At 40.0% G+C, this 72,089-nt stretch overlaps 2 protein-coding genes, 1 long non-coding RNA gene and 2 pseudogenes across 3 annotated transcripts; 3 read left to right on the top strand and 2 right to left on the bottom strand.

Moving 5' to 3' along the window:
• Positions 1-6,917: 6,917 nt before the first annotated feature.
• LOC115670344 (cytosolic sulfotransferase 15-like) lies at positions 6,918-7,507 on the top strand (annotated as a pseudogene).
• Positions 7,508-18,816: 11,309 nt separating this feature from the next.
• On the top strand, positions 18,817-19,974 carry LOC115670214 (cytosolic sulfotransferase 15-like; annotated as a pseudogene).
• Positions 19,975-49,564: 29,590 nt separating this feature from the next.
• LOC115670151 (cytosolic sulfotransferase 15-like) lies at positions 49,565-50,974 on the top strand. The gene has a single exon (XM_030591349.2). The coding sequence runs from the start codon at positions 49,634-49,636 to the stop codon at positions 50,642-50,644; it is 1,011 nt and encodes a 336-aa protein (XP_030447209.1). The 5' UTR covers positions 49,565-49,633; the 3' UTR covers positions 50,645-50,974.
• Positions 50,975-52,908: 1,934 nt separating this feature from the next.
• On the bottom strand, positions 52,909-53,654 carry LOC115670442 (uncharacterized). The gene is made up of 2 exons (XR_004004502.2): positions 53,481-53,654; positions 52,909-53,330 (listed from the first exon to the last, which is right to left on the bottom strand). It is a non-coding gene; the product is annotated as an uncharacterized LOC115670442 (long non-coding RNA).
• Positions 53,655-65,676: 12,022 nt separating this feature from the next.
• LOC115670231 (two-component response regulator ARR18-like) lies at positions 65,677-67,479 on the bottom strand. The gene is made up of 5 exons (XM_030591449.2): positions 67,093-67,479; positions 66,900-66,976; positions 66,723-66,759; positions 66,513-66,618; positions 65,677-66,417 (listed from the first exon to the last, which is right to left on the bottom strand). Exons 1-5 carry the CDS (start codon positions 67,397-67,399, stop codon positions 65,733-65,735), a joined length of 1,212 nt encoding a protein of 403 aa, XP_030447309.1. The 5' UTR covers positions 67,400-67,479; the 3' UTR covers positions 65,677-65,732.
• Between the last annotated feature and the right edge of the window lie 4,610 nt (positions 67,480-72,089).

Here is a 72,089-nt window from a genome sequence, read left to right as displayed (position 1 = left end):
TTCATGGGAGGGTACATATCCTCATGGTCCGTACGTATGACATATCCCCTAGAAATAACTAACAATGCATAGGATTCAATAAAATCATGAACATTGTAAAAACTCGTTCTCAAGTAAGTTGAGCAGCACTCCGTAATTTGACTATAACTTTCCCTAGAATATTCCAAATTACATGAAACTTGTTGCCTTAGAAACTAGACATAAGGAGCTTTCCAACCATATATTTTGCAACCACATTGAAGCATGAAATCATTGTCAAAGCTCAAAAGAAAATTGCCCCTCAAATATTGCTGTAAATATGAACTTTACCTCTGAGTATTAGATAAGGCTTAGTCCTCTTGGAATGATGTTTATTAGATAAGTTATAGGAAATGCAGACCATTCACCGTTAGTGTAAAGAAAAGTTTACACCAAAGAGCATTGTCCATTATTTACTAAAGGATTGTAACTATTCACTCTCAAATCAATGATGTTTAAGATTGCTTGAGTAAAACCTCTTTTACACCAGCGGTGTATGCTATAATTACTCTTTTAGAATTGTCACCCTCTACCAACTCTTTTCTTTTTCTCCCCATTGCCATTGCTTCTTAAAATAAACTATTGAGATAGGTCTAGCATTACTTTGTTTGGGTATGTAATATTATCGAGTTATCGATGATTGATCTTACGATAATTTGTTTTGATTAGTGTAACGGGCAACTGTATCTCAAAGATCATTAGGTAATGCATTAATACCACAAAAAAACCCCAAACTGGTACATCTGTTACAAATTTACACTAAACTATTTTTTTTATCACAAAAAACCCCAAACTGGTACACATGATAATTTTACCCCGAACTAATTTTTTTACCACAAAAATCCCAAAACTGGTACACCTATGATAATTTTACTCCGAACTAATTTTTTGATCATTAAAAACCCCAAACTAGTACACCTGCGACAAATTTACCCTCTGTTAGTTTCCGTTAAATTTTACTGTCAAATTGCTAAATTTGATGACATGTGGTAGTTGATGGGTATACCAGTTTGGGGTTTTACCCCACCGTTTGTCACAAGTTTATCAATTTGTGATTTTTCGTGATATTAATCTAATTTAATGGATACTAACGAAGGGTAAATTTGTCACAAATGTACCAGTTTAGGGTTTTTAGTGGTTAAAAAATTAGTTTGGAGTAAAATTGTCACGGATGTACCAGTTTGGGGTTTTTTGTGGTCAAAAAATTAGTTCGGGGTAAAATTGTCACAAGTGTACCAGTGTGGGGTTTTTTATGGTAAAAAATAGTTTGGGGTAAATTTGTCACAAGTGTACCAGTTTGTGATTTTTGATAGTCAAAAAATTAGTTCGGGGTAAAATTATCACAGGTATACCAGTTTAGGGTTTTTCGTGGTATTAACCCTTAGGTAATTACTTTCTTCTTCTTTTTTCCACCTCTAGATAAACTACTTACTTAACATAAAGTGCACACATAATATTAACTTGCACCTAGCAAACTTTGCATAGTAAAACATCGGGAAAATTACCAAACAAGTCATAAATCTATTGCACTTTTTCCAATTCAGTCCGAAACTTTTTGATTGTGCCAATTGAATCCTAAATCTTTTAACATTTTGCCAATTAATTTCATCCAGCCAATTTTGTCGAAAATTGCTGACGTAGACGCCAACCATCCTACGTGGCACGATCAGTGCTAATGTGGCACAATTAAAGGGTTTAGAACTGAATTGATAGGTTTTGGACTTTTTTGGTAATTTTCCGTAAAACATCTCATTAGTGAAAGATAAACAATTTTCCAATTTTGACAAATTCATTCACGAGAATGATTTTGAGAAGAGAGGGCCGAAAGTATCATCCCCCGAATTCGACGTTAACTATCGAACTTCATGTTTTTTCCATTTTCTGTGGACGACAATTGAAGCAAGTAACAAGAATGAACAAAAAGGACATTGTCATAGGGACTGGATGTAAAGCCAAGATATTCCATGGTAGAACTGAACTTGAGTATCATACACGAAGTGTCTGCACTTATTTGATAGCACATACTACGCTGGCTAGATGCGATTAGAATTTGCAATTGTCCCACACAATTAGGGCCAACCCATATTAGTGGGCAAAAGGACACCAGAAGTGCCATAACTTGTGTACGGAGATCACTTTGGTGCCATAACTTTTTTTCGGATCACTTTGGTGCCAAGTCGAAGGAAAATAGATCACTTTAGTGACTCCGGCCAAAATTCCGGCCAAAAGCTGACCTGGCATTTATATTAAAAAAAAATGGTTTGACTTGTACATGTGGAAATTACGTGGCTTTTTTCGAATTTTTTAATATTTAGAAAAATAATAATAATTTAAAATAAAAAAAAAAAAGGTTGCAGCAGCGGCGAGGGAGGCCTCGCCGCTGCTGCCGCCAACCCACCACCGCCGGGGAGGGCCGGCGGTGGTGGGCGCAGTGGTCGGCGAGGGTCGCCGACCCCTCTCTCGCCGCTGCTGCAACCTTTTTTTTTTTAATAAATATAATTTAATTTTTTTAAAAAAAAGTACACGTCAGCGGGCTAAACGGCGTCGTTTTTGGTTTTTAATGCTGACTGGACCTCTCCGGCGAGCCGTGTCAGCGCCACATCGGATTTCCAGCGAGCCATGTCAGCATTGGCACTAAAATGATCGTTTTTCAAAAAAGTTGGCACCAAAGTGATCCGAAAAAAAGTTATGACACCAAAGTGATCTCCGTACACAAATTGTGGCACTTTTGATGTCCTTTTGCCCATATTAGTGGCAGTCACTTCAAATTGCCTGTGGAACCAAAGAGAAAAAGTAAGTTTGTCACTTCTTCTGTCATCATCAATGTGAAGAGAGACGTGAGTATCATCTTTTAGGAAAGGTGGTTTCGAGATACTGAACATTTTCAATCTATGACGTCTAGTGGCAAATGTACAAAGGATGACCATAGAACATGGTATACTTGTGGTATAAGAATGGTAAGGATCGAGTGTTTCCCTTTAGGATAAATTACAAAAATGTATACAGGTGAAGGGATTGTCCTTTTAGCAAATTTCCCTCGTTCTTAGGAAGTCGGGGGTTTGGATAAGTGATTTTCAATAGTTGATTTGCAGGGATACGAATAGCGAGAGTGCTCTAACATTCGTATGGCACTAACTTGAGTGCTATAACTTTTTTTTCTCTCACTTAAGTGCCACATCAGAGTAAAATTGTTTAATTGAGTGTCGTTTCCGGCAAATCGTCCTACGTGGATTTTTTACTTAATTTTTCAATCCGATGTGGAATGTTTAAAATAAATGGAAGTCCAGCGTGGAAATCTTTGTCCACTTGGAGAGAAAGGACTTTGTTTCTTTCCGTCTCTCTTTCTCAAATGATGGCATCCTTTCACTTGCACTTCCTCTTGTTCATCTCTGAATCTTGGTATGCCCAATCCCCATCGATCTCTCTCTCTAATCACAAATTAGGGCTTCGATCTTCCTTAACACTTCGTCTCTAAATCAAATCGAGCTCTCACTCACACTCTCTTCCTCTTGTTCGTCTTTGAATCTTAGTACGCCCAAAATCCCAAATGGTTCTCTCTCTAATCGCAAATTAGGGCTTTGATCGTCCTTAACACTATGATCTTCACTTTCGCTCACTATCTGTCCGTTGAGTTTTTTGTTGCTCGTCGTCCTCTCTCACTGGACATAGACTAAAAAGGCAACAACATGGAGGGAAAACATAGGCTTGTCGCACGACGAATCTTGGTCGATAGAGAGTTGCGAATTTGATGAGATGATTTGCCCCAATGTGAAGAATTGGAAATGGGTTCGGTTAGGGTTAGGGTTCTTGAAGATGAAAATTGGGTTTTGCTCCAATTTGTTGAAGTAAGGCTAGTGTTCTTTAATTAGATGAGTTTTGCGATATCATTTAGCATCTCAATTGCTGACTTCGGCTTGCCAATGCGCTACGCCAGATGGTTTAATTTATTTTAATGACATGTTGGATTTTCTAGAGAGATAAATCGCCGATGGCACTTAAGTGATCGATTTTTTAAATTTGTGGCATTTAAGTAAGTGAAAAAAAGTTATGGTACTCAATTGAGCATTGTACAAAATTTTTGACACTCATGCTGTTCTTATCCCTTGATTTGCGTAAGGAATTCTATGCATAAAATATGAAACACATGCTTGGTGCACGTATAGCGAAAGAACGCTAACTTGTATAGGTATACTCTACAGTCCTCGCATCAAGTAAAACCAATCACATCGCTAAAAATATGAGGATTCATTTTATCTTGAACGGAGTTATATGTTGGTCTCATTATTTCTCTTCCCTTTTTCTAACCCATTATTTTTCGAAGTGCGACAAACTTGGTCTTTGTGAAATCTGTGCTTCTCAGTACAAATGCATAGAATGATCTTGTAAGTAGAGCAATCTCTGATAGCTTCCCACTAGAAAATCTCCCATCTTGTTGCCGATAATCTGCCCTAAACCGAGGAGGTGGATTAATTCCAATACGCGCAAAAATGGGACCGCAATTACAATTGTGGAGAGGTAGATGGGAATTAGGTGAGACTATAACAATTAGCATTGGTTTCACGGGGCCACCAGGTTTTACCGCTAGAAAGCTCGTTCTTACCTGTGGCTACACCTCTCATAATTATATTTGCTTTCTTATGGGGACTAGTAGCCCGATCTCGGCATACATGGATCTAACTAGGGGCATAAAAAATACCCGAATCTATCCGAATTGAACCGACCCGATCTGAAAATTTCGGGTATTTTCGGTTTGGGTCTCCTTTCGGTTCGGGTAATAGGTGAAGAATAGATATCGTTATAATTTCGATTTGGTTCAGTTCGGAACCACATTCCGAAGAACGTGAAGCATCCCAGAATGTCTCCTTCTCTTGTCGTCTGCACTTCCATCGCCAAGAACACACTCCAAAATCGTTCTCCTCATGTGCATCTCGAACACAATCTCAGTTTCCCTTTGTCTCATCGCCGCTCCTCCGGCCCTCGCCTGATGTTATCGCTGTGAAGCTGGTCCTTGATATTGTTGGTGAGGCCTTTCTTGTGCTCGACCTGTGCTTGTCCTTCACTGCTTGTCTTACTTGTTGCCTCCTCCTTCCATGTGGAAGGTCTCTTCATTCTTGTCGATGATTCTTGACATTTTCTTTATCTCTCTATATGGTTTGAGCTCGCGAATGTGGGATTTGATTTGGGTTTGGTTTTGGGGACGAGGTGAGTGCTCAAATGGAGGAAGCAAATTAAAAAATGATGGACGTGAGAAGACAATACAAGCCTTGTGTTTTGAATAGGGTAGATTCTCAGACAAATTATTCCTTTATTTAAGAAAGAGCTTGATATGTTCGGTTGGCCCTGGGAAGGACAGTTCCAGAGGCGGGGAGGGGGAAGAGGAGAGATATAAAGACGTGACCAAGTGGATCTAGGCGGCTCGGTTCTTGCCATCGAGCTCAAAGATAGGCCAGCGGTCACCAACGACATTGGGGGCGAGAGAAAAAGAGGATGGTTACAAAGGAAGGTCACCAAAAAAAAGTACCCAAACTGAATCGTGTTTTTGGTTCGGGTCACAAAAAAGCATGCAGCCGTCCATTTTTGGTAGAAAAAACTGTCCAAAAAATCCTAAACCTATTGGCCTTCTGCTAATTCACTCCAAAACCTTTTAATTGTGCCAATTGAATCCTATACATTTTCAAGTTTTTCTAATTGAGTCTAACCGGCTAATCTTGACTAGAGATCGCTGACATGGATGCTGATTGTCCTATATAGCACTGCTGGCGCTAACGTGGATAATATTTAATAATATTTTAATATTTTTTCAAATTTATTTATTTTTTCATTTTTTCTTTCTCTTTCTTTTTTTCTTCCCTTCTTCCACTAGCTGGTCACTGGGCCTCGGCGACAGGGCAGAGGCGAGGGCCGGCAAGGTCGACCTCGTTGGCCTCTGACAAAGCTTGCTCCTGTCGGCCATTAGTGAGGGCGAGCCTCGCCCGCCCCTAGCAAGGCTCGACCTCGCCCTACCACTAGTGAGGCTCGACCCTCGGCGGGGGTCAAGCCTCGCCTAGCGGGGTTGAGGTCCAGCCTTGCCAAGGGCGGGTGACGGCAAGCCTTGCTAAATGCGGCAAGGTCGAGGCTCGCTAGATCTAGCGAATTTGAGCCTCGCCTAGCCATGGCGAGGCTGAACTTGGCTAGCAATGGCGAGGGCGAGCCTTGCCAAATCTAGCAAGGTTAAGCCTCAATAGTGGTTGGGCGAAGCTCGACCTTGCCAGATCTAGTGAGTTCGAGCCTTGCCAGGGGTAGGCAAGGCTTGCCCAACCTTATCGGCTCTCGCCTTTGGTTAGTCGCCGGCCATCGCTGAGGCTCGGCGACTGGATAAAAAGAAGACGGGATGAAAAAAAAGATAAGAAAGTTGAATAAAAAATAAAAATAAAATTGAAAGAATATTAAGAATTTATTAAAAATTGTTCACATCACTACTGACCGTGCTATGTAGGACAGTTGGCGTCCACGTTAGCAATTTCCGATTAAAATTGATCGGATGGACTCAATTGGCAAAACGCAAAAAGGTTTACAACTTTATTGGCACAATAAAAATGTTTAGGACTGAATCGACAAAAGTACAATTGGTTTAGAATTTTTTGGACAATCTTTCCATTTTTGGTATGGTTCGGGTATTAGTGAATCCCAAATCGAACTATTGACACCTCTTGATCTAACCTAAATTAACTGAATTTTCAAGTAGAACTATTTCGACCAACCCCTGACTCTTGAGTTTGCAAGAAAGGTTGCTGTAGTATAGACGGTTGCTTTTCTAGTGTGCTGGCTTTCGTTGTCAGGATGTACGAAGATAGGTTGGCCAAGTCAAATTTTTTTAAGAGCGTTTAATGTACTCTTTCGTCTTGGGCCACCATGGCACCATGCCATCGAATTGCCAAATTATTTATATTTGTCGTAATCCACTAGATACTATGGTTTCGTCGTGGCACTTTTTCAAGTCTCCGGTGCGGTCAGAGAATCAACCGGAGAGGTCAATGGAAGAGCATTTTGACTTCTTTTGCAAGGGAAAAACAGGGTTTGGACCCTTTTGGGATCACACAGGGGGTATTGGAAAGAGAGCTTGGAGAAGCCACAAAAGGTGTTGTTTTTGAGGTACAAGGACTTGAAGGAAGATGTTGTAGCACAAGTGAAGAAGGTGGCAGAGTTTGTGGGGCTTCCATTCTTATGGGGCAAGAGAAGAAAGGTGTGATTCAAGAGATAGCTGAAACGTGTAGCTTGGGGAAGTTGAAGGACCTAGAGGTGAACAAATCTGGCAAATTCATGCCAAACTTTGAGAACAGAAGCTACTTTAGGAAAGGAGAGGTCGGTGACTGGGTTAACAATCTCAGTCCTCCCATGGCGACACGTCTACATAACATCATGGAAGAGAAGATGAGTCCGTTTGGGTTAGAATTCAAAACGTGCTAATCCTCATTCCCATATTAATTTTCCAGTTCACTTGGTTTTTGGTACTGAGAATATTAGTAGTGATTTTCTTATGATTGGAACTCAATCTTTCTTTATCTTGGATCTCCCCACAAATACTATGGAGTGTGGAAAGATTCAATGAGCAATTGCACCGAGATACCTGAATATTTCTTTTGCTAAAAGAGTAAACAAGTATCAAAATGAGATGAGGACTTTATAAGGAAAGCATCCTGTGTCTTTTTCTCCTACACTGAACCCTAAAAGATCAGTTTACTCCAACATCTACGTTACAAGGGGTGAGTTATTCTGGTGCATGATAGCCTAGAAACTCCAGTATTAGGTAATTTGTGACCTGAAAGTACCCAAAAAACAGAAAAAATCAGTGCGATCCAACTTGTCTGTCCCCTCTTTGAAACTTTTCCCTCAGACATTCCATGCATTTATCCAGAACACAAATAACCAAAAAATAAATAAATAAATTCAGAAAGGTTCTTTATTGGTTATGATGGTAGCCTATATCCGGTAGTGTAAACTACTACAGTTTTACATTTGATATAAGCATTCGAGAACATAATTTCTTTTCTCGTTCTTTCAGTGGCATACGTAAAACAATTTGAATATCATCCATAGAGATTTGAAACACTTTTACTATTGCTTTTAACAAAACGATCCAGCAAACAATAACAAGCACCGGCAACGACAAAACCAATCAAGCCTACCCCAATTTACTGAAAACTTTATATGGCAAACCCTGTCCCTGTGTCCACAACCCTTGAGCTACAAAGTTTTAGATATTAATAATTGACCTACCCAACAGCAGGAGCAAAAGATAATCCAGCTTTTGGTAATCCATATCAACTTATTTTTCTAACATGATGATTCACCAAGCACATAATATAAATTTTGAAATTTGTGTGACAAAAAAAGAGACTAAGTCATTAAATTGTGTTACTGTGATTCAGAAGGATTGGTATGAATAACTAAAGAATCAACAAACAAGTGGAAGTGAGCACAAACCCAGGCATTCTCCTAACCTCCGACAGGAAATCAAATGAATCTTAAAATTTGAGCAAATGTGTCCATCATACAGGTCTAGAATTTGTTCAAGCGCTCCCAAAAGAACAAGCAACGACGGAGTTTTCCCAACTGGCTTACTGATTTGCTAATTAAGGCAAACAATCCGAGTATAAAGGAATGAAAATATCATTTCGACGCCTTGCGGCTATTACTTGATGGGCCCTCAAATATGAGTAGCTAACTTAGCTCTAATGTATGGGTGTGGTCGCTTTTGATATGGACCCACCCGTGGAAAGTGCCCACGTTTTATGCACGTCCAAGATTTGCTTGGGGTCTGCGACAAGGCGATCAATGCGCCAACTGTCTAGTCCTATTACTAAGTATGAAAGTTCAATGCCGACCGGCTGTCGAATCGTCCTGGCCAAGCCACTGGTTAGCTTTCTGACATCTGATGTATAAAATTCGGACCCCGGAGAGGCTCCAACGACATCGAGATCCACGAAAAAATCAACGGAGTTGTCGCAATCAAGAACAACTGTCTTTCCAATCGACAATGATACGTTTGTGATTTGATTTTGTGGCCTAAGATCTCCTTTGCAAACAGAAAAAACAAAGGAGAATCGGAGAAGAAAATATCATAATTGTCGAAGAAATAAATTTGGAGCAAGATGCGGATTTGCTAAAATCACTCAATCGGCAAATATTGTGTTAAAAAAATTTCTGGGGAGCACTGTGTCCATCCATCATGATAATAATGACAGTTTCATGGAAGCTGAGGTGAGAGCCCTCAAGACACAATTAAAATGTGTGAAAGAGATGCGACAAAGCTCAAGAAAAAAAATTTCAGATTGAAGATAATTTTGGTTGTGTCCTAGGTGTTTTTATAGGAAAAGTGTCAAAAGAGTCATAAACTTTTGGTATTTATGCTAATTTAGTCCTAAACATTTTTTTGGTGCCAATTCAGTCCTAAACCTTTTGCATTGGTGCCAATTTAGTCATAAACTTTTTTTTTGTGCCAATTCAGTCCTAAACCTTTTGCATTTGTGCTAATTTAGTTTTAAACATTTTTTCTTTGTGTCAATTCAGTCCTTCCCGCCAATTTTGGCCGGATTTTGCTAACGTGGACGTCAACCGGCCGGCAGCCAGTCACTGGCGCTGACGTGGATAACTTTTAATAATATTTTAATATTTTTTGGAATTTTTATTTATTTATTTTTCCCTCCCCTCCCTCCTTTCTCCCGCCGGTTGCTGAACTGGCGATCGGCCAGAGGCCAGAAGCCGGCGAGGTCGACCTCGCCCACCCGCCGGCAAGGCTTGACGTTGCCAGATCCGGCGAGGCCTAGGTTAGGCCTTGCCCAACCACTGGCGAGACTCAAGCTCTCGCCAAAGGCCTCCGACCTCGCGGCCTCCGACGAGGGCTCGAGCCTCACCTGTGGCCAAGCGAGGCCCGACCTCACCGAAGGCAGTGAGGTCGAAGGCCTCTGGCAAGGGCTCGGGACTCGCCCGGCGAGGGCGAACCTCGCCATGGCTAGGCGAGGCCCGACCTCGTCAGATCTGGCAAGGTCGGGCCTCGTCCAGCACGAGGCCGCCCTCACGACCATCCAGCGAGGGCGAGCCTCGCCAGTGGCCGGCGAGGTGGCTGATCCCTAGTCCGGCAACCGGCTAGAGGAAGGAGGGAAGGGAGGAAAAAAAAAAGAAAAAGAAAAATAAATAAATAAAAATTCAAAAAATATTAAAATATTATTAAAAGTTGTCCACGTCAGCGCCAGTGGCCGATCGGCATCCACGTCAGCAAAATCCGGCCAAAATTGGCCGGAATGACTGAATTGACATAAAGACAAAAGGTTTAGGACTGAATTGGCACCAATGCAAAAGGTTTAGGACTAAATTGGCATCAAAAAAAGGTTTATAACTGAATTGACACCAAAGCAAAAAGTTTAGGACTTTTTTGATACTTTTCCCGTGTTTTTACTCTTAGTGTGATTTTAGTGATTTTAGCTCGCATATGTGGAAAGCTAAAGGGAAAGGATGTGCTGAGTTTGCCATAGACTGTGTTAGTAGACATTGTTTGTGTAAAGGCATGTATGAGTTGTAATACATGTTTTGTACATATTTTGTAATAGTAGACATGTTTGGCAGAAATTGTAACAGTCTGAATTTTCGATCCTTTTCCCGGGATTCATGAAATGAATATTTAGGCCAATGCACTTATAGTGAGATCTCACCCGGAAATGCGCATTCTCGGGATGCTAACCTTAGGGGTAGGGCCGTTACGGGATTGAGTTCGCACGACCAAAGAACTCGATCTGGGTTCGATCTTCGACCATATGGATTGACGAGGGAATGTTTTGAGCCAACCGAGACCAGTCTACTTGATTGATCGTGTCCGAAGGGAACTACCGACAGACCCTCGCAATTATATGACAACCGAGGTCGTCCCGGGTGGAGTAAACTTAAACGTGATTTGACTTAGTGTCGGTCACGGGTCGAGAGCGCGTAATTCCAAAGAGCCACCCGTTAGCCAGAGATAAGCTAAAGTCGCGATTGTTCAATTTTAGTCATTTCTTAGAATTCGGGCCCGGGAATCGAGAATTTTGAAAGTGACAATTTTGGACGGCCGATGACGTTTTTGGCTTGGCCAACCTTGGGGCCAACCATTTCTGCAAAAAAATGGATTTCGGTCCGGGACCGGAAAAATTACGGTTTTGCCCCTGTGGGCACCGAGGCTGGATTTTGAGGCCGTTTGAGGTTATTTTTCGCGGCCAAGGTCATTTTGGGGTGGCCACGCACATTCAGAGTGGTTTTGGCCAAAAATTGGAATTTCGACAAAAATTGGAAAAATAATATTATTTTATTCCCGAGACTTTGACGTGGATTTTCGAGGGCTTGCGCGATGAATTTCGCGATTCCGACGTCATATTATGTTGGCCACGCACATATGGAACACGTATGTGCGAAAATTGGAATTTCGGTTCGGGATCGGAAAATTACGAAAATGCCCCTAGGCCTATTTTCCTTTATTCCGAAATTTGGATTAATTTTGGGATTAACCAAGGTGAGTTAGGCTTAACTCAGGTCTGGTCAATCATGGTTAAGAGCAAATGACCATTCTACCCCTAAATTATTGGATTGGATCAAATTTGGGCCCTTGGATTAGGGGCAAAATTGTCCAATGGGCCTAGATTGTGACACTTGGATCCCACTAAGCTATCTTTGACCCATTTGACTAGATAGTCTTCTCTCTCTCTCTCTCGTGCAGACCCATTCGGCCATTTTCCCATTTATTTTTTTCCTCTTCTTCTTCACGTTTCTGGTTCTGCAGATTACGTTTTACGCCATTTCCAAGTCTTGTTCACGCCGAACGACATTACAAATGAGTGTCCCCACCAAGCCGAAGACCACCATCAACCATTTCCACCTGCGTAACCACCACGGCCCGGTTTTGTCCAAAACAGCCTTGTTTCTCTCTTTTTCTCTTTCCGGTCTGCAAACAAGTCGCCGAGCTTCGCCGAGCTCCGATCGCTGTCCGTGGCCGACACCGGCCGTCCGGCCTTAGACATCGCCGTCCGGCCTGAAGATCGCATAGCCGTGCGGACGGAGACTGTCACCGTCCGTACGGATCACCGTTCACGCCGGATCGTCGGACGCCGCGGCTGTCACCGGCACCTCGCCGGCCACCCTCCCAGCCTATCCGTACAGTGTCCGTACGGGGAGTGGTACTGTTCACCGCGTCCGTACGGCACACTGTTCACGCCGTCCGTACATTGCCCGCGACGCTGCTGCCGCTGTCCCGGCCCGTTCCAGCCCCGTTCTGTCTCGCCTTTTTGGGTAAGTGTTTTCCCCAAATGTCATTTAGGACCTCGGGTATTTCTAGGCTCGTTTAGGACTTGATTTAGGCGAAATTGTGGCTGTTTTCGTGGCTGTTTTAGGCTGAGAACGGGGCTGGCTGTTCGGAGGTTATGGACTGATTTGGGAGATTGAAAATGCATGGTTTGGTAGGCTTGGATGGGGCCAAGGTGATGCGAAATGATCGTGGCTGAATTGTGGGATTAATTGATGGGATTGTGCCTTGAATTGAAATTTGTGCGTGGTTGTGTGGATTGTGTTTAATGGCTGGTTGTTTAGATGATTGTGGACTGATTGGCGAGGGAAATTCGAGGTTTAGGAGGCTCGGTTAGGACTGTGATGTTGAGGATCGATCGGGGTTGAATGGTGTGATTAATTGGAAATGTATTGGCTTGATTGGGTTTATCGGATTAATTGTGTAGTTTGCTGTCATTGGCTTGTTCTAGTTTGTGCTTGGGCCGAATGTGATGTGGTGCTATGCCGTGTGTGTGGCCGTGAGGTGTGATGGTATGGCAGTGCGATTGCACAATATGTTCGCGTGCCAAGAATGTGTGATAGTGCTTCGGGATCGCGTGTTATATGTGTATGAAAGTGTGGTGTGCTGGCATGGTGAGAATGTATATTTGCAAAGTGTATGTGAATTGTGAAATGTGCATGCAATGTGGAATTGTGTTTGGCCGTGCGTGTGCTGGTCGTGCGTAAGTGTGGTTTGAGTGGAACGAGGATATGGAAATGTGGTTTGGTTGGAAAGGTCCGTCCTGAGGCGTGTACGTTACGCGGGACGATGCCGTCCCTGACGAGGTGACGATGCCCGGCCTGACGAGGTGTCGATGCCTGACGTGGTCAGAAGACCGTTGGCCTGATGCATTTTACGCGGGCGCGGTAGAAGGAAAGTGTGTGTAGGATTCCGTCCTGAGGCGTGTACGTTTACGCGGGACGATGCCGTCCCTGACGAGGTGACGATGCCCGGCCCGACGGGGTGACGATGCCTGACGAGGTCAGAAGACCGTTGGCCTGATGCGTTTTACGAGGGCGCGGTAGTGGTGGAAAGGTTGAGAATGAGTGGGATTTGGCAAGACAAGCGAAAGGATTGTGGAAAGTGACGCATGGTGTGAGTAGCGTGCGAGTGTGTTTGTATCGCGCGATGTGATGCTTAATTATGGGGTAGAAACTGCTAGGCACGGTATGGGACGTGCCCAAGTGGTTTCTGTCTTATAATTGAGGCACGCGTGCGTCTGTGATTCCTTGCCGTGATGTGTTGGCTGTGTTATTGTCTAACGTGCAGGAACGTGCGTGATGGATTCCAGGTAGGGTCGCATGTGATTGTTAGTTTAGCCGATCGTTGTGTGTTATGTGTGTTTTCGTCTGGCGGTACGTGAGTTCCTACGTGGGGTTTGGGGTTGTACACTTATTGAGATTCGTCTCACGGTTGTATAACCGCCACTTTCAGACCCCCGGCCCTAAACCCGGGAAGTGCGCCTTTTCTTTTTGGAAGTCCGGGGAGCTGCTGTTGGTGCCCAGTGGAGCTGCAGGTGAGTTCCAGAGATTCAAGCCAGAAATTCCGAAGCCGAATGGAAGAGGGCGACCCTTAGGTTTTTCCCTAGGGTGTTTTAGGGGTTGTATAACTTGGGTTATCCGATAGTGAAGTTAAGATAACCAAACCCCTGAACTTTTGTTTAAACGGTGACTGAGGATGTTAGTATGTATTTATGTCTGTAATATGATGTATGTATATTTGGTGTTGTATGAATATGTGGTTGCTGGATTGTTCTGTTGTTCTACCCCGTTGTCGTCATTATTTGTCCGGGGTTTTGTTATTCGCTTCCGCATGTGGCTCTGATGTTTGGGTTGGGTCGGCGACGTTCCTGGGACGTCGCATCATTTCGACCGGAGCAGGGGATGTCGCGAGCTCGTTGGGGTTCGGGGCGTGACAGAAATGAATTCCATGAGGACAATGCAATGATCGGATTTTGCACGTATTATTTCCATGCAGACATTTTTACATATGCAATGGTAAAATTTGGCACATATCACTTTCTTGCATACATTTTTTGCATAGAAAATTTGTTAGCCTTAGGGAAGAGGGGTGGACACTATGGACTTCTATGTTTGTGTCCGTAGTCTCAGATTGCACATATGATTTCCTGGCAGACATGTTTTGCACATATCACTTTTATTAGGTACAGTTTGAAATGGAAATGATATATAACAAAACAGTTTACTAAATAAAAGCATATTTTATTCCAATAAAAGAGGGATTACAGAAGATGGTTATGTTTGCTGCTAAAAGCACTACATTTTTGGTAATCCACTGCAAGATACTAGATTTCAGAATAAGAATATCACTATTTTTGTTCATTACTTAATAAATATTTGTCAGGCTAGTTGCAATATCTTAACACACTGGGTAGTCCACTGCCAAGTGCTAGAGTGGTAACAATCATTATCTTATTGGTAGCTGACGGGCTCACTTATTAAATCCCAAAATATTTGGTAATCTACAATTGGATACAAGGATTTTACTAGGAATTTATCTATGCATTATAATTATTTTGTTCATAAGTAAAACCATTAATTAATGCTACTAGTAAAGTATGTAAACAATTCGTAATTTATTAGTGTAAGAACACTCCCTCTTGTGAAAGCAAATGATTGTTCGTAATTTAAAGGGTAATTCAACCTTGTAAGGCCACTATTTCGTTAGTATGTTACTGACAAATAGATGTTGATGCTCGTAAAATCAATCACTGTTAATTATCTGCTAAAAATTTATAGTGGTAAATAGTTATTTTTTTTTCAACTTGCAACCCTTAAATAACCACCACACTAGGAAAGTAAGTGATTCGTTATCTACTAAAGGGAAAATGTGCTCACTTGCGAAAAACAACGACTGTTTGTAATCAACTAAGATATTTCAACCTAGTAAATCGATTATTTACTTAGTATGTCACTGATAAATAGCCATTGCTACTTGTCAAATCGAAACAATGTGAATAATCTACGGATATAGTGGTAAAGTAGTTATCATTTTATTAGTTACAAGACAACCGTCAACCGACACTGCTAGTAGAGTTTTATGCATGTCACGCCCCGCACCCTATCTAACGAGCCCCGGGCGCGCGACACCCCTCTCACATAGGTCATTTAATCGCGACGTCCCAAGAGGCATCGCCGACCAGTCATATTAACTAACGAATAAGCACATGCGAAAGCAAATTCTAATATCACTCAACCAAACATCACAATAGGCATAGCATAGGAAACACATTCACCAAAAGCATGCTTCATAAAATATATATATATGCATCAAGATGATCGGATTGTTAGCAAAATACAAACCCGTAACTACAGGCCTTTATCCGATCCGAACAAAAGGGGTTAGGGTTAGACTTATCTCCTCTATCTACGAGAGCCTCCTCAAAAAGAACACAGCTCACTCGTGCTCGGGTATGCTATGGCTCCTCTTCTGGGTCGTAGTCCGGATTCAACTCCGGATCACTGACGAGATCGTCGAGGACATTCAACTCCGAAGCGTCCCACGAAATTGCGTCAGGTGCACCCGGCGGTCCATCAAAGCCCCAGAGAGGTCCCCAACGCTCCTCTCCGAACCACACATACCACACTTTGAAGCGATGAGGGACCAAGTTAGAAAGCCCCTCATCAACCCAAACGGTGGTCGTGTACTCCTCGTAGATTGTGTCCGTCCCGGTGCAACGTGCTCAACTACCTCAAGATCTTGGTGCACCGAGACCCCAAAACGTATTATCCATGTATCCATACTAAGGGCTTGAAAAGAGGTGAATAATGACAAATGAGAAAATCTCAATAAGCAAAACCGCTAAACCTCGAGTAGGAAGGTACCTCGCCTCGGAAACATGCCAAACACAATCCAATAGTCACATGCGAATACTCACCTCCCGTCAGCACATACAATTCACCCAAATAATCACACGTGAACAACCGCAATCATTCTTCATGCGAAATTGCACACACTTCGCTTATAAAGATGGACACACGCAAGATGGCATACAACGTCGGTTTTCTCATAACCCCATAATTATGAGACAACACGAGACTTGTATTGTACCAAACAATCACATGAGCACATAGAAATCAAGAACACTTCATACCACATAAATCATGCACAATGCATCCACACGTGTTCCGATTATTACGACCACTTAAGACCATGACCAACACTCGCGTTGGTGGTCATCCGACGTAACCGGGCATCGTCCCGCCCCATCGGGCATAGCATCATCTTGACCTCACTCGAAGATGGTATTCAATTAAGAGCATCGTTCCGACCTCCATCGCGAACGGCAACCGAAACCCATCGGACATCGTCCCTCGCAATCATACGAGTACGTAACCATTAATGTGATCAAGCAAGCATATCAATCACTCAAGCCAATTATTATTTTCCACTTAGGCCAATGCAAGAGTGTTTCATGTTCACGCACTTAGAACATCTAACTTCCACACACATAGAAAATAGCAAGAGTGTTTCATGAAAGAAAATAGCACATCTATGAAACCGGGGTAAATCTGGGCAGCTTGCATAGTGACCGAAATCCTTTCAAAATAAATAGTAAATAAACTCCAAAAATTATTAATTTTGGATATGGCATAGAAAACACCTTGATAAACATTTCTTATGAGAACACAAAATCCAATTCAATTTGAAATCAAGTCTTTTTGTCACTCGAAGTCAGGCGAAAATCAGCTCGTTCAAACAGACTACTCGGTCCTCAAAATACATCTCATTCAGTACCCACATCACCTTAAAAAGCTTCTAAATTTTTATATGTCATAGACAGACAAGTCCTTAACAACTTTTGTGAAGGAATTTTGTTGAAAATAAATCTATAAAAATTTATAAAAATTCGGAAAGACAAGAAGGTCCGAGAAACAGCATTTCTGGGCAGTTTGAACACGGTTTGAAGATGGGATTTTATGCGACCCAAATGACCTCCAAAAATTTCAAATTTAAAATATGTTAAACTTCAAGATGTGAGGAACAACTTTTGTGAAAAACACAACTTCATATTCAGCCCACAAGAGTCTTTACAAAAATAGTAAACTGAAGAGGTACAGTAAACACAATTCCGGGTTCCACACCAAACTTCAAGGATTCAAGCACCAGTTGATACCCGTCAAACTTCAACCCACAAAACTCATTCCACAAGGTCCAAACTATCATGCAACAACCACTTGAGCATTCATGAACACATATGAGGGATCAAGCTCAACCAAGACTAACCTCGGACCGATATGCATAGAATAACATCCTAGCCAAGGTTTAGAGGAACCACTTACTAAACCGTCGGAACTACGAGCAAGGATGGACAAATGGCGACAACGAACGAGCGACGACACGGCACGGTCGGCGGCGGTGAGCGTTGAGTGGCTCGGCATGACGTGAATGGCGACGAGCGGCGGTGCGGCGAGCAAACGAGTGGCGTCGCACGGTGATGGTGATGGCCGACGGTGCTGGTGGTGGCGAGTGGTGGTGGTGATGGTGGCCGGAGATGGTGGTGGCGTGAGGGAGAGAAGAGAGGGAGAGGAAGAGAGAAAATGAGAGTGTGAAATGAGAGTGAGAAGTGAGAGTGTTATCCTTAAGTGATCTTGTAAGGGAGAGAGAGAAAGAGTCCAATAACGCACTTTCACTCAAATGCTCTAGGCTTAGGCTAGCCTAGCCTTTAAAAATATCTCCATCAAGTCTCCCCCCTAAGGTAATCATACCTACTAGAATTAGACACATGCAAGAGGCTTATGGGATAACAATTCTAGAAGTTTAACCAAGTGGGTCCTCATCTCTATTTCCCCCCCAAAAGTGGTGCCCAAGCCACTAGGATAAGACCAAAAGTTTGTCTCATCTCCATCAAGGCTTCTAGAAGTTGCACATAAATGAAAACTATAGGTTAATCAATCATAGGACACCAGTCAAGCACATTGTACATTAATGTGCAACATTCAAATAATTAAATTAAGGTCTAATGTGGTAGGATGGCCTTACCTTCTTGATTGACGCCTAACAAGTCCGAATAAATCTAATATTGCATAATTAATCGGCGTCGGATTGAGGATGTCACAATGCAACTAGTAACCTACTAGCGAAAATACATGCCCACTTATTAAATAGAACGATTGTTGTAATCTACGGAGGTATTTCAACTTGGTAAATGGATTATTACGTGAGGATGTTATAAATACACATTGTTACTCGTCAAATCTCTCGAAACAATGTTAATGATCGACTTAAATTTATAGTGTTAAAGTAATTATTTAAATTTATCATGCGCGGAACAATTTTCTGTTCTGTTGCACACACAATTTTAGAAATGTGCATTATTACTATGTTAATCAAGGGTTTGTTGCGCTCTTTGATGTCACCTCAGCCGGCAAAAGTGTTTTACTTTATATCTTGCAATAAATGAACTGGGATCAATTAGGGATCTGTGATCACTTGTCACGTGTATAAAAAAATGGAAAACTGGACACTCAACTAGCTACAAAAAGATTAGTGCTTCACATTCATCTGCTTGTTTCGATTCTTACTCAAACATCAATGGCACACCAGCAACTTTCTTCGCAGTCTGCCATCGTTGGTAGTGAAGAACATGAGAAGGAGGCCATTGATGAACTAATTGCGTCGCCTCCCATAAGCAAAGGCTTGGTTCGTCCTGTCCATCGCCTTTACCAAAACTTTTGGTGCCCGACCACCCTGCTTCTCAACGTGATCTCGTTCCAGCGGCACTTCGAAGCCAAAGACAAGGATATTGTCCTGGTCTCTCATCCCAAATCAGGGACCACCTGGCTAAAGGCCCTAGTCGTTCGCCATTGTCAACCGCTCCCGCTTCAACATCTCCAACACGCCCCATTGTCAACCGCTTCCGCTTCAACATCTCCAACATGCCGTTGCTCACTTCAAAGCCCCATGAAGTCATTCCTTTCATCAAGCATAAGCTGTGGCTCGACCTTGATGGCCTGGCGAAGCCGAGGCTCTTTGTGACGCACATCCCTTACCCATCATTGCCAGAGAGCGTCAAGCGGTTGGACTGCCGGATCATTTACATCTGCCGGAACCCACTGGACATCGTTGTTTCCTCTTGGCACTTCTTCCTCGAGATGGCGCGGTTGGACGACCAACCGTAGTGGTCCTTGGAAGAGCATTTCGAGAGCTTTTGCCATGGGCAAATCTTGTTCGGGCCCTCTTGGGATCACATCACGGGGTACTGGAAAGAAAGCTTGGAGAGGCCACACAAGGTTCTGTTCCTCAAGTATGAGGACTTGAAGGAAGATATTGGAGGACAGCTGAAGAAGGTTGCCGAGTTTGTGGGGCTTCCTTTCACTGAGGAAGAGAAGGAAGGTGTGATTGAGGAGATAGTCAAAATGTGTAGCTTGAAGACTCTGAAGGACCTGGAGGTAAACAGATCCGGCAAATTACTGGATAGAACCATGGAGAAGAGAAGCTTTTTTAGGAAAGGCGGTGTGGGTGATTGGGTTAACCATCTTACTCCTTCCATGATGGATCGCCTCAATAACATCATGCAAGAGAAAATTAGCCTGTTTGGGTTACAGTTCAAAGCATGTTGACTGTTAATTACTTTCACTTTCTCTACGTGTGTTATTAGAAATAAACGAAATTAATAATGGATGGATCTGCAGTCCTCCTCATTGGTGTAGCATATAGAACTCAATAACTCTTGACTTCTCTGTGGCGAGAGACGACACAAGTATTTGATGATGATCAGGTGTAAGGAAAGATAAAATTAATAATTGGTTGCACCAGTAGACTACATCTGATACTGTAAGCTACTACAGTCCTACACTTGATATTAGCGGTCGAGATCACAATCTGCTCTATAATTCATTCGGTAGCAAAGGAACCAAGCATGCCCACCCCAATGCACCTGAGACCTTATTATGGCAAAACCCCGTTATTATAACCCATGAGCTATACAGTTCGAGATTAATTGATCAAAGCTGCCGCATGAGTGAAAGATAAACCTCTCATCTTCTTTTGTTGTTCGAATATGATGATCTTATGACTCTTCTCATCTTTCCTTTAGTTTAGATAAAAATAAAAAGAGGCAAGTTAATATGGTCACAACCCCAACTCAGGACCCAATCGAGTCGTTCTTGCATGTACTTGTCATTCTTAATGGCTTTAGTCACTCTTTCGACGCTTCCTTGACCAATAAGACCGGTCGACAATAACTCTGACTCTACTTTTTAGCATCACCTGCCTAGCCATTGCTTTGCCCTCAGAGGAATTTTGAAATTCGGGGTGAGAGAGAGAGAACACTAAACTGTCTTACTAGTCACTACGACGCCAAGGGTTCATATGAATATTGGGAAATTAAAAACGAAATGAAGAATCAGGAGTTTGACTCAATAAGCTCGTCATACTCCACCGGCACTGAATCAAATTTGGGCATTTTCCTAACCGAATTCGACCGAGGCTTGAATCTTGAGCAACTTTGTCCATCTAGGTCTAAAACTTGTTCAAACTCTCCCAACACAACAGGCAACATTGGAGTGGTCCCATCTAGCTTATTAAGAAGCCGATTAAGGCAAATGATCCAGTTTAATCGTGTAATATTGATTACCATACTGGAAAATTATACCACGAAACCTAATTCATTTTTTCCCGCCTTAACTTTGTGTAGTCTAAATCATCTAAATGAGAAATGCGTATTAATTTTGTCCCAATTTGGTTCATGCTGGACATAAAACAATTATGATCCGAACCGAATGTCGCAAAATTATGGAAGAGAAACTATTTAATAATTATTGATTTCTTGCGAATTCCCTAATCTAACATGGATGGCCCCCTTTGATCATATGTGAGATGTGGACTTACTTTGATGCGCAAAAGGTAGCTCATGATGTGTATCGCCCCATCAATACACAAAATATGTGGTAAGTGAGAGCTGGTGATAATGGGTGGGCAGTAACTCAATTGAGAGTTGTTAACGTAGTTAGTGGGTCGTGCTAATTTAAATTGATAATTTCTGGAGATAGATAACAAATTTAATGGATTGTTAACCAAGCAAATAAAATTTAATAAATCAATGCAACAAGAGTTGGTTAATCAAAAAATTTATACCCTAGTAAGTAATTCAAATGAGAATCGGTAATTAAAAATTAGTTAGTAATTCTAACCGACAAAACTTAATAAATTACTCAGATCTTAGTAGCTGGCTAGTTCCAATGTATGGTGGTTTCTCGATCTGTGCGAATCAGGAAATGAGAGCGACAACGTTGCTATGGACCCACGGGAACGTGCCTAAGTTTATGCACGTTCCAGATCTGCTTGGAATCTGCGAGAAGGTGATGAATGCGCCAACCGTGTGTGGTCTTGTCTCGCTTGTCCTTCTTATTGGTGAAGTATAGACAACTCCAGAAACATCGACTTCCTTGTCGGTAGAGACAGAACAAATATTTGATGCTGATCAGGTGTAAGAAAGAAATAAAGAGTGGTAGACTACGTTTGATGGTGTAACTACTACGATCCTACCACTTGATATTAGAGTTCGTGATCACAATCTGCTCTTATAGTTTATTCAGTAGCAAAGCCACCAAGCAAGCACCCCCAATGTACCTGAAACCTTAAATAGCAAACCCTGTTACCACAACCCATGAGCTACAAAGTTCGCCACTAATTGATCTAACCAGCCGCGTTATCGAAAGATAATCCATTTGCTGCTGGGCCATTATTTTTTTGTTTACAAATAGGATTAATACCACGAAAAACCCCAAACCGATACGCCTGTGACAAATTTACCTTTAAACTAATTTTTTAATCACCAAAAACCCCCAAACTAGTACACATGTGATAAATTTACCGTCCGTAAGTTTCCATTAAATTTTACCGTCAAATTGCCAAGTTGGATGACACATGGCAATTGACGGGTGTATCAGTTTGAGGTTTTACCCCTCCATTTGTCACGTGTTTACTAATTTGTGATTTTTCGTGGTATTAATCTAATTTAACGGAGTGTAAATTTTTCACAAGTGTACAAGTCTGGGGTTTTTGGTGGTCAAAAAAATTGATTTTGGGTAAATTTATCACAGGTGTATCAGTTTAGGGTTTTGAGTGGTCAAAAAATTAATTTTGGATAAATTTGTCACAGCTGTACCAATTTAGGGTTTTTCGTGGTATTAACCCGTATATATATATATATATATATATATATATATATATATGATGATTCTTTGACAACTAAATAGGAATTTTGAAATTCGGGGATTAGAGAGAGAGAGAACACAAAAGATCCAGCAAACAATCTCTTTTCTCGTTCATTCAGTGGCACACGTAAAACAATTCTGAATATCATCCATAGAGATATGAAACGCTTTTACTATTGCTTTTAACAAAAAGATAACAAGCACCGGCAGCGACAAAACCAATCAAGCCTACTCCAATTTACCGGAAACTTTACTTGGCAAATCCTGTTCCTGTGTCCACAAACCTTGAGCTACAAAGTTCTAGATACTATTAATTGATCTAACCAACAGCAGGAGCAAAAGATAATCCAGCTTTTGGTAATCCATGTCTACTTCTTCTTTTTTTCTAGCAAGATGATTCATCAAGCAATCAGAAAGAGAGACCAAGTCACTAAATTGCGTTACTGTGATATGGAAGGATTGGTATGAATAACTAGAGATTCAACAAACAAGTGAAAGTTCAATTTAATGAGCACAAACTCGGGCATTCTCCTAACCTCCAACAGGAAATCAAATGAACCTCAAAGTTTAAGCAAATGTGTCCATCATACAGGTCTTGAATCAGTTCAAGCGCCACCCAAAAGAACAGGCAACAACGGAGGTTTTCCCGTCTGGCTTACTGATTTGCTAATTAAGGCAAACAATCAGAGAATATAGGACCGAAAATATCATTTCGACGCCTAATGGCTATTACTTGATGGGCCCTCAGATATGAGGCAGCTCCAATGTAAGGGTATGGTCGCGACAAGGTGATCAATGCTTGGGGCCTGCGACAAGGCGATCAATGCGCCAATTGTGTAGTCCCGTTACAAAGAAATGAACGTTCAATGCCAACCGGCTGTCCAATCGTCCTGGCCTAGCCACTTGTTAGCTCTTTGACATTTGATGTATAAAATTATGCAGTCTAGGCGACATCGAGATCCATGAAAAAATCAACCGAGCTGTGGCAGTTACGCACAATGGCCCCTCCAATCGACAATAATACGTCTGTGTATTGATTTTGTGGCTTGAGATCTCCTCTACAAACAGCAAGGGGGATATCATAGCTGCCAAAGATGTAAATTTGGAGCAAGATGAGGATTTATCAGTTGGGTTGATGCAAAAATCACTCACAATAGCCAAAGATTGTGTTAAAAAAATTTCTAGGGAGCAATGTCAAAGAAAAACATGTTCCATGGAAGCGGAAGAGAGGGCTCTCGAGACACAAGTGAAATGTTGTGTGAAACGAGATGCAGCAAAACTAAACCATCAACCGACACTACTAGAAGAGTATTATGCAACGAGTAGTCAACCCGCGGAAATACATGCCCACTTGTTAAAAATAATGATTGTTGTAATCTACAGGGGTATTTCAACTTGGTAAATGGATTATTTCATTAGTATGTGATAAATACATATTGTTACTCTTACTCGTCAAATCTCGAAACAATGTTAGTAATCGACGAGGAATTTATAGTTGTCGCGACCTAACCTCCCGCGGGTGCACCACCTAGGGGTTTGGCTAATGGATTATTAAGTCTAAACATAATTCGGGCCCTCCCAAGCCCTATCAATTTGCGACTTAGGGTTGAAGTTCTTAACATGCAAATGTTTTCGTGCTGGAGTCGCCACTAATCTATTTGCGGTAGGTCGATTATAAACCTAAATAAAACATAAGCAGATATGTTTAATTTCTACGAACCAGAGATTTTGAGTTTGGGGATTTGGTTACGCTAGAGCTAGTTTAACGCCCTTTATGTACCTTTTCTTTTCAAAAAAAATCTATGAGCAGGCAATTTGGATCCATTTTATTACCTAGTCACTAACATGTGAGATGACTATGCAGGTGCGCAAACCATAATTTAACACCCAATAAAGAAAGCAGTAAATAAATTACTAGCTTAAGAGAACAACATACCTTTTAGCAACGTAAGCATCTGCAATATTTGCTAGAAAGTCATACAAACAACCTTAATATGATTTTTAATTAACAAGCAATTAACTCAACGTATTTTTTATGTTTTCTCTTTATTAAAATGAAAACTAACCTAAGTGCAATGACGTGCAAAACATGACATGCGATTAATGAAACCTAGCATGCGAACTATATGTCATCCGACGATATGACCTAATTCTAATGACGGGCAAATGATGTATTTTTGGTATTTTTCAATGAAATTCGGAATAAAAAAATGCCTAAATTAACGTGCAATCTATTCTAGAAAAGATAATTTAACCTATCCTAAAGTGACTCTCTTTTTTTTATATATTTATGAAAATTCGAGATTCTAAAATATCATAAATAATCCATTAGGAATAGAATAACCCCTAATTTAAACTAGGAAATAAACTATCCTAAGTCCCGATTTAAATTAAACAATTATCCTATCTTCTAGATATATTCATGATTTTCTAAACATGCAAAATTTCTAATTTAACTTCTAGCTGATATTTTTGGATTTTCTTCTATTTCAAATATAAAGCAATCAAACAAAAGATAGCAATCATGTTCGAACAGTCCACGCAATCCGCAAGATTTATTTATCTTGTTCAAATTAGGAAAACGGTTTGAACTAGCGATCATATCCACAGGGTCGTGGATATCGATGGAAAGATGACCATTTGAATTTGGAAGGCAAATAAGATATATTATCGTATCCAAGTGGTTATTGATAAGATAACAATCTTCTATACCGCCACGTATCGTACCTTAAGGTTAAGGTCAGATAGTCGTTCAGGTACGTTGCTAAATTAGGAAGAACTCCTAATTTGGGGTATTTTGAATATAACGAATATCATGCACATTATCCCTAGGACATTAACAATCCGCAAGATATTCACAAAATATTTAAAATGTCCAAAGATTTGGAAATTAAATATTAAAAAAAATATTCGGATGATGATCTTACCTAATTTGCGAATATTTCCAATTTGAACTCAGATCAGGCTCAGGCTTGCCGATCGGGACGGTGGCCAACGGCGGGCGCGGCGATGGCGACAGGCTCGGATCAATCTGCAAAACAAGAACACTTGCCTCGTCTGTGGAGGGACATTATGGCCACAACCACGACAAGGGACACTGGAACGAATCAAGGGTGGTGCCGGGCGGTGAGTTCCCGCCTGGCCAAGTACCGGATCAGCGGAATCCGTCGGGACGACACCGAGCAGCGATGGGAATGGTGATGAGAAACGCAGCTCATGGCCATCGGTCTGGCCATGAGAACGACGACAGCGGTGGAGATCAACAACAGGCTCGCCAGAGCAACAAGCCAGATGGGATCTCGACGACGGCTAGACAACGGAGGAGGCAGCAGCTCGCCGAGATTGGCTCGACATGACAACATCGGCACGGCTCGAGGGTAATGGCGGCGCGGTTCGAGGTGATGCAGCGTCTGGCATCGGACGGCGGCAGTTGCAGGCGGGTCATGAGGTGGGACGGCGACGGGAGTGACAACTGGGCGATGGTGAGGCGGTGGGTGACGAGCAGCAGCGGTGGGAGGCTCAAGCGGCATCGTCGGCGCTGGCAGAGAGCTGCAACAGATCAACCCTAGGCGGCGGCAGCAAACACTAGCAGCAAAACTGCAGCGGCTGTCCGGTAGTGGCGTCGACAATAGCTGGCAGGTGTCGGGCTCAAGGGCGGCAGCAGCTTGGGTCGCCAAGAGCAATGGCAGAGAGCCCGTCCGCCCCGAAGTAGCAGCGGCAGCAGGCGGCTCACGGCCACAAGTTTAGCCGTGAGCAGAGGGCATGGCGTCGGTGGGGGTGCGGTGGTGAGGCGATGTGTGCGCGACGGCGGGATGGCACAGGGGCGGTGGTGAGGCGGTGTGAGCGTGAGGCGATGTGGCGGCGGGATGACGGGATGGCGCAGTTGAACCCACGCGCAATCACCTCTCTCTCTCTCCTTGCTCTTACTCTCGGTATTCCCTCACATGTGTCTCTCGTGCTCTCAAAAACTGTTTTTCTGGAAAATTATGAGAGTCCCCCCTGATTATGAGGCATAACAACATATTTATATCGTATACCTAGGTTAATTGGCCAGGCTTTCAAGACTTAATGGGCTTTGGCTTTGGTTTTATCATTTAACTTTATTTTAATTCCAAATGGGCCGAATCAATTTGGGATTTTCTCTAATTAAGCTTAATGGGCTGATTTAAGCTCAAATTAAGACAACCAAGACCTTTTAGACTTGTGATTTTCGGCCCCTATCCCCTGAGTGAGCCGAGTTTCGTTCGGTGCCCGAGCTCAATTTACGCGATGGATTTTCAGCTTGCTCGCCACCGTCGGTCCGATGTGGAAGGCAACTAACCTATATGAACCTAAACTATATGCTATGCAATTTTAATATTTTTGTTTAGGGGTTAAAATTTAATTCCTAATTTTCTATGCAATTTAACACTAAATGGTCGGTTGAAATTTAGGTGTCAACAATAGTGTTAAAATAATTATCTAGTTCGTAAGTTATAACCGTTAACCGACATTCCCAGTAAAGTAGGTAAGCAATTCGTGATCTTGTAGCAAAAAAACGGTCCACTTGGAAAATTTAAAAACAATCGGTAATTTAATTATTAAAATATATCTTGAGTTTGAGTCCGTAGAAAAAACCCGACCAAAAAATAAACTACCAAAAGTCTTGCTTATATTTATTTCGGATAACCGAACATGCCTCAATTAGGAAAGTCCATATTTGGATTTGGTTTGTTGTTGACTTGGAGAAGTCTACAACGAAAAAGGAAAGTCCAGTTGGACTTGTTTCCTTCTCCAATTCAGTGTTGACTGTTTTTACCGCTGCGATATTCACTTTCTCTTGGCGGTGGCTTATACATAAATTCTCAAGGGTTTGTTTTCATGTGCTGTTGTTGACGTGAGGGCAGAGAAGTGCCGCTTTCACGAGTGCTTGACATAGGACATTCAATAAGGAATTACACCAACAATTCAAATGTCGGAGCCAATTAAATCTTATGGTAAGATAACAAAATTTGTGTGTAATTGTTTCGTGAGATTGAGATATCATTTCGTAAGAAATTATGTAGCTAAAAACTGTTTGAGTTATTAGATGTAATTAGGGGCTGGGAAACATCGAGAGTGTTTGAGTCACTCGAATGCGGTCCCTCGTATCACTTGATCTATGGTGAAATTCTTTGTTGCTCCCCTCACCAACGTAGGTCACACTAACCGAACCACGTATATTTGGTGTTCGTTTTATTTTCTTGTTTTGTCCATTTTGCTGTTCGATCGCTTGTTTCTGCAACACTAATTATGGATTTATCCAAGTTAAAATTATTATTTCTTTGTTAACTTACGGAAAAATGACAGGACCAATAAGTTATCTGTTGAAATACACATGTGAGTTGTGTTAGAGAAGTCACACATTAGGGAATTGGTGTGGTGTTGAGTAGTTAATATATCCTAGTTGGCCCATAACTTATTGGCTTAAGCTTTTGAGTGAACTTGGGTCCAACTAGATATATTGACGGACTCGGATTTGAGCTCTCTCTTGGCGATCTCCCCTGGTGAAGGTATCAGGCTTCTACTGCGTGCTCGCAACAATTGATATCAGAGCTAGGCTTGGCTGAGTTGAAGCAAATCAATGGCGATAGAAGAAGGAAAAGTGAAAATCAATTGGTATCAGAGCTAGGCTTGGCTGAGTTTAACCGAATTAATGGCGACAAAAGAAGGAAAAGTGAAATCAACATATTTGATAGGAAGGACTTTGGTTTCAGGAAGATGCAAATTGAGGATCATCTATTTCAAATGAAGCTGCACTTGCCCTATCTGGGGAAAAGCTAGAGATGATGAAGCAAGCTGATTGGGAATTGTTGGATAGACGAGCTTTGGGTGTTATTCGACGACTGCGCTTGTCGGACATGTTGCTGATCATATCAATGAATTCAATGTGATTGTTAGTCAATTTAGTTCAATTAATATTGACTTTGAAGATGAGGTATATGCTTTGATTCTGTTATCCTCATTGTCTTGGAATGCTACTATTACTGATATTAGTAATTTCTCTTATTTAACATCGTGAAAGAGACAACCACTGCGCTTGTCGAACATGTTGCTGATCATATCAATGAATTCAATGTGATCGTTAGTCAATTGAGTTCAGTTGACATTGACTTTGAAGATGAGGTATATGCTTTAATTTTGTTATCCTCATTGCCTAATAATTGAAATACTACTGTTACTGCTGTTAGTAATTTCTCTGGGTCAACAAATTTGACGTTTGATAGTGTTCAAGATTTAATTCTAAGCGAGGACATCCGTAGAAGAAAATATGGTGAATATGTATATGCTGCTTTAGTAGGTAAAAATAGAGGAAGAACCAGTACATGAGTTAGCAGAAGTAGTATAAACATGAATAAACATAGTCAATCTAGGACTGGCAGTGCTGTCTGTTGGAGCTGTGGTAAGAGGGAGCATCTTAGAAGGGATTACTTTAAGCTGAAAAATGATAAAGGTAAAGGAATTAGAGTTGAGTCTGCGAATGATGTTATGGCTATAGCGGATAGTAATTCGGATAATACTGACTATGTCTTGTCTGTCATTGATTATTCTTCGTTTGATGGATGGATTATGGATTCTGGTTGTTCGTTTCATGTTACACCAAATAGGAACTGGTTTACTACTTATCAGAGCACAGATAATCGTAAAGTGCAGTTGGGGAACAATCCTAAGTGCGATGTTAGTGTTGGTGCCGGCGAAGGCTAGCCTCGCCAGCGGCTAGGCGAGGCACGACCTCGCCAGATCTGGTGAGGTCAGGTCTTCCCCATGGCCGGCGAGGCTCACCCTCGCCGGATTTGGCGAGGGTCGAGCCTTACCAGCCATGGGGGAGGCCCGACCTCGCCAAATCCGGCGAGATCGTGCTTCGCCTAGCCGCTGGTGAGGCTCGCCTTTGCCGTCGCTGGCGAGGGCAAGCCTCGCCGGCCCTGGCCTCTAGCCGGTCGTTGGACCGGCGACTGGCTAAAGGAAGAAGAAAGGGAAAGAAAATAAAAAAGAAAAAGAAAGAAAATAAAAATAAAAAAGTCTAAAAAATATTATTAAAAGTTGTCCACGTCATCGCCGGTGAAGCCACGTAGGCCGGTTAGCATCTGCGTCAGCAATATCCAGCAAAAATTAGCCGAAATGATTGAATTGGCACAAAGACAAAAGGTTGAGGACTAAATTGACATCAAAAAAGATTTGGGACTAAATTGGCACAAATACAAAAGTTTTAGGACTTTTCTGACATTTTTCCCATAGGGACAGCGTTGATATGGACCGATTGTGGAAGGTGCCCACAATTTATTAGATTCAAGATCTGCTTGGAGGCCCACGATAAGGAAATCTTCTGTTATAAAGATTTGGAAAGTGGAATGCCTTGTCACGTGGTTAGTTTCTTTAATTTCTGATGCATTAAGCACCAACTCATCTTTGCGTGGAAATGAATGATAAGCCACTTTCTAACCGGAAAAAAACAAAAAGAAAAGAAGCAGAAGTCAACTCAAATCCAACCTAATCAATCACCTACTCAACTAATAGTCTAGCAATCGACTACTCGACTCATCCCTCGCTTTTTCGTGCTGGAACCGCCTAGGGAATGGGAGAAGGTTCTTTAATTTCTGTATATTTCTATATAGTTCTGCATATCACGATAAAGAGGACAAAAACACATTTGTATGTTTAAAGGAGGGAAGAGCGATAGCCTACGCTCAGTGACCAACAGTTGGTGTTTCAATTTTCTATATTCTTTCTCTGTCGACCCTCCATAGTACCATCACGGAATACCATCAGGAGGAAATAGATGAACTAATTGCTTCACTTCCCAAAGAGACGGGGTTCCTGGCTCCTAATATGAGTCTTTACCAAAACTTCTGGTTCCCAATTGTTACGGCTAGTGCTATCACCTAGAGGGGGGGTGAATAGGTGATTTTACAAATTGAATGATTTAAACGTGCGGAAAGAATATAGTCGAGGTCAGCAACTTGTAAAATTAATATCATATGGATTCGTATAACAAACTTGTATATAAGTTGTTGTCAGATGATTGCGTCTGATGACTAAGACGATGTTCTAACGAACTTGTTTAACAAATATGTATGCAGTAAAATATCAGCAATAATAAATAAAAGTTTAGGGATAGAGAATACTGCACACAGATCTTTATAGTAGTTCGGCTTTATTGAGCCTACGTCCACTCTCCACGCTGGCAGCCCGTTGGCTGTATTTCACTATTAAATCACCAGAAGATTACAAGAGTTGTGCTTCTCAAATGATAGATAACACTATCAAGTACACTCTTCACTCAAGTAATTTTCTTTCTAAAAGCACAGCGTGGAAAACAGTAATCACAAGTGTGTAAGATCGGAGCTCTATTCAAACTTTGGAATTCTCAATTCTGGGTCTTGTTACTTGTACGACGTTTGCACTCCTTTTTTACTCCTCTACTTCCAATCTATCAGTTGGACAGTCTTCAGAGTATTGATCTCCAAATCAACCCGTTGGAGATTCTTCCCAAAATAGGATGCATAGCCGTTAGAATAAAAACCATTATCTCCGAGTAATTTGATCGCCCATACAATCAAATCAAGGTTTCCATAAGTGTAGTTCTTCGTATTTGAGAAACGATCTTGTGATTACCAATCTTAAAATATCAATTTGATTATCCTGCATAAACATGCCAAAAATAATACTCATTGAATCTGACGAGTAATTTTGAATCTGATGACAAAGTCCTTTCATCGACTAAGTCTGATGACTCAGTATTTACCTGCATCAAATAACTTAAGTGTAATTCTGGTCAGTATTAAATAGTTTTGTCATTCGTCAAAACTTATTAGGGATTTTGCTCAACAATCTCCCCCTTTTTTATGATGACAAAACTATCTATATGTGATATAAATAATTAGAATATAGTCTATTCAGATATAACTTTCGAAGCATAATCAAATATTGTTAAGCAATTCATATTATGTCACTGAGCAGTTCATATTCTGCAACTGCACTGCCACTCCCAGCAGTTCATATTCTTATCCTGCATTCACATACAATCACATCCATTCTTTATAATACTTCTTCCCCTTTTTGACATCAGCAGAAAGGATAAACATCATGATTAATGTAAGAAGAGATCAGTATTTAAACATTTGGAGTTCACATAAAGTATTGAAACATCACCAAAAATCAAACATTGCAAAGTTCTCATAAAGTCAAACGCCTAAGTAAGATCAACAGGAAGTTTAGAAGTGATAAGTTGGAAATGAATGAGATCAATTTTGCTGATTTTCTGGAGGAGCTGAGGGTCCAGCAGGTTCAGATGATGAAGTTGCAAATTGTCACGCCCCGTACCCTACGAAGCGCTAACATCCCTACCTTGGTCGATTGCAGTGCGACGTCCCAGGAAACGTCGCCGACCCAACGCCCAACAGAAAACAAGCACAAGCGGAAACAATTAAATAAACATCCCTGACAATTATAAAATACGAGCCAAGGATAGCCAAGCAATAAACACGATCACAGCAGAAAATAGGTACATACTTACATTACTATAGAAAACCTTTTTACAATACCCATCAAACAACAAAGGCGAGCAGTACAAACGGTCAACAGCCACTGGGTCAAAAGGGGTAAGTGGCTAGGGTGCTTTTAGGGATCCCAGTCAGGATCTGAGGATTCCGAGGATTCATCCAACTGCTCCTTTGACTCCATATCTGCTGCTCCGTCTCCACAGGGGTGCATGCTCAACGACCGCTGAATGCGATACGGTATCCCAGAAAGAGGTGGTGACCTCGGCATTCTACGGTTGGGGGTCTGAAATGTTTCGGTTTACACAACCGTGAGACGAATCTCAGTGAGTTCAACCCCTAAACCTAGGCTAGGCTAGCATGCAATCTCCTGACCGAAAACAAATATTTATAATCACAACACGACAATAATCAAACCATTCTCAGACCCTGCAGGTTAGACGGATCAACATATAATAATCACGGCACATACGTGGCACGCATGATCACCCGTATGCCAATCACATGCTCATGCACTGATTCTCACACCTTCGTATGCCAGTCTATGCATGTTCATGCATGCAAATGTCGTCGACATGTCATGCGCATTTCTCCGGCCCACTGGCCCACGCTGGCACACTTGCCCAATTCATTATTATTACGACTCGAGTAATTAATTTTTCACGGCCCGGTGCGTCTAGCCTGCTTCAAAGTGCATGAGGCGCAGCAACCGATCTGGCCCAGTGTCTCTAGCCTGCTTCAAAGTGTATGAGACGCAACACTGTTCTCCTTGCGAACCAGAGCCTGCTTCAAAATGCATGAGGATGGTCGCCTTCCGGACGTACCGGGCATCGTCCTGCTTCAAAGTGCATGAGGACGGCATCGACCCGAAGGTCACGACCCGAAGGCCCTTAGGTGATCACACAACCCATTATTATCTGAACCCCGCGTAACACGCATCAGGTTATTTTAGGTGATCACATGCTCATGACAGGCACGCAGTCTCACACAATTTCCTCACAAGCCTCATTCTCGGCATTCATAATGCGTGCCATGAAATGCAACATGAGCATCCACATAACATAGGCACAAGCACACAGTTCAATCAAAGTCATTCCACATTGCCTAATTCACAAGCCACGTGCTTACTTGGCCTATTAATACCGTGCGGCCAAATTTCAAATACACAATTCAAGCCATCAATTGGCCAATCACACTCCGCACGATTCAGCCACACAAGCACGCAATATAGCATTTCGCAATTAAACACAATTGATCACCAATCAATCAATAGCCAATCATTCTAGGTAATCCCGGCCATTCAGCTAATAATTCTTGCTATCCATTATAATCCGGTACATTCCTAAAAAACATGGACAGTCGCTATTTCCTCAATCCGGGCCCAATAATTGCCATAATAATCCCACTAAATTCCTCGGATTTTATTTCCACTAATCAGTCCTCAATCCAGTCCGAATTATACACCGATAATACCTAAACCAGTCCAGAAAAACGCACTATCAGTCCTAATCCGGGTTTAGGAATTTTACTCACCTAATCCAAGGTCACGACGACGGGGAACGGCGGCCAATCACTGGTGAACAGTAAAACCGGCGGCAGAATTCCCAGCGACGGTGTACGGATGGTGTGAACAGTGACCATACGGGGGGCGCAATGAACAGTAAATTCCGTACGGACAGGTACAGCCGGCGTCATACGGCGAGGCTGGACGGCTGGGTGGTGACGGAACAGCGATCCGAGCTCCGGCGAAGCTCCGGCGGCTCTTTTTGCCGGACGGGAAAGAGAAAAAGAGGGAGAAAGAGAGAGAAAGGGAGAGAGAAAGGGTCGGCGGGGGCAAGGCCGAGGCCGAGGGGCGAGGTGGTCCACTACGGGGCACGGTGGTCGGCGGCGGTGCTCCGGTGGCCGGCGACGAGCTCCGACGAGCCAAACAAGAGAGGAAAAAGAGAGAAAATGGAGGAGAAAGAGCCGGTGGGGGCTGCTGGGGGTGTTCTGGCCGTGAGTGAGGGTGAGAGGAGAGAGAGAGAGTCTTATCTGGTCAAACATGGCAGCCTAGGGGCGACACGTGTCGCAAATCCGACGGTTTTGACCAAAATACCCCTAATCCAACGGCCGACGTTCGTTCTAGCTAAATAATTGATGGGCAATATGGTCTTTAGGTCCAATAATGCAGCTGATAATCCATATTTAATTACCCCAAAATTTTTCCAAAAATTCGGACCCGAAAATAGCCCAGGGGCAAAACCGTAATTTTTCACCCCCGGACCGAAATTCCAATTTTTACTCGTACTAACTCCAAACGTGTGTAGCCAGCGTAATATGACATCAGATTCCCAAAAATAGTCTCTTAAGCCTTCGAAAATCAACATCGAAATCCGGGCCCAATTTCGTGATCAAAACTCGCTCGAGTTTCAATTTCAGGGTCTCTGGCTAACGGGCGGCTGTTTAGGACATACGCGTATTGACCTAGGGTTATTCGAATTACGACGGTCCCGATCATTGAGAGAATGAGAAATTATCATTAGTTCCAAAGGTTACGATCGTTCGGTTCAGGTTCATGACTGGTTGGCCACGTGCACTTTCGGTCTTGCAGAATCACCTGCGATCCGATTGTACATCGTTGGCCTTGGCCAAACCAAATCCATCACCTTTCCTAAGATCGGCCCACGTTGGCCCAAAATATTCACTCATCGTATCTCGAGATCGGTGTCCCGTTCACTGTCGAATCCCTGGTCCACGTACCGTTTCCTAGTTAGCCATACCCCATTGGTTAGTATCCCGAGAGTGATCAGCTCTGGGCGAGACTTACTAAAATGAACTGCGAAATATTGTCAATATTATTGATCTTGGGATTACATCGAAATTCGGGCTGTTACACAAATGGTGCAGAAAGGAAAGGTACTTGGACAAGATGGAAACTAGAGATTTGATTTAAGCATTGCTCAATGTGTGAGGAGAGCTGATGAATCTGGCCTGCAGTGTTAATACCTGCAATTTGTATATCAGTTCTAACTTGAGCCTTTCAATTGTTGAATCTGGCTGCCATCAAGTCCTTGATTTCTTGAATTCCCTCTTTGAATTCATTTGGAAGTTCTCGAACTTCATTTTGAATTGTAGCTTGTCTCCATCTTAAATCAGTAATGGCTACATGATCTGACATGGAAGAGGAGATGTTGTATCCAGAAAGAGTATGAGTGATCTGAACATCAACAGAAGCTGCTTCCTTCCCTTTGCTTCTTGGTGGAGCTTCAGATGGACTGTTTTCATAGTCTGCAGAAGTTGCTGTTGAAGGAGCTGCGGCTTTTGCATTCTGATCATGGTCATTGTTCTCAACATCTGGAGCAGTGTTTTCTTCAAACTCCTCCTGCATGTTATCATATTGAGCATTTTCTTCTTCAAACTCCTCCTGCATATTATCATATTCAGCATTTGCTTGTTGAAACTCCTCATCCATTTCTACTTCATGTTCAAACTCCCCCTGTCTTCTAGAGGGTTCTTTCTCAGCATCTTTCTCAGTAGTGGGCATTTTCTCTTGCTGATTTTCCATGACTACCTTGTTGATGATATCACTAAGTGAATTCATCAAGTGGTCCTCTTCTTCTTGCAGTCTCTGAATTTCAAGCTGAGTGGCAGCATGTCTGTCTGCACGGGCTTTGTACTTGGCATCTTGAAGCCATTGCATAAACCTTGACTCCTCAAGGCTTCTTTCATCAGCTTGAGACTGTTCAGCAGGTTGGTCATCAGAAATTTGCATTTCATTAGAATCACTGGCCACAGCTTGAGTTCTTTTGGCTGGTCTGTCGGTTCTGGAAACTGTCGACTGCACTTTCCTCTTTCTTACTAAGGGTTCAATTGATTCTTCCTCATCAGAATCATGAAAAATATTGATAGAGCCCTTGTGTTGTGCACTCATCAATTCTGCAGGAATAACCTTGCCCCTCTTATCCTTCCAGTTTTCACTGTCAAATTTGTATCCCATTTTGGTCATCATAAGTTCTCCAACGGTCATAGTTGGAAGAGGTTTACCTTTGAGTTTTGTTGGAATGGAAATTTTTAAATACTCAAAGATAGCGGTGATCAAAGCTCCATAAGGGAGTTGACATTTACTCTTCTTAACTGTTATATACATTTGAAGCAGAACCATATGTGATAAAGAAATAGGAAAGGAAGTTTGAATTGCCCAAATCAACTTGGCCTCATAGCGAGAGACATCAGTTTTGGAGGAGTCTTTGGATCTAAGACAATTGATGATGATTTTGTGCAACACAATTGAATTTAGAGGAAAAAGAGAGTGAGATATATGAGATGTGGAGCCTCTGATGAAAGAAGAGTCTCCAGACAGAGATTGATATGCCAAATCTGAAGTAATAAAAATAAGAGAGAAATCTGTATGTTTTACTCCCAGAATGGCAGCAAGATCAAAGGCTGACAACTTGTAATCTTTTTGAAAGACAGAGAACTCAATTTCAGATGGAGAAATAAATGACAGATTTGAGTAAAAGTAAGCTGTGAGTTTTGGGTAGACTTTGTGAGGGAGAGAACACATTCTTTGAAAATCAAGATGTTCAATCAGTCGCTGAATTTTGATATTGAAATTTTCAAAGAAGCTGAAGTCTACAACTCTGTTATTCATTATTCCTCTTGTTAGAAGAGAGTTGTAAGCGACTTGATGAGTTTTGTTTCTAAACAAGCTATCACTTTTCTTATCATCAGCAGGAATACCAAAAGTAGGCAAAAACTCAGCAAACAGTTTTTCATCATTATTCTCCTTCCTACTATCAATGTTTATGCTTTTCTCCAAATTCTGCCGTTCCTTTTCACCAACAAATTCTTCTCTTTCAACATTCGAAAGTTCTCCTACTTTCTCTTTCCTTTTCGGGAAACTCCTTTCTTGACAGTCATAGGGGTTTCCTATACATTAGAGGATTCCTTCAAAACTATCCCTTTCTCAGCAACAGGCGTTCTTCCAAGCCTTATACCCTTCTCATATTCCTCTATAACTTCACGCTCAGACAAAAAACCTAAGGTTTTACATACTACAATTACCGTACTTTGATCACTCCGATTTTCTCGAAGAACTCTAAGGGTTTTTACCAGTTGTCTTGCCATAACAAAACGATCACGTTCTTGAACAAGTATACGTGGAGATTTGTTACCTGTAGAAGACTCTTGCTCTAAGCCCAAATTAGAGATATCGATTTTCTTTGCTTCTCCTTCTTTGTCTAATGTGGTGAACATTCCTGCGATTCTGTTCGATCGTCTGGAACCTTTGACTCCTTTCTTTGATTCGGTGGTCGATTTCGGTGCCATTGATGATATTTTTGACTTTCCGAAGTGAAAGATGAGATCTTGTAGTGTGGTTTTGGAGATCGCTAGGGTTTTAGAGAATGAATGTTCGGAGAAAGAGTGTGAGAGTGAGTGAGAAGATAAAAAGGTTTTAAACCGAGTAGTACTATATATATCGGTTTTTTATAAAACCTTTTTGGAAACTGTCAATTGACAGTTATGGAAATTTCGGAAATCATATTCCAAAAATTTTGGAATTGTTATCCTCAAATGATATCAATCAAGACAACTAATATATGAGATATTCAAACAATTACTATATTTAAAATATATGAGATATACATACCTTTTATAAGATGAGTTGCGCGCCAAAATCAGACACTTCAATTATATGCTCAAATAGTCATCAGATGCAATAAGAGTTTGTTCTGCATATCTTAATAAAATGGGTTAATGATATTTAATTTATCTCTAATAAGCTCAAAAATTTTCTTCTCTAAAGGTTTTGTAAAGATATCAGCTAATTGTTGTTTAGTGTCTATAAATTGAACAATTATATCTCCTTTTAAAACATGATCACGGATAAAATTGTGCTTAATATCAATATGCTTAGCTCTGGAATGCAGAATAGGATTCTTGGTTAGATTGATGGCACTGGTGTTGTCACACTTGATCTCCACAGTTGAGTCTTCAACATTGAAGTCTTTTAATTGTTGTTTCATCTAAAGAATTTAAGCACATCAACTACCAAGTGAGACATATTCTGCTTCTGCTGTTGAAAGAGCTACAGTTTGTTGCTTCTTTGAATACCATGAAACAAGCATGTGTCCTAATAATTGACACGTTCCTGAGGTGATTTTCCTGTCTATTTTGCATCCAGCATAGTCAGCATCGGAATATCCAATAAGAGTAAAGTTTGATTCTTTAGAATACCACAACCCAAGTGTAGAATTTGTGCTAACATATTTGATAATTCTTTTGACTGCAGTAAGATGAGATTCTTTTGGTTCTGATTGAAATCTTGCACACAAACAAACACTGAATAGAATATCTGGTCACGAGGCAGTTAAATATAAGAGAGAACCAATCATGTTTTTATATAATTTTTTATCAACTGGTTTTCATTTTTCATCTTTATCAAATTTAATGGAATATGACATTGGAGTATCCGTCTTTTTACAATTTAATAAACCAAACTTTTTAGAAATTTCTTTGGCATACTTTTCTTGACAAAGAAAGGTGCCATTATTGGTTTGCTTAATTTGTAATCCAAGGAAGAAAGTTAATTCTCCCACCATACTCATTTCAAATTCACTTTGCATCATTTTAGAGAAATTCTTACACAATTTTTCATTTGTAGAACCAAAAATGATATCATCTACATAGATTTGAACAATTAGAATATCTTTACCTTTTCTTTTGATGAATAGGGTAGTGTCTACATTACCTTTTATGAAACCATTTTGTTTCAGAAAGCTGCTTAGTCTTTCGTACCAAGCACATGGTGCTTGTTTGAGACCATATAATGCTTTCTTGAGAGTATATACCTGATCAGACTTTTGAGGATCTTCAAAACCTGGAGGTTGTTCTACATATACCTCCTCTTTGATGTAGCCATTCAAGAATGCACTTTTTACGTCCATCTGAAACAGTTTAAAATCACAGAAACAAGCATAAGCCAGTAAAATTCTTATTGCTTCTAACCTAGCCACGGGAGCATAGGTTTCATCGTAATCTATTCCTTCTTCTTGTGAATAACCTTTGGCCACAAGTCTTGCTTTGTTTCTGACGACTTTTCCTTGATCATTCAGTTTATTTCGAAATACCCATTTTGTTCCAATAATTGAATGATTTTTTAGTCTAGGAACAAGTTCCCATACTTGATTAATATGGAATTGTAAAAGTTTCTCTTGCATAGCTTCAATCCAGCTTTCATCTTTCAATGCATCTTTAACATTCTTTGGTTCAACTTCTGAAACAAGAGCCATTGTATTTATGACTTCTCTTGCTTTTGCTCTGGTTTTGATTCGATCATCTAAATTTCCAATGATAAGATCCTTGGGATGACTGGATTTTTGTTTCCAGTTTCTGTTGAGTTTTTCCTCGTTTTCATCATGGAGATTTGTTGATTCTTCATTGTCTTGTAGGTTTGATGATTCCTGAACTTCATCAGATCTTTGATTCTGATGATTTTCACTTGGCATCAATTCATCAGATGCTATGTCCTGTTCATCAAATGCTGGATTTTCACTGTCAGAATCATCTTGTGGAGTCTGAATTGTGTCTTCAAACTTGACATTTAAAGATTCTTCAACTGTTTGAGTATTTTTATTATATACTCTGTAGGCCTTGCTTGTTGTTGAGTATCCAAGAAATATTCCTTCATCTGACTTTTCATCAAACTTACCAACACGATCATTAGGATTTTTAAGAATAAAACATTTACATCCAAAAATTCGAAAGTATGAAACATTGGGAATTTTACCTTTGAACAATTCATAAGGAGTCTTTTCAAGAATTTGTCTTGGAAAAATTCTATTTGAAATATAACAAGCTATTGAAACAGCTTCAGCCCAAAAATATGCTGGAGTTTTGTTTTCAAATAGAAGAGTTCTAGCCATTTCTTGCAAAATTCGATTCTTTCTTTCAACTATTCCATTTTGTTCATGAGTATAAGGTGAAGAAAAAGTATGTTGAATACCATTTTCATCACGGAAGTAAGTGAAATTTTGATTTTCAAATTTTCTTCCATGATCTGATTTAATGCTCGATATAGTATAACCCTTTTCATTCTGTACCTTTTTGGCAAATTTTGAGAAATATTCAAATGTTTCACTTTTATGAGCCAAAAAGAATACCCAAGTATATCTTGAATAATCGTCTACAATAACTAAACAGTATTTCTTACCTCCAAGACTTAGAGTTTGAGTAGGTCTGAAAATGTCCATATGAAGCAACTGCAAGGCTCGGTTAGTGCTTACATAATTTATTGATTTGAATGAACTTCTTACCTGCTTACCTTTGGAGCAAGCTCAACATAATTCTATGCTTTTAAAATTTCGTTCTGGCAATCCTTTGACAAGTTTCTTGGAAAGCTATTTTGGAAATTAATTTGACACTTACGTGTCCGAGCTTCCTGTGCCACTGATCAGATTCTTCTTTTATGGAAACGAGACATTGCAAGTCATCAGACTTTGTGTCTAGTAGGTAGATGTTTCCATGTCTTCGACCCGTAAATGCTTGCTTGTTATCCTTACTTATCCCAGAGCATTTGTTCTCTTGGAAAGTAATTCTGTAACCAATATCACATAATTGACTAATGCTTATTAAATTGAAATTCAAACCTTCCACAAGTGAGACTTCATTGATGATGAGATTGTCGATTCTGACAGTTCCTTTGTCAATTATTTTTCCTTTGTTGCTGCCTCCAAAGGATACACTTCCTCCTTTTATTCTTTCTAACTTAATGAATTTTAGAGGATCTCCGGTCATGTGTCTTGAACAGCCACTATCAAGGTATCACTTGTTCTTTCTTTTCTTTGTTACCTCATCTTCTTCATCAGAACTTGATTCTGAATCTGATTTTGCCATCAGGCAAATATTGGCAAACTCTTGTTCGCTTTCTTCATCCTCTGAATCACTCCATGTTTCAGCTTTGAAAGCCTTCTTATATTTTTCATATTTTCTTTTGTTCTTCTTGAGAAGGGGACATTTGGGCTTTATGTGTCCATTCTTTTTGCAGTGGAAACTTATCGCATCTTTGTTTTCTTCGTTTTCGGCATTGGATCTCTTCTGAAAATTTAGCTTCTTGACTTTTGATGGTTCAGAATTCTTGAATTGCTTCTTTGACTTATTCAACTTCACCCTTTTTGCCATCTTTCTCAGTTTCTTGACCATTAAAGCCAACTCTTCATCTTCATCTTCATCCGAATCTATATCTGTGTCATCAGAATCAATGTTAGTTTTTAAAGCAATGGACTTTTTACCTTTGGGTTCTTCAATTTCTAAGAACTTTTCAGTTTCATAGGATTGAAGAGTTCCGATAAGTTCATCCACCGTGAGTGGTCTGATACCCTGAGTTTCTCGAATAGAGACTTTAATGTTGTTCCATTCTTTTGAAAGAGCTCTCAGTAGCTTGTTCACCTTCATAGGTTCTGGAATGGGATTATTTTGGAATTCAAGCCCATTTACTATCTCAGTGAATCTGCTCTGCATCTTAGAGATTGTTTCATTTGATTTCTGAGTGAAGGATTCGTATTGTCCAAGGAGAATATTGAGATTTGTCTCCTTGACTCTTTATGTTCCTTCATGGACAAGCTTGAGACGATCCCAAATTTCTTTGGTAGTTTTGAGATTTGCAATTTGTTTGTATTCAACACTTGCTAGACCATTGTATATGGCCATTCTGATCTTTGCATCCAGATAGGTTCTTCTGAAAATTTCCTTAGCCAAGAGAGGTAAAGCTTGAGGTCTAATTTGCTCTCTAACTCCTTCAGAAGAAGGTGTCTCAATTTGCCCTTTTGAAGTTTCTGGGGATTTTGTTTCATTTGGAATGATTCCATGTTCAATGATATCCCATATGTCTTGGTCTATTCCCAAGATGAATGTCTTCATCTTGTTTTCCCAGACACTATATTCAGTTCCATTGAAGTAAGGCGGCCTGTTGTTGTGACCTGACACAGCATTACTAGCCATCAAGAATCGTTAGCTCAGAAGTAAAATAACACTTCAAGGAAGAATGAGCACTAGGCTCTGATACCAATTGTTACGGCTAGTGCTATCACCTAGAGGGGGTGAATAGGTGATTTTACAAATTGAATGATTTAAACGTGCGGAAAGAATATAGTCGAGGTCAACAACTTGTAAAATTAATATCAGATGGATTTGTATAACAAACTTGTATATAAGTTGTTGTCAGATGATTGCGTCTGATGACTAAGACGATGTTATAATGAACTTGTTTAATAGATATGTACGCAATATAATATCAGCAATAATAAATAAAAGTTTAGGGATAGAGAATACTGCACACAGATCTTTATAGTGGTTCGGCTTTATTGAGCCTACGTCCACTCTCCACGCTGGCAGCCCGTTGGCTGTATTTCACTATTGAATCACCAGAAGATTACAAGAGTTGTGCTTCTCAGATGATAGATAACACTATCAAGTACACTCTTCACTCAAGTAATTTTCTTTCTAAAAACACAACGTGGAAAACAGTAATCACAAGTGTGTAAGATCGAAGCTCTATTCAAACTTTGGAATTCTCGATTCTGGTTCTTGCTTCTTGTACGACGTTTGCACTCCTTTTATACTCCTCTACTTCCAATCTATCCATTGGATAGTCTTCAGAGTATTGATCTCCAAATCAACCCGTTGGAGATTCTTCCCAAAATAGGATGCATAGCCGTTAGAATAAAAACCATTATCTCCGAGTGATTTGATCGCCCATACAATCAAATCAAGGTTTCCATAAGTGTAGTTCTTCGTATTTGAGGAACGATCTTGTGATTACCAATCTTAAAATATCAATTTGATTATCCTGCATAAATATGCCAAAAATAATACTCATTGAATCTGACGCGTAATTTTGAATCTGATGACAAAGTCCTTTCATCGACTAAATCTGATGACTCATCATTTACCTGCATCAAATAACTTAAGTGTAATTCTGGTCAGTATTAGATAGTTTTGTCATTCGTCAAAACTTATTAGGGATTTTGCTCAACACCAATCACCGTCCTTCCAAATGTCATCACATTCCAGAGGCACTTCAAAGCCAAAGACAATGACATTGTTCTAGCCTCTCTGCCCAAAACAGGAACCACTTGGCTAAAATCCCTGGTGTTCTCGATTGTAAATAGCCGCCACTTCAATACCTCGAACACGCCCTTGCTTACTTCAAACCCCCATGAACTCGTCCCTTTCTTGGAATTCACCTTGTATGCAAATAACACCAAGCCTAATCTCAATGACTTCCTGGAACCAAGGATGCTCTCTACACACCTTTTTTACCTATGCTTGCCTAAATCCATGAAGCGATCAAATTGCCAAATTATTTACATTTGTCGTAATCCACTAGATACTGTGGTTTCGTAGTGTATAACGCGTTAATACAAAGATGAAAGAGACGAAGAGAATGAAAGATAAACAAAGGTTTTGCGTGGTTCAGTCGACCAAGAAAAAATTTCTTGGAAGCCGACATCCACAGTAGAAGTCCCCATATTTCTTAACTTCTTGGGGGAGATTCATTCTCCTTAAATAAAGAAGAGTATATCATAGTTGCTAAACATAGCCCATGATTTTTATCGTAAATACAACTATTACACATTGGACCTTGATACTCAATCTTATCATGATTTGGCAAGTTTATCTCGCCAATACTCTCTCGCCAAGTTGGGGTGAAGATGTCTTCTGAGGTCAACTTGGCCAACATTTGTTGAAATACTCCTTTAGAAAGGCGTTTGGTAAACAAACCAACAAGTTGTTCTTCGCTTCGAACATAAGGAATCTCAATAGTTTTGTCTTGAACTTTCTCTCAAACAAAATGACAATCGACTTCTATGTGTTTTGTTCTTTCATGGAAGACCGGATTTGATGCAATGTGAGTTGCTGCTTGGTTATCACAAAATAGCTTCATAGGAGCACGAGGTCCTTCAAGACCCAAGTCACTCAATAGCAAGCGAAGCTAGACCAATTCACATGTGGCAGATGCCATAGCTCTGTATTCTGCTTTGGTGCTCAAACGAGCAACCACACTCTGCTTTTTGCATTTCCAAGTAATGAGATTACCTTAGAGTACAAAAACCGGCGATGGACCTCCTATCAATGGCACTGCCGGCCCAATCAACATAAGCATATCCTATAACCTCCGTGTGACCATGTTTCTTCGTAAGAATGCCATGTCCTGGACATGACTTCAAATACCTCAATATATGGTCGACAAGCTCCATGTGACCTTCGGTAGAAGCATGCATAAATTGACTCACAAAGCTAACGGCATATGAAATGTCTAGTTGAGTGATAATCAGATAAATTAGCCAACCAACTAATCTTTTAAACTGGCTAAAATCTTGGAGAGGAGTAGTATTTTTTATCACTTTATTCCCAAAGTCCATAGGAGACTCTGTAGGTTTGGCCCCCAATTTTCCTGTTTCCTTTAATAGATCTAATGCATATTTTTTTCTGAGAGAGAAATAAGCCTTTACTGGAAGTGGCAACTTCAATTCGAAGGAAGTGTCACGATCCACCCAAATCCTTGATATCGAACTTCTCACGCATATAATTTTTTAGAATTTCAATCTCTTGTAAATTATCACCGGCAATGACAATATCATCAACATAGATTAATACTACCATAATTCCTTTGGAATTTTTCTTAACAAATAGAGAATGGTCGGACTTACCCATTTTAAATCCAAACGTCATAAGGGTTGTACTCAACTTTTCATACCATGCTCGAGGTGCCAGTTTGAGACCATAGATTGCTTTCTTGAGTTTGCAAACAAAACCTTGATTTTCTAAGGGGTGACCTGGAGGGATGTCTATGTACACTCCTTCTTCAAGCTCTCCATGAAAGAATGCATTCTTAATATCTATTTCAAACAGAGACCAACCACAATTGCTAACAACTGACATGAGAACTCTGACAGTATTCATCTTTACTACAGGAGCAAATGTTTCTTTGTAGTCTATTCCGTATGTTTAGGTGTATCCCTTAGCCACCAATCTAGCTTTGTGCCTTTCAATTGAACTGTCGCTTTTGAACTTGATCTTATAAATCCATCGACAGCCTAAAGAATGTTTTCCAATAGGTGGTGGAATAATATGCAAGTTTGATTTTTGTCAAGAGCTTGGAGTTCCTCATCCATGGCCTTTCTCCGCAGAGCTGTTTGTTGTGCCTCGAGAAAGTTTGCAGGCTCAATGTTTGTATCTAAAGCTGATAAGAAAGAACAAAACTCTGTAGATATGTAATCATAACAAACATAAGCCTATATGGGATAGGCCGTAAATGACTGATACGTGACAAAATCCTGAAGACAAGTTGAGGACCGAGTCAGAACTCGGCTGAGACACTGCTGGAGGACATTAGTTGTTGGAGTTGCAAGGCTATTTTTCCTAGAGATGTTTGAATATCTATAATAGTGACCTGACTGGCAACTGTAAGATCCATAATCTTATCTATAGCCTTGTCTTTACTAGGTCGCAGGTGAGGGTGCAGGTCCCAACAACAATCCCGTGTATGCCCATCTTTGCTACGATGGGAACAGTGAAACTTGGTATTGTGACCGCGACCTTTCCCTTTGACGCCATTAAAACAAGTGCCAATACCAGTTTGGTTGCCAATATTAGCTACATTAGTCGAACTCTCTACTAGTTCTCCCTCTAATTTTGGGTTCAGTATTCATCACCCTTCGACGAGCTTCTTCTCATTGAATAGTAGCATAGACATTAGTAAACAATGGTAGAGTAGCACTCATAAGAATCTGTCTCTTAACATCTTCATATTCAGGTTGAATACTAGTAAGCAACCGAAATATGCGATCTTGTTCTTCTTGTTGGGTATACACATCGACAGATTGAACTAGGGGACGATATTATCGCAGTTCATTCCATTTCCGTTTAAGATTGCCAAGATGTTCAGTAAAAGATTGACTAGAGGCTTGCTCGGTATGAGCAATCTCCCGTTCCAACTCAAAAATCCGAGAAGTATTGTCTTGATGTCCATACATATCTCGAAGAGAGTCCCATAAGGCCTTCGCAGTCTCAGAATATGCAAAAAGCTCATAGATTTAAGGATCCATTGAGTTAAATATCCATGACATAACGAGATTGTCAATACCTTGCCACTCAACATATTTAGGGTCACTGATAGGAAGGGGTCTAATCAAGCCGTTAATATGCCCCAACTTTGATCTACCTCCAAGAGTGATTGTAACCGCTTGAGACTAGGAGAGATAATTGCGACCATTAAAAATGATAGAGGTGAGTCGAGTGCTCATTTCATTCAAGACAAAACGACCCAAATCGGTGGTAGCAGAGATGCTAGTCATTGTACAAAACGAACAAGAACAAGAGTACTTATCCGATTATAAAGACAAGGTGCAACAGCCAATGAAGCAGCAGGGAGGCATGAGTTTGATGTCAATTTTGTTTGTTCTGATACCATATAGGGCGTTAATACGAAGATGAAAGAGATAGAGAGAATGAATGATGAACAAAGGTTTTACGTGGTTTAGTCGACCAAGAAAAAATTCCTTGGAAACCTACATCCAAGGTAGAAATCCCCATATTTCTTAGCTTCTTGGGGGAGATTCATTCTCCTTAAATAAAGAAGAGTACATCAGAGTTGCTAAACATAGCCCATGATTTTTATGGTAAATACATATTACACATTGGACTTTTTCAATCTTCGGTGCGGTCAGAGTATCAACCGGAGAGGTCAATGGGAAGAGCATTTTGAGGCCTTTTGCAAAGGAAAAACAGGGTTTGGACCCTTTTGGGCTCACACGGTGGGGTATTAGAAAGAGAGCTTGGAGAAGCCACACAAGGTGTTCTTTTTGAAGTACGAGGACTTGAAGGAAGATGCCATAGCACAAGTGAAGAAGGTGGCCGAGTTTGTGGGGCGTCCATTCTCTATGGGGAAGAGAAGGAAGGTGTGATTCAAGAAATAGCTGAAACGTGTAGCTTGAGGAAGTTGAAGGACCTGGAGGTGAACAAATCTGGCAAATTCATGCCGAACTTTGAGAACAGAAGCTACTTTAGGAAAGGAGAGGTGGGTGATTGGGTTAACAATCTCAGTCCTCCCATGGTAGCACGTCTACATAGCATCATGGAAGAGAAGATGGGTCCTTTTGGGTTAGAGTTCAAAACATACTAGTCCTCCTTCCCATATTAATTTTCCAGTTCAGTTGAATATTGGTACTGAGAATATAAATAGTACGTTTCTTATGATTTGAACTCAATCTTTCTTTATCTTGGATCTCCCCACAAATACTATAGTGTGTGGAAAAGATTCAATGAGAAAATGCACTGAGATACCTCGAATTTTCTGTTGCTGAAAGAGTAAACAAGTATCAAAATGAGATGATGACTAGATATAAGGAAAGCATCTTGCGTCTTTCTCTCTGCACTGAACCCTAAAAGATCAGTTTACTCCAACATCTACGTCACAAGGGATGAGTTATTTTGGTGCATGATAGCCTAGAAACTCCAGCATTAGGTAATTTGTGACCTGAAAGCACCCATAAAACAGAAAAAATCATTGCGATCCAACTTATCTGTCCCCGATTTGAAACTTTTCCCTTAGACATTCCATGCATATAACCAGGACACAGATAACGAAAAAAAATCAGAAAGGGTCTTTATTGGTTATGATAGTAGCCTATATCCGGTAGTGTAAACTACTACAGTTTTACTTTTGATATAAGCATTTGAGAACACAATCTCTTTTCTCGTTCATTCAATGGCATGGGTAAAACAATTTGAATATCATCCATAGAGATACGAAACACTTTTATATTGCTTTTAACAAAAAGATCCAGCAAACAATAACAAGCACCGGTAGCGGCAAAACCAGTCAAGCCTACTCTAGATACTAATTGATTAATTGATCAAGCAACGGCAAGAGCAAAAGATAATCCAGCTTTTGGTAATCCCACTTCAAGTTATTTTTCTAACATGATGATTCATCAAGCATGGAATATAATTTTTTTAAATTTGTATGACAGAAAGAGAGACTAAGTCACTAAATTGCATTACTGTGATTCGGAAGGATTGGTATGAATAACTAAAGTGTCAACCAACCAGTGGAAGTTCAATTTAATGAGCACAAACTTGGGCATTCTCCTAACCTTCAGCAGGAAATCAAATGAATCTTGAAGTTTGAGCAAATGTGTCCATCATACAGGTCTAGAATCTATTCAAGCGCTCCCAAAAGAACAGGCAACAATGGAGTTTTCCTATCTGGCTTACTAATTTGCTAATTAAGGCAAACAATCCGAATATATGGGACTAAAAATATCATTTGGACGCCTTGTGGCTATCACTTGATGGGCACTCATATATCAGTGGCTCACTTTGCTCTAATGTATGGGTATGGTCGCTTTTTGATAAGGACCCACCAGTTGAACGTGCCCACGTTTTATGCAAGTCTAAGAAATGAAAGTTCAGTGCCGACTGACTGTACAATCGTCCTGGCCTAGCCACTGATTAGCTTTTTGACAAGTGATGTATAAAACGCGGACCCCGCAGAAGCCCCAATTCCAGTCTGGCGACATCGAGATCCATGAAAAAATCAACTAAGTTGTGGCAATCATGCACAATGGTCACTCCAATCGACAATGATACATCCATGTTTTGATTTTGTGGCCTAAGATCTCCTCTACAAACCACAAGGGGATCAGGGAAAAAGATATCATAGGTGTTGAAGGTGTAAATTTGGACCAAGATGTGGATTTATTAGTTGGGTTGATACAAAAATCACTCAATCACCAAAGATTGCGTTAAAAAAATTTCTAGGGAGCAATGTCAAAGAAAAAATTGTTCCATGAAAGTTAAAGCGAGAGCTCTCAAAACACAACTGAAACGTGTGAAAGAAGATGCGGCAAAACTCCACCATTAACGGACACTGCTAGAAGAGTATTATGCAACTAGTAATCTACTAGCAGAAGTACATGCCCACTTGTTAAAAAGAACAGTTGTTGTAATCTACAGGGGTATTTCAACTTGGTAAATGGATTATTTCGTTAGTAAGTTATAAATACACGTTGTTACTCATCAAATCTCAAACAATGTTAATAATTGACTAGGAATTTATAGTATTAAAATAATTATTTAGTTCGTAAGTTATAACCGTTAACCGACATTACGAGTAAAGTAAGTAAGCAATTCGTGCTCTTGTAGAGAAAAAACAGTCTGCTTGGAAAATTCAAAAACAATTGGTAATCTAATAATGGATTTAAGCAAGTTAAAATTATTATTTCTTTGTTAACTCACAGACAATTGACTGGATCAATAAGTTATCAATCAATTTTTACCTATAAAAAATATTTCAAATTCACTATCGGTTATTCAAATTTACCATATGCAGAACAAATTTCTGTTCTGCGGTGCTCTTAGACGTCACCTAAGCCGACAAACGTGTTTCAACTCATATCGTGCAATAATTGAGCCGGGAATAATTTGGGGTCTGTGGTCCCTCTTCGCCTGTATAAAGCAGTGACCAAAAAATGAAAAGCTAACACCCACTAGCTACAAAAAGATTAGTGCTTCACAATCATCTACTTGTTTCAATTCTTACTCAAACATCAATGGCACACCAGCAATTTTCTTCGCAGTCCGCCATAGTAGGCAGTGAAGAACATGACCGGGAGGCCATTGACGAACTAATTGCTTCACTGCCCCAAAGGAAAGGCGTGGTTCGTCCTTTCCAGTCCCTCTACCAAGACTTCTGGTGCCCAACCTACCTGCTTCCCAACGTGATCGCGTTTCAGCGGCACTTCCAAGCCAAACACAAGGACATTGTCCTGGCCTCTCAGCCCAAATCAGGGACCACCTGGCTAAAGGCCTTAGTGTTCTCCGTCGTTAACCGTTCCCGCTTCGGCATCTCCAACACGCCCTTGCTCACTTCGAACCCCCATGACCTCGTCCCTGGCTTCGAGCACCAGCTGTACGGAAGCAACCCGAGGCCCAACCTTGACAGCCTGGCAGAGCCGAGGCTCTTCGCAACGCACATCCCTTACCCATCCTTGCCAGAGTGCGTCAAGCAGTCAGACTGCCGGATCATTTACATTTGCCGGAACCCATTAGACGCTATGGTTTCATCTTGGCACTTCTACCTCGAGACTGCACAGTCGAATGACCAGCCGGAGTGGTCCTTGGAAGAACATTTCGAGATCTATTGCCAAGGGAAAATATCGTTCGGGCCCTTTTGGGATCAAATTATGGGCTATTGGAAGGAGAGCTTGGAGAGGCCACACAAGGTGTTGTTCCTCAAGTATGAGGACTTGAAGGAAGATATTGTAGGGCAGCTGAAGAAGGTGGCCGAGTTTGTGGGGCTTCCCTTCACTGAGGAGGAAGAGGAGGGAGGTATGATTGAAGAGATAGTCAAAATGTGTAGCTTAAAGACCCTCAAGGACCTGGAGGTCAACAAAGCCGGCAAAATACCAGTTATGAATATGAAGTTTGTGAACAGAAGCTTTTTCAGGAAAGGCGAGGTGGGTGATTGGGTTAAGCATCTCACTCCTTCCATGGTGGATCGCCTCAATAGCATCATGCAAGAGAAGATGAGCCCCTTTGGATTGGAGTTCAAAACACGTTGAGTGTTAATTAATTTCACTTTCTCGATGTGTGTCATTAGAAATAAACGAAATTAATAATGGAAGGATCTGCAATCCTCCTTTTTGGTGTAGTGTAGAGAACTCAAGGTTGAGAAGAGAAGTTTATTAGGAAAGGCGAGTTGGGTGATTGGTTTAACCATCTCACTCCTCCTATGGTGGATCGCCTCAGTAGCATCATGCAAGAGAAGATGAGCCCTTTTGGGTTGCAGTTCAACACATGTTGAACATGTTGGTTGCTTTCGACCCCTTCTTTCTCTATGTATAACATAGTAGAAATAAATGAAAGCTAAATCGAATGGTTTTCCCAGTCAACTTCTCATGTCGTGCTTCTCCTCATTATTTGGTTAGTGTAGAGAAAGAAAAAGAATCATTCCCAATTGAACTAAAGAAACCCTGACTTTCTCTGGGCTAAAGACCAGACAAATATGGGATGCTGATCAATCGCATTCTTTTGTTCAATTAAAACTTTTTTGATCTGCAATCTTAATATTGAAACTACTGATCTCTATGTCTTGTGTCCCAAAATCACAACATCGACCAACGAAAAACTGCGAATATTTGACAAACAAGAATCCCATTATATGAGCAAGGAAGGTTCTACTGATCTATTTAAAAAGAATAGGATTCTTTTTTCCATGCTGGTAAATATTTGAAAATGTTTGTGTAAAAAAACTATTGGTAATATCGATCACCTAATTTTTTTGTAATTTCTTGATAACTTACCGACACTTTTATTGAATTGCAAACTTTTTTTGATAATTTACAAACATGGTAAATAGATTATTTCGTTAGTATGTTATAAATACACGTTGTTACTCGTCAAATCTCAAACAATATTAATAATTGACTAGGAATTTATAGTATTAAAATAATTATTTAGTTAGTAAGTTATAACCGTTAACCGACATTACGAGTAAAGTACGTAAGCAATTCGTGTTCTAGTAGCGAAAAAAATAGTCTACTTGGAAAATTCAAAAACAATTGGTAATCTAATAATGGATTTAAGCAAGTTAAAATTATTATTTCTTTGTTAACTCACAGACAATTGACTGGATCAATAAGTTATCAATCAATTTTTACCTATAAAAAATATTTCAAATTCACTATCGGTTATTCAAATTTACCATACGCAGAACAAATTTCTGTTCTGTGGTGCTCTTGGACGTCGCCTAAGCCGACAAACGTGTTTCACCTCATATCGTGCAATAATTGAGCCGGGAATAATTTGGGGTCTGTGGTCCCTCTTCAACTGTATAAAGCAGTGACCAAAAAATGAAAAGCTAACACCCACTAGCTGCAAAAAGATTAGTGCTTCGCAATCATCTGCTTGTTTCGATTCTTACTCAAACATCAATGGCACACCAGCAATTTTCTTCGCAGTCCGCCATAGTAGGCAGTGAAGAACATGACCGGGAGGCCATTGACGAACTAAATGCTTCACTGCCCCAAAGGAAAGGCGTGGTTCGTCCTTTCCAGTCCCTCTACCAAGACTTCTGGTGCCCAACCTACCTGCTTCCCAACGTGATCGCGTTTCAGCGGCACTTCCAAGCCAAACACAAGGACATTGTCCTGGCCTCTCAGCCCAAATCAGGGACCACCTGGCTAAAGGCCTTAGTGTTCTCCGTCGTTAACCGTTCCCGCTTTGGCATCTCCAACACACCCTTGCTCACTTCGAACCCCCATCACTACAAAAAAACAAGGGATTAGCGACGAATTTTGCGACGAAAAATTTGGCAAAATCCGTCGCTAATCGAATTTGCGACAAAATTAGCAACTGAAAAAATTCCGTCGCTAATTCGGCGTCGCAAAATTTTGCGACGGAAAAAAATTTGTCGCAAAATTCGTCGAAAATAATTTGTCGCAAATTAGCCACGAACTTTATTCGTCGCAAATAATTCATCGCAAAATTCGTCGCAAATTAGCCACGAACTTTATCCGTCACAAAATTCGTCGCAAATTAGCCACGAACTTTATTCGTCGCAAATTAGCCACGACTTTTATTCGTCGCAAATTAGCCACGAACTGTATTCATCGCAAAATTCGTCACAAATTAGCCACGAACTGTATTGATCGCAAAATTCGTCGCTAAATATTCGTCGCAAATTATACACCATTTGGGCCATCAAATCTTGTTCATAGCAATAGCTACGCATTAATGAACATCATGTAATACATTCAAAACAATCAAAGGACACGAGAACCATAGATTCCGCTTCAGAAATAGAAAACGAACAAACCAGACACAATGCCATATAATTGAAAAATATAACCGAAGGAAAGATGCTAGTCCGCAAAAAATACTAAAAGAAGAAAGTAGCGAAGAAAGTTTCTACCCAAAGCAAAGCTCATCAGGTTGTACAGCCATAATCTTTCAGCAAGGCACAAAAAGATGAAGCGACTTTAAACTATTCAATTTTTAGAAAAATAAGGAAGAAAATATACCGTGGCAATAATAAGAAATGCTGCAACAGGAAATCTCTTCATCCTAAAAGGAGGAACAGAATAGATGGTTCCAAGAAAAAGACCCAGACTGTAAAGAGAAGTAATGAATGATCCAAAGTTTGAAGCAACGATCGACAGGCCAGTCACTGCAAAAAATATCACCAAAAGCCAGGCATGTTGAATAGAAAGATCTCCTGCTGCTATAGGCAAATAAGGTTTGTTGACCCTGAAATAAGATAAAAAAGATACTAATCATAAAACTGGAGGGTAAGCTGGGGACATTGATCCTCAAAAGCGTAGGCATGACAAGAAGGTTAATTAAAAAACTGGAACTCCAAAGAACCGTGAGTTCTTGCATGGTACCTCAAACACTAACCTAAATCTGATGTCCAGCAAAAATTGGGATGTCACATTTTTTCATTATGAACACATGCATTCTTTCTCACTTTAAACATCTATGCTGAAGTCGGAAGAACTTTTGCTCTGTTTCTCAGTTCCAATATCTTGGTAGTTTTTCATTTCTTCTCATGCTAGTAATAGTGACGCCGTAACCAACATCTTGAATTTTTACATACTTTAATTTCAGAATTTTTGGACTTGATATGAGTAGTAGGATAGCCTAATTTTCGGACCATGTAAAACTGCCCAGAACGGATATTTCTGTGATGTGCACACTTTCTCTATTTTCTACAAATTTTTCTGGGCCGAATTTTAATAAGCTTCCTTCACAAAAGTTGTTGAGAACTTCTTTCTCTATAACATATATAAAATTGAGAATTTTTGGAGATGATTTGGATTCTGGAAAGAGCTTACTTTGAGAAGCAAAGATTCTGTTCTAGCAAACTGTTTTTAGTTTATCTTTGAGCTACTAAATGTTATGTTTAAAGAAAGATTCAGATTTTGTGTTCTTCATAGGAAATATTCGTTAAAGTCTTGTTTATGACATATTCAAATTTGAGAATTTTCGGAGTCCATTTACTATGTTTTCAAGTCTGATTTCTAGAACAGTGCAAAAACTGCCAGTTTTCCCAGATTTCAAAAATTCATCATTTTCTATATGAGAACGTTGGAATTTCGGAGGTTATGCTTAAATGCCATAAACCGGTTGTCCTTAAGTGCCATTGATGGACAAGAACAAGCCCTACTCGGCCAAGCTTGGGGAGCAAGAAGCCGAATTGACCAAGTCAACATTGAACCATTAATTGAGGGCTAATCATTAGAAGATTCTTATCTTATAAGATCTTCATTAATTGAGTGATCTTGCATGTTCTAGAGGGAGTCTCACGCCCAAGAGAGCTTAGAGGACAAGAATGAAGACCAAGACAAAAACAATTATTGGAGAGACCGTTATTAGAGGCTTATGTGTCCTCTTGGAAATTAATACATAGGCTTATGTGTCCCTAAGAATTAGAGCCTAATGACCCTAAGGTAGAAACTTGGAGACCAAGTTGAGAGATGTGTGGCCTCAATTAAAGGCTTGCATAAGAAGTTTCATGATGGTCAAAAACTTGGAAAGCAAGTTTTGGGGTAGAAACATGTGACTAAAATCTAAACCCAATGATGACCATTTCTTGGGTATTAAATGAAGGAGGATTCTAGAGAGTCAAGAACTTGGGGAGCAAGTTTTGACTATTAAACTTGGTGAACAAGTTAGTGATTTGCCTATAAATAGGCTTGATCCCCCTTAGTTTCCACACACCACCTCCTCTTCCTCTCTCATCTCTCATTTTCACGCTTCCCTCTCTCTCCCTCACCCTCACACCAATCACCTCTCTCCCTCTCTCTCACCTGTTCGCCGCTGCCGACTGCCGTTTCCCCGTTCGAACCCCGTAGACGTTTTCTTGTACCTGCAAGCGAGTGGATTCCCTAATACTTGAATAGGGCGGTGTGTTACGTAGTTGGAACACGGCATGTGAGTGAATTCCCTAGTACTTGGATAAGGCGGTGTGTTTCGTGGTTGGAATATGGCTTGGAAAGTTGTTGTTGCTTGAAACGATTTTGTTCTTGTGCATGGTTGCATGACGCTTGGATGCGGTAGTTTATGTGATATGTTGATGTTCTTAACCATACTTGTTGAATTATGATCTTGTGAGCTTTTCATGAGTACGTACAACTAGGGCACCGGCTTGTGCGACCTATGATGTGTGATCACTAAACGAAAGAAGAAGACCGTCGTCACATAACGTTGGCGGCAATGACTCAGTTGAGCCGGGATGCCCTAGTTGAGCTAGGATGCCTGGGTTGAGCTCGGATGCCTCGGTAACTAGCGCCAGGCTGCCCTAGTTGAGTTAGGATGTCTTGGTTGAGCCCGAATGCCTCAGGTGTGCTAGCCCCGGGATGCCTCGGTTGAGCCAGGATACCTAACATGAAGCTGGATGTCTCGGTTGAGCCGGGATGCCCTGGTTGAGCCAGGATGATGATAAATGAATCTTATATGTGTGCCGGTATATGTGTTTATTGATAAGCCGAAGGTTTCCGGATGCTCGAAGGATTCCGGAGGACTCATCACCCACGTATAGAGACGGCGATGCCTGATGGATAAATGAATTCATGAGTGAATATTTTATGGTATTTTTGCACGCCGATTGATTACGAGGCTTCACGTATAAATTTTCTTGTACATTTTTATGTGACCGGGTAAAAGTGAGCTTTCATGTTAACATAGCAAGAGCAAGGTCAAAGTCTTTGCTATTGATTTGCCATCGACATAAGGCGGGGAAAATATTTGTATACGTTAGTACGACGGCGAGGCATCATCCGGTACGAGTATTAGTGAATTTACTCATTGAGTTTTCAACTCACTCCCGTTGTTTTCCATGTTTTCAGGATGAGCTCCACGCCCCAGGTTCGCTTTGGTGTACCTGTCGAGATGGAGGTTGACCTAGAGGAGCTAGGATTAACCTCGGCCTTCGCTTGTGATATGGTTTATACATGGAACGGCCCATAGAAAAGAGCTTGTAAAATATGTTTAAGTAAAATGGCAATAGTGTGTTTTGTCTGTTGTGCCTTCCTTGATTTTCAGCTATTATTTATTTGGGAATTTGTTTATACACGCTTATGCACTTATTAATAAGATAAAAGAAACGAGACGGCGACGAGCTTGGAACGTCGCATTAATAACCCCAAGGTGAGGTAAGGACGTCGCAGCTGGTGCTAACGTGGACAATTTTTGCAATTTTCTTTCAATTTTCAATTTCCTACAGAGATAGAGAGAGAAGTAGAAACCAACCCAAATAAAACCTTATCAACTTCTCAATCAATTATATGGCAATGACTAAACCAGCATGCTCAAGAACCATCCGCGAGTTCCCCAAAGAAAGGCCTTCCAGATCGTTATGATGTGAATAATGTGATCGGCGCAATCGACATCACCTATGCGGCCGATAAAAGACTTTCACCTAGGATTCATAGTGAAATCGATTATGGCGTGTGCATAAGAAGTCAAAAGATATAGTTTACGTGAACCCGGTGCATCTAAACCCAGTTTATCTCAGTCATTAGATCATATTGATCTCAAGTGAGTCCCACAACATTCAATGGTTAAAATGAAGTGGGCTTATGTTGTGGGCTTACACAATCATGATGCAAACAAGAATTTTGCATCATTTAGGGGTTCCGTCATTTTCTTCGTTTGTGTTTACAGATGAAAATTGCATAATCAATCGTAAGGAAACCAATCGAGTCGTAAACATTTTAATTGAACCAATGTAATCCTAAACTTTTGAGGGACAGCTCAATCAAATCCTATCAGCAAGTTTCGCCTGAATAATCTAAAGTGGTAGTTCAGTAAACGCCGACTATCTTATGTATAATAGAAATGGCATGACATGGACTTAATTTCAATGAGACGACGCCGTTTTTGCTTAGATAAACGGCATTGTCTCTTAGCTTTGCGTAATAGCCCGAAATTAGTTCCAAAATTCCCAAATCAATCCTTCGTGCTTGAACCCTAATTCCCCAAAGAAACCCCAATCCTTGTCTTGGCGACATCAAAATCCATGAAGAGATCTACAAAATCGTCGCAAGAAATGATAGCTATCCCTCCAATCGACAATGATACATTTGTATTTTACTATTGTAGCATGAAATCTCCTCTGGAAACAACAAGGACGAAGGAGAATCGAGGAAGAAAATATGATAGCTGTGGAAGATATAAATGTGGAGCAAGTTACTTGTTTATTAGTTGGGTTGATGCAGAAATCAATCAATTGCCAAAGAGTATGTTACAAAAGGTTTCTAAAAAGCAACGTCAAAGAAAAAACTATGTCTACCCATCACGAGGATAATGGCAATTCCGTGGAAATTATGGCACAACTGAAACATACGAAATAAGATGCCACAAAGTTTAAGAAAGGAAATTTCAAATTGAAGATATACCAAAATTTCACAAAGCATGTACGAACGATTAATCATCATGATACACCAATGCTTGAGTCCCGTAGGAATAAAGTGCGAGCAAAAGTGAGGAAAGAAAAAGAAAGTGAAGTTTATCAAGACAATATACCTGCCTAAAAAGATAATTTCGATGGGTTGCAGCTATGTCTCGATGCACCCTTAAATATGAGTAGCTCACTTACCTCTAATGTATGACTATGGTCGCTCCACGTAAACCAGAAAACGAGAGCCCCAGCAATTTGATATGGACCCACCGTTGCAAGTAGTCCATTAGAAGGCGGTCAACGTGCCAACTAAGTAGTGATGTTACCAAAGGATTGGACAATTGAATGCCAACGGGCCGTCCAATCGTCCTGGCCTAGTCACCATGTTAGTGAAAGAAGGATATTAGAAGTGTCAAAATTTGTGTACGGTATTTTTAGTGCCAAAAATTTGTTTCGAATTATTTAAGTGCCACTTTTAAAAAAAAACGATCACTAGATATTTTAGGGATAAAGTGTGTTATATCCGCAATATTCGAAAAAACCCCAAATTAGAAATTTTTCCTAATTTAACAACGTACCTGGACGACTATCTGACATTAACTCTAAGGTACGATATGCGGCGGTGCGGAAGACTGTTATCTTATCCATAACTACCTGGATATGATAATATATATTATTTGGGCAAAAGGACACTATAAGTGCCATAAGTTGTGTACGGAGATCACTTTGGTGCCATAACTTTTTTTCGAATCACTTTGGTGTCAACTTTTTTGAAAAATAATCACTTTAGTGCCAATGCTGACATGGTCGCTGGAAATCTGACGTGGCTCTTTTTTTATTAATTTCCGATGCTAACATGGCTCGCCGGAAATCTGACGTGGCTCTTTTTTTTGCCGGAATTTTGGCCGGAGTCATTAAAGTGATCTCTTTTCCTCCGACTTAGCACCAAAGTGATCCGAAAAAAAGTTATGACACCAAAGAGATCTCCGTACACAACTTATGGCACCTATAGTGTCCTTTTGCCATATTATTTGCTTTTCAAATTCAAACGGTCGCTTTTCCACCGATATCTATGACCATATAGATATGATCGTTAGCTCGAACCGTTTTCCTAATTTGAACATGACAAATAAATATTGCGGATTGTGTGGACTATTTGAATGCGATTACTATCTTTTGTTTGATTGCTTCATCTTTGAAATAAAAGAAAATCCAAAAAAAAATATTAATTAGGATTTAAATTAGAAATTTTGCATGTTTAGGAAATCTTGAATATATCTAAAAGATAAGATAATTGCTTAATTTAAATTGGGATTTAGGGTAGTTTATTTACTAGTTTAAAGGCAAAAGAACACTACAAGTGCCATAACTTGTGTACGGCGCTCACTTTGGTGCCATAAGTTTTTTTGGATCACTTTAGTGCTAAAATTTTTGAAAAACGATCACTTAAATGCCAACTCCGGTGCCGTACACAATTTTTCGCCGGAAATCCGACGTGGCATTTTTTTTATTAATTTCTGAAGCTGGCGTGGCTCGCCGGAGATTGGCACTTAAGTGATCGTTTTTCAAAAATTTTAGCACTTAAATGATCGTTTTTAAAAAATTTTAGCACTTAAGTGATCGTTTTTCAAAATTTTAAGACTGAAGTGATCCAAAAAAACTTATGACACTTAAGTGATCGTTTTCCTCCGACTTGGCACCAAAGTGATCCGAAAAAAGTTATGGCACCAAAATGATCTCCGTACACAAGTTATGGCACTTATAGTGTCCTTTTGCCCTAGTTTAAATTAGGGGTTATTCTAGTCCTAATAGATTATTTAGGATATTTTATTGTTTCGAATTTCATAAAAAATTATCAAAAAGAAATTATTTTAGGAAAAGTTTGAGTGTCTTTCTAGAATAGATTGCATGTTATTTGAGGCATTTTTTTATTTCGAATTTTAATGAAAAATACCAAAAATACGTCATTTGCCCGTCATTAGAATTAGGCCACTTCGTCGCGGGACATATAGTTCGCATGTCAGGTTTCATTAATCGCATGTCATATTTTGCACGTCATTGCACTTAGATTAGTTTTCATTTTAATAAAGCGAAAACCCTAAAGAACGAATTGTGTGAATTGCTTTGTTAATTAGAAATCATATTAGGATTGTCTGTGTAATGTTCTAACTAACAATGCAGATGCTTGCGTTGCTAAAAGGTACGTTGTTCTCCTAAACTAGTAATTCATTTATTGTTTTCTTTATTGGGTGTTAAATTGGTGGATTGCGCACCCACATGGTCACCCCACATGTTAGCAACTAAGTAATAAAATGGATCCAGACTAACTGCTTAAACATTTTTTTTAGAAGAAAAGGTACCGAAAGGGCGTTAGATTAAATCTGGCGTAACCAAGTCCCCGAACTCAAAATCTCTGGTTCGTAGAAATAAAACATATCTTCCTATATTTTATTTGGGTTTCTAATCGACCCACTGCAAATAGATTAGTGGCGACTCCAAGCATGTAAACACTGGCACGTTAAGAACTTAAACTCTAAGTCGTGAATTGGTAGAACTTGGAAGGGTCCAAATTAGACTTAGTATTAATAATCCATTAGCCGAACCCCTAGGTAGTGCACCGCGGAGGTGAGGTCGCGACAGATATTCTTCATTCATATTGTATCATTTGTTCGAATTTTGTTTGTTGTTGTGCTTTCACTGAATGGATATCTTACTAGTGTTCTACAGTAAAAGTAGACCCAATGGAGATTAGAATACGGACGTATGTCGTAACATTTAAACCCTCTTTCTTATAATCACTCTAATGGCCGGCCGTGCGCACGTACATCTTGCATGAGACTATTTCATCGACGTGTAAAGTTGACACTAATCGACCTCTCGACATTATGTGATCCCATGCATAAATTAACGTGAAATAACTTTTTGACTCCTGGGATTATCTTGAACTTGCGGGTTATCCGATCCATTGCTCTAACGAAAATAGCCAGCCGTTGATGATAATTTAATAATCACCTTTTATGGTATTACTATGGCGTGTTAGGCTTATCAAGGAAGCAAAGCACATGTTAGAGTGTCAATCGAGTGCATTAAAAAAGTTGAACCACCATATAAGCGAGGGACATCGATCATAATAAGAATTTTGTGTTAATTTCTAGTTACCATATCTTTTTCTCTTCTAAACATTTCATGAAATCCTCTTAAGTATGCCGTTCTATAATTGTAGGCTCCATTGTCATATGACAGCACCACTATTGTTTATCACTTAATCTTCATTATTGTTTGAGCCGCGATACATTGCTCAATTGTTAATATTGATTGTTTTGTTGGTTCTTCGATGCTCAAATGGAAATTGTTCCTAAAAGTTAAGAGTGTATTTCATTAGCATATGCAGGCTTTTGCCTATTATGAACATATATAGTGCTGTACCTTTTAATATCTCTGTTCGATTGAAGCCATTGACCGAAAGGAATAATTGATTTTATTTCCATATTTTTCTAATTCTTTGATTTTCCTATATCAACTAATTAATCACCTTCCAAAAATGCTAGATTATGGACAAAATCCTCATTCGTGGTTGGTTTATGGCATGCAAATCAAGAAGCATAAAGAAGATAAGTTTTACCATAGAATAAGAAAATAAGAAGCCTAGCTGAATCCATCTTGCTTATGAATTTTGGCAAACACACTTTTTGTTGTAGATCGATAGTAAATCTGTAAACTAGGTTGTCATAAATTTGTATGCATTTACTAACACTACGTTGCTTAAAAAATTCTAAGAAATTTGAGGCATGTCTTAAAATGGTTTAATCGATGAATATCGGATGAAACTATATTTAGCACCATTTTATGCTTTCACGATATTTTCTCTTTGTATCGGACCAGTAATATATTAGCTCTAGTGCACCTATGCACAACGTGGAAATGACACTAGGATTTTTCTCATGCAATCCACATAACAAATGTCTTACTCATGTGTTGATTTACATCATCAACAATTAATGTCACATGATTGTTACGAATTCAGTTTATAGAAGCATATCTTTCTCGTGGATTCTAATTAGCAAAATTTATACAAGGTGACAGCTATGAGTTTTCCATCTAATGAGTGTCTTAATTGGCCTATGTCCTTGGTTGACCAGATAAGAAAGAAATATCACAAACAAGAGGATAAGCGTTTGAATGAAAACAAAGTTGAGTCACATATTTCCGCGCTAGGATTTCAAAAAATGAATGACTGTCAAACATAGGAAGAACCTTATTCTGGTAAGATATCTGTATTTTTATTTATGCACTTTGGCTAGATAATAAATTCTTAAACCAACCAGCCATAATTCACTTATAAATACACTTTAGTTTCTTGAGTTCAAGTGCAAATCAATCCCCATTAAGCAGTCCTTATTGCGTGTCATTATCTGTAGTTTTTCTCCAGTGGAACGCATCAAGAAATGGCTAAGGGGAACAAAACAATTGACCTCTTGGCCACGATGAATCCAACAAGTGCTTCTTCGTCGACTCCTTCTCTGCAAGTTTCCCCCAAACCCTACTGTAAGAACGATGAAGCCAAAGCTCGCAAACCTACCACTGGCTGTAGGCAACGCTCCCGTCCCTTAAACCTGAGCATGGACCCTAAAAAACTTAAAAGGTGAATACTTATTAACGAGAATATAATTGCACTTCAATTGTTTTCTCTTTATTTACGTCAGTTCATTTTGAGCATTTTTGTTTGTGCATAATTTGTTACAATGATCATTGATCTATTTATTAACACGAGTACTATATTGTGTATGCAGGATCATATCGAATCGTGCATCTGCAGATAGAGCTAGGTTGAAGCACAATCAGCATATTTGTGATATGGAAAGAAAAGCCAAAGCTTTAGAGGTAATAATCCTGTCCACTCCATAATAAATGACTAAATAGATTTTTGCACAAATGATCACATTCTTATCAAATCCCAAATTAATTAATTAATTAAAACAAAAATTGTGTATAAGTTAAGAGGAGGGTACATATCTTCGTGGTCCGTACATACGACATATCCCCTATTCCAACACAGGCCTCTATTATATTTTGTGTGGTGGCACGCAGCAAAAACCCTAGAATGGTTTATATAGACTCAACTCAAACAACATTCCCTAAATAAGCATGAATAAAGAGATTGATTCTTGACTTGAGATGGCTCTATTAATAAGTTACAATTCATAGGACTCAATAAAATCATGAAAATTGTATAGATTCGATCTCGGGTAAGTTGACGGCACTCGATAATTTGACCATAACTTTCTCTACAAGATTCCCAATTACATGGAACTTGTTGCCTTAGAAATTAGACTATATATTTTGCAACCACATTGAAGCATGAAATCATCGTCAAAACTCAGAAGAAAATGACCCTTGAAATATTGCCATAAGGATGAACTTCGCCTATTGGAATAATCTTTATTAGATAAGTTACAAGTAAATTAGTATAAATTAACGGCTCAACATTGCACCACATCCCCAATTTAGGATTTCTTTCACCTATCACCCTAAGACACGTAACTTGACACCTTGATTTGATAATAGAACGCGATGAATGAAAAAAATAAACTAATGGATTCATGTTGCTGTGTCTTGTGCAAATATAGGCAAAAATTGTGATGCTCTCACCTCAGGTTGGTTTCTATCAAAGGCAATATGAGATGTTGCTAATGGAGCGAGAGAGTTTGAAGCGAAAAATCTTAGATTATGCGAGCGATAAAGATCACAAGGAAGGTAATTAATGATCTCTCTTCTTCACTTTCTCATCATAACTTTCGTTTCGGTATTTTATGTGATAAGCACTCATTTGTCTGGACAGCCGAAATAGAAGAGAATAATTTTTGGGTGAGACAGCTAAGGTTAATTCTGGGAAAGCAAAGAGAGCTTACACAAAGACAGGCACCATACAAAGGCAAAATGGCATCTTATGGGGATACCAATAACCCAAGTAAGCTGAATAACAGTGTATCTTCACTTGCACACTGGCTAATTGTTATTTTTCCTTTTTTCTATAGTTAGATTAGTCTACAGATTACTACTCTAAGATTGATCATATGTAATTGGTTTGGCTCTGTGTTCAATGTATGTCATCCGGATATTACCATATTGATAGAAGAAGAGTCGAGCCATGATCGAAACAAGCAATTGAGTGTATCTAAAAAGTTCGAAATCTTTTGGATAAGTACAGTCAAGTGTATAAAACAACCAAAACAAGTGAAGTCCACAAGGCAATTATTTATTACTGAGCGTTAATTATCCATATGTACAGATTCATATTTTTACAAACCTGTGGTTTTAGATCGTGCAAGAAGATAGTAATCATTTTTTTTCTTCATTTGTGAATGTAGTTAACTGAAGAAATGGATGTCCAAAAAATAATTAGAATTCTCATTGAAGATAAACAAGCTATTGCAAGATTTACATCACATTTATTGAACTTTTTGTATATATCATACTCGCAAAACTTGGGCCGTGCTGGGGAATGCAATGACTGGTCATAGATGCAAACTTGAATTATTTAGTGATTTAAATGTTTTCACTCAAGGAGCATAAATTGTATTTCGGCCAGAAACATGAGAATTGAACGTTGACATTAGTATAAGCTTGCTGTCATATTAGCAACTTAATTTTTTTATCTTGTGTGATTTAATAGTTTTTAACGATTTTGCAGCTCAAATTGGAAAGAACACAGGGGAGGTCTCTAGCAAGCTGAGTATAGTTAAAGTGAAGCAGGGAAAGAAGGAAGAAGTACACACGTGGATGCCGACTCCTTGGGTACCTAAGATGGTGCCGGCACCGACTCTCAGTATGAGTCGTCAGTCTAAGCCACAACCAAAGGCGAACAGTAAATCTAAAGATCCTCTGAGTCTCAGTTTGGGCATTAATGAATAGATTACCTGGGGATATCGGTTTGTTACGTGAACTTTTAGAATCCCGATTCGGCCTGTGGCTTCTTTCTCACTATGCAATTTACCTTTCATTCGATCGCGCGAGACTTTTAGTGTGTATACTTTTCATATTCTCTTAAATTGTAAGTAAATGCAAGCATTGCAATTGACAAATTTAGGATGTCTTCAAAGACGTGCTTAGCTTTCACTCGTTTTTTACTGTTTGGAATGCATCTTCACCTCTATGTCTGTTTGCTCCGAAGAATATCAAGCTCAGAGATGCTGAATTTTTTTGCTAAAATAGTTGATGAATTGGAAGGTCAAATTTGTCGGAGCTACCCATTTGTGCTTTAATGGTGACTAATAGACGCCACATTATGGGGTTTCCAAATTTTCAACTGGCCTCCGTGCGGACAAGCATGCTGACTAAGACCTGACTCATTGGTATTGTTCAGGCACGTTTTGTATTATCACTCTTGCAACTGCGAACTTTCAGGTTGAAATCTCTAGTAGTTTGTCCATTTAGAAGGAGACCGATTCATATTACCTATAATATGTATCTCAATATTGACCATTTGTCTATGTTTTAGGGCTGATGATGTGTAGTTAATGATCCCTAGGATCTAAACAGAGCTAAGTACTTGATAGGATTCCAATTCTCCGGTAACTTTGAGTCCATTCAACAAATATCTTCATCGAAAACCTGGGAATGCACTCATATATTGGTTTTCATTTTTTGCTTTCTTTCATTTTTGAACATCTCTGCCTGCTCTGTCGGTGAAGATCGTGAAGCTTACAGAAGGTTTAAGATACATCCAGGATGCTTACATTCGAGCTGCATAACAGTAAAGTAGTACTGATTATCTAAATAAGTGACCGCTTTGTGCATGGATTCTACTAGTTGTCTCAATATACCCAAATAAAGTTTGTCCCTCGGAATGTAAACAAATTCTAGTAAAACGTCATAAAATCCTATGATCATCCTTTCTATTGATCTAAGCTTGAGATGCAATGGTAGAGTATAAAGCGAATTAGAATGCATAGAAGAATTTTGATTAAGTTAGCATGACTCTGTTATGCCTCGAACATACTAGACAATTGTTAGCGTTTTGCAATAAACTGTCAAGTGACCTTCTCAGAGTTCTGGTTCACGATCATACAGACAAAACTGAAGGTAGATTTGGATATAGATATGTAAAGTGGAGTAAACTAAAGCAGAATTCAACTAAGAATATCAGATTTGAAGGACAAGAAAGAACACACAGCATGACCAATTGACCTTTTCTCAGCGTATCATCTTTTTGAGCAAGTACCAACAGGATCTCACCAGAATACATAAACCTAATTCATGATCAGATCCAGGGTACTCACCCAATCGAGATACTTCGGATAAGTAACATTAGCACTATCATCACTTTCTTTCAAGCTCTTGAGCTTATCAAAGGGCATGTTGAGATCTAGTGACAAGTCCAACGATGATGATGATGAGGGGCATGATAAAGAAAGACACAGACTGCCATCCACCACTTCACCCTCATTTTGTTCCCATGAATCATTCCTCCTTACCTCCGCAAGCTTCGGCATCTTATTGCTCAGAGACAGATTCAGATCAAGATCGCCACAGTCGTTGCCATGATCAGCCTTTCTTTTCACCGTGCTTCGGTCCCTGTGGTCCCCATCAATATCAATCCTCCAGATCTCATCCTGAGGAGCCTTTCCCATTCCGTGCATTAACTGGTCTTTTGAGGGTTGAATTAGGGTTGACTTCAGCTGTGTATGGGCATGTGTGAGACTGGACAACAACGTGAAATTGGTGGACTCTAGCACCGGGTCTTGAGCTTGTTTCCTTCTTCCTAGCTCAAAGTAAATGTTGTCTTTTGTGTTTGGATGAGAGTGATGAGACGTGTTCTTCATGTTGTCACCCATGAAACCTGTGAGTCGGATCCCATTTCGCGCATTCACCATGGCTACATCAGTCAAATAGGGTCCGCTCATCCAGTTCCGGTCACTACTCCAGCAAAAATCCCTGCACAGATCGAGACAGACAGACACAGTTTAGCATTGGGATAAGAAGTGCGGTGCACATTAATTCATGAACTGTCACATGGCAATCCTTCCTACCTGATGTTGGAGATCCTACGGTCAAGATTTTGGAGAATGGAGTGTTGCCAGAAGGCATGAGGAAGCTGATCTGCACTCCCCATGAAGTCTTGTCTTGTGTTTATAACTGCAAAAAGTAGGTTTAATAAATTGTTAGAAGGAAAAAAAAAATTGACAGAGAAACAAGAAACCTATATTAACTCTAAACTTAAATCGACACTGGTTTTTTACCTTCTCCTCGATCATTAATCGTCTTGCTCCGGAACATCTGTGCCCAACAGAAAAAGAAATTGAGCTCAACTGTACTAAGTAATTATTTTTGTAAGAAAAAGATAGTTCTTATATATACATAGTAGGTTATGAGATCGTTCTTTTATATACATAGTAGGTTATGAGATCTTTTATCACCTGCAAATGGCTCTTGACATGAGCAATACTAAGTCCCTTGATGTTCATCAGCTGCAAGACCAATTTCGGTGTAGCTCCTAGATGAAAAAGAAACATACCCAAAACAGGAAAAATCTATTCAATCAACATAATATATCGAGAAATAATCACAACACATACACAGAGAAACAAGAATCAATAAAAAGAATTTTACTTTCTTGACCCCCGAGTCGCTCCACTGCTTGAATGAAGCGAAGGTGAAGCTCAGGAGTCCAACGCAACCTCGGCACTTGAGATCTCACATATGGCCTCAAGCCAGTGCTAGTACCAGAGCTGATCGCGCTCTTGTTGTTGTTATTGTTGTTGTTGTTCTCACTGAACTCCTCAACAACGCTGTTGCTCGAGCTGGTGCTGTTCCTAGTCTTGCTCTCACAGTCCTCTTCCTCCTCATCCTCGCTTATGATCTCCAATGGATTCGCCGCCATCTTGTTCAAACCACCATCATTTCGATCTTCATTCATGGTGGTTTTGCAAGATCAGAGAGATGAACCAGCTCAACGATGACGAGAACCGTGCTTTAAGGGGCTGTTTCTGGGGAAGATTCAACCCCTGGAGGAAGGAGGAGGAGATGGGTATTATTCATGTGTCAAGTTTGTCTGGTTTTGGTCTGAGAAATTTTTTCCCAATGGCATGAAAGAGAGAGTGAGGTTCCATATGGGAAGGAACGCGACAAACCCTAGCCAGGTCTCAACGTGGTCTTGGCCACAACAGAGGCACGCCTGTATTTCAACGAGCAGACTGAGTCCTAATTGTACGTATTCGGTCGTAGATCTTAAATAACTTACCATATGTGATTTTTTAACCTTCACGTAGCTAATAAATAAAGCATATGAACTGTACATGTCCTCGTTACATGATGATTCTTCTATGATAGAGTGTGTATTTGGACCGGTTGTCATATGTCTCTCAACCTTCCCATATATTTCTCTGAAGTTTCTCTGCCCGGATTAGGAATCTTCCGAGAACTCTAGACATTAGTAGACTCATGATGTTCTTGTTTCGAGTCATAATTGTGCAATTTCTCAAGAGAGATCACAAAACTGCTCCGAAATTGTTGAAATAGTCCGACAGCTGGAGGTCTCAGTCTCTCTATCTACCGAAGTCAATTAATGGTGATGAAGTTAAACAAACTCTTTTAGTCGGCCAGCTTGAGAAAACGCCAATGGAAGGTTCTTACGTATATGGCAACTGATGGAACCGGTCCATATAACTCCTGTTCGTATGAAAATTGGAGCTAGCAATCAATCGACCATGACCTGTTTCGGCACGCCAGGTTTGCCATGAGCTCATTAAATTCAATTAAAAACCCGACATATATTATTTCCAAGATACTAGGAAGAGAGTATGCGTATAGCAAATGTATCTCATTTTCCTTCATTTTGCTGGGGATTGAGGGGGTTAACATGAAGAGCATACTCTCATCATCTCTCAACACATACATTCACCTTCCCGGTTCCAAACCCAATTCAATATGTATTTTGCCGTATACCCACTTGAACTAAATAGAGGCATTAGGTAGACAACAAGTTCCCCTACATCATTCGTTAAGATCTTTATGTACCACTAATTCGATCTCTCGCGGTGGTGAAATATGCCAAGCTTATGTTGAGAAGAGTCGTTCGAGTGTTTCAAAGGCAAAGGAAGGTAGGAAGGGACAAGATCTCGGGATCCAAACCTAGGATATATGTATCTCAGACACGTGAAGTAAATTCATTGCAATGAAAAAAAGAATGATGCTTCGTGTAATAGGTTTAGATTTCTTGAACAAAAAAGAAACAATTCATCCGGTAGGGTTAGATCTTCTTCTTTTTTAACAAGGAAAAAAATCAATGTTAGAATAAGTAAGATGCAAGCCAAAACTCAATTGAACGAGTGAAGCATAGAGATCATTTGTACTCAATTGGTGGTGAAAAAAACCAAACTCAACTGCTCTAGGACTAATATATAAATTTCGTATATCTCTCATTTCAATCACCACTCGATTAAACCCATAGAGTAAGTAGGTTTAGGTTTTCCAATGAGGAGAGAGAGAGAAAGAAAGAGAGAAGGCAAAGCGTTGGGAAGACTGCTTGACGATTCTTGCTGTCGGCGTTCACGGATGTTACTCTCGTGTTTCTTTCCCTTCTTCACCATCCCGTTGAAACCGCGCGTAATACCAACAGGAATTGCGATTTTTTTTATCTCTTTTGGCCCTCCTCCTCCAAGATTCCACGACCCCCAAAAGCTAAAAATCATATCAACTTTTGGCCCTGACATTCATCAGATTCGATGCTTCCCGCTTTGTCCCTACACACACGAGTAGCGTCGCTAGTTTCACGAAAATTAAGGTCGCCAAAGTTTATCCGTTTGATTCATCTTCAGCAAATGGTCTTCGTCGTATTTACCACCATTGGAAGATGTCAACACGTCTTGAGAGAACCTCTTAAAGTTACAAAAGACAAACGAATAAGGACGGCCTTTCCTCTTTGACATGTATGAGGGGAGCTAGTCCAAAGTTGACCGTTGTCGACATGTTCATAAGTTGAGAACCCCTTTAGAATTTGAGCTGATATTTGGGAATAAACTATAGTATAGCGAACGCGAGTTCCTAAGTTTTGAATTTTTTTGTTTTTTGGGTTTGCCCCCGAATGCTGCATTGGATTTGCATGGCCTATAAGCCTTCGTGACCAAACAAGGGTTAGCCATCGAGATCCATAAAACATCTTTTTGATGTTGGAACTGCCAAATTGGGAACTTAAAAAATTGAGAGAACCATGACAGAGTGCATTGATATTGATAACATCAAGCATATGGATCCGGGTCATACGGTTGATATCCCGATACTCACGTACAAAGCTTGGGTAAATTGAGGATATTTGTCCCACAGCATGTTTTTACTTCGCAAGCCGATGATGACACAAAGATTGGCCTCTCTCTTGGGCAAGTACTTTGCCGAGACCTGGATCCACACGGAGGGTTCATCGCGATGATTGATCTCATACGCGACTCTCGTGTGTGGGTCCCGCACGATCGATGGCACGATCCGTTTGGGTCCATGAAGGCGCGGGTCCATGCAAGACTCGCCCCTTCTCTTGGGATGTTTCCGAGGATCATAAGGAACCGAGTCCTCAACCCCTAGATAATCATTCGATTAAAAAGAGCGTAAGACCTAAATCCACATGGAGGGTCCATTGTGATGATTGATCATACGCGACTAGTATGTCGGTCCCGCAAGGTCAACATAGGACGATCCATTTTTTGGGTCCATGAATGTGCAGGTCCATGCAAGACTCACCCCTTCTCTTACGATGTTTCCTAAGGATAACCGAATCCTTAACCCCTCAATAGCAATCCAATGAAAAAGTGCGTTAATCTCACCCGTTGAACGTAAAGTCTTTTCATGTGTTACGACAGTTTGTTTATAGAAGTTACGACACGTTACCATTCGAAGTTACGTCCCCCGGTAAATCATACAATTGCCCCTTCTCCTTACTCATTTTGAAATTATTCTCTCTTTATTTCTTTTCACCGTCCGTGGACCATAAATTCTCGTATACTAGATTCGTAAAGCATACAAAAATGAGTATTATTATATGTGGATAAGGTGAAGATTTTTCCCTGTCGCTCTGACCAAAAATAGACCAGAAACATTGAGATTGTCAATTCTGTCAAATTGGACCCATGCCGTGATGCTCGGTAAGCAACCATCGACGACGCATTATTGTATATGAATGAATATAGAAAACCCAAATCATCTTGAGATGTCACTCCACCTCAGCCTCACGCAATCGACCTAACTTAAAAAATCAAAAATACTAGAATCTAACTCGTGAAGATGCACGGGATCCATCGATATTTACACGTTGATATATACATTTTGTCTTTAAAGTTTGTTTCGGAAGTTGAAAAAATGACTCAGGAAGTAGTTAGTATGGTAAATTTCAGGGTCACTTACGTAATGGTAGATTGGATTAAAGAAAATCATTGGCCATATAAAGAAACACCTAAAAGTCAAGCTTGTAAGAAACAAAATCCAAATGTCATCACGATTATTTCGATTCTCTTCATGAGAAATTGGCAATAAAATGGACAATTATCTTGTATAAAGTAGCCCAACCTCATTGCTTAAACTGTACTTTGTGGAGAAACTAAAAGCGTAGATCCTAAATTGAGAAAATCATTTCTTTTTTGTTGAAGGGGATAATAGACATTAATATAGCAACTTCTATGTTGGTCTTGTTCCAATGCACTATCCAAATTGAAATTTTCAGCAAAATCCCATCGAATGGAGAGGTTGGAGATTGAAAGTACTACCTTAAACAATTGAAAAAAAAATAAGTAAATGATAAAAAGACGCATAGAACAATCATAAACCCAAAAATCTTAGAAATCTGGAAAAAAAGGAGAAAATTATGAAATTTTTTCAACTCAAGTAAGTCTCCAGCAAAAACCAAAATTATTTTTTCTTATTCGCTATAATTGACAGTGTCAGGAGATATTCAAATACTATATGAAAATCACATATTGCACTTCTGTAAATGTATATATATCATGGATGTTCTAAATCAGTAATTTCTGTTAGATCTTACTATTAGAAATTAAAATTTGCAATAAGCAAGTCAACATGTCTAAGTTACTGATATTAATCACCACTTATGCCTACTTAATTAACATGTTGGAGCATTGAGATTGAATAAACAAATCACAAATTTTGTATGATGCATTCATATAGGTAAATGAGGAAAGATATATTAATGAGCTTATTTTTCATCAAGTTCTAACATGCGCTTTCATTTTTACTCTCGGTAGAGATAATCTTTGTACGTTTACATACTGTAACATTCTTCTATTAACTTATTGACATTGCTAATTAACATAGTCAAGCATGAAAATCAAACGATTGCATACTAGTTCATCACATGATGATACTTTTTACTTTTTTCCTTTCATACTTATTACCTATGGGAAAATTGTCCAAAAAGTCATAAACCCATTACATATTGGCCCATTAAGTTATAAACCTTTCAATTTGCCAATTGAATCCTAAAAATTTTCACATTTTGCCAATTGAATCCATCAGGTCGATTTGCGCACAGAAATTGCTGACGTTGACACCAATCGTCTTACGTGGCACGATCGGCAATAACGTGTATAGTTTTTATTATTTTTTTT

This window comes from Syzygium oleosum, unplaced genomic scaffold (genome assembly GCF_021117445.2).
Source record: "Syzygium oleosum isolate NSW1041296 unplaced genomic scaffold, Sole_v2.1 Sole_v2.19, whole genome shotgun sequence".
In the NCBI taxonomy this organism is placed as follows: Eukaryota; Viridiplantae; Streptophyta; class Magnoliopsida; order Myrtales; family Myrtaceae; genus Syzygium; species Syzygium oleosum.
The sequence above is the reverse complement of the archived record's forward strand: the minus strand, read 5'-3'. Positions and strand labels throughout refer to the sequence as shown.

Coding starts and splice junctions, on each gene's coding strand:
- LOC115670151 (XM_030591349.2), top strand. CDS start 49,634: ATGGCACACCAGCAATTTTCTTCGCAGTCCGCCATAGTAGGCAGTGAA.
- LOC115670231 (XM_030591449.2), bottom strand. CDS start 67,399: ATGAATGAAGATCGAAATGATGGTGGTTTGAACAAGATGGCGGCGAAT. Junction 66,760..66,899: donor ATGTCAAGAGCCATTTGCAG/GTGATAAAAGAT, acceptor TGTTGGGCACAG/ATGTTCCGGAGCAAGACGAT. Junction 66,418..66,512: donor CGTAGGATCTCCAACATCAG/GTAGGAAGGATT, acceptor CGATCTGTGCAG/GGATTTTTGCTGGAGTAGTG.